At 39.3% G+C, this 72,089-nt stretch overlaps 4 protein-coding genes across 7 annotated transcripts in view; 1 reads left to right on the top strand and 3 right to left on the bottom strand.

Moving 5' to 3' along the window:
• Nucleotides 1-685, top strand: part of LOC121985000 — a 7,306-nt gene extending 6,621 nt beyond the window's left edge. For all 4 annotated transcript variants that reach the window (XM_042538229.1, XM_042538227.1, XM_042538226.1 and 1 more), the window contains exon 12: nucleotides 1-685. This exon is cut by the window's left edge. The gene's annotated coding sequence lies outside the window, so the exon portion shown is untranslated.
• Nucleotides 686-29,751: 29,066 nt separating this feature from the next.
• On the bottom strand, nucleotides 29,752-33,063 carry LOC121985003 (vacuolar protein sorting-associated protein 32 homolog 2-like). The gene is made up of 4 exons (XM_042538232.1): nucleotides 32,419-33,063; nucleotides 30,765-30,864; nucleotides 30,123-30,208; nucleotides 29,752-30,030 (listed from the first exon to the last, which is right to left on the bottom strand). The coding sequence occupies exons 1-4, from the start codon at nucleotides 32,500-32,502 to the stop codon at nucleotides 29,998-30,000; spliced, it is 303 nt and encodes a 100-aa protein (XP_042394166.1). The 5' UTR covers nucleotides 32,503-33,063; the 3' UTR covers nucleotides 29,752-29,997.
• A 1,333-nt stretch (nucleotides 33,064-34,396) lies between these two features.
• Nucleotides 34,397-36,725, bottom strand: LOC121985002 (chaperone protein DnaJ-like). The gene is made up of 6 exons (XM_042538231.1): nucleotides 36,594-36,725; nucleotides 35,435-35,512; nucleotides 35,257-35,332; nucleotides 35,036-35,109; nucleotides 34,888-34,955; nucleotides 34,397-34,713 (listed from the first exon to the last, which is right to left on the bottom strand). Exons 1-6 carry the CDS (start codon nucleotides 36,618-36,620, stop codon nucleotides 34,674-34,676), a joined length of 363 nt encoding a protein of 120 aa, XP_042394165.1. The 5' UTR covers nucleotides 36,621-36,725; the 3' UTR covers nucleotides 34,397-34,673.
• Nucleotides 36,726-36,774: 49 nt separating this feature from the next.
• On the bottom strand, nucleotides 36,775-38,318 carry LOC121985001 (cinnamoyl-CoA reductase 1-like). The gene is made up of 5 exons (XM_042538230.1): nucleotides 38,141-38,318; nucleotides 37,900-38,060; nucleotides 37,601-37,810; nucleotides 37,166-37,506; nucleotides 36,775-37,086 (listed from the first exon to the last, which is right to left on the bottom strand). The coding sequence occupies exons 1-5, from the start codon at nucleotides 38,271-38,273 to the stop codon at nucleotides 36,990-36,992; spliced, it is 942 nt and encodes a 313-aa protein (XP_042394164.1). The 5' UTR covers nucleotides 38,274-38,318; the 3' UTR covers nucleotides 36,775-36,989.
• Between the last annotated feature and the right edge of the window lie 33,771 nt (nucleotides 38,319-72,089).

A 72,089-nucleotide genomic window follows, 5' to 3' on the forward strand; every position in this document is an offset into this window, starting at 1 on the left:
CAATTTAATGGTTTCTTATTGCAAGTAATCAAGCGCTCTACTTGTGCATATATTTTCATTTTACACCAAGTACTACTTCTGTATGCACACCATGGATCTAAGAGTCACTTGGAAATAAGTCCGCTATCCAATTAGCGTTATGGCTACAACTAAATTAATTGGTGCAGGTATGGTTATCATGATTGCTGATCCTTCCATATTCTTGGTGATTAGTTGTGTAGAAAATTTTGGTCTGAAATAATAATAAATGATACTCTGGATGATCAATTACTTGCTTCACTTCTGTATGCTTAAATTCTACAGTGATAGGATTCTACATGGCACTTGTTTATTTTGAAAGTTCTAGCTAGCAAATGAATGATTGAAAAGCCTTTTGATAAGGTTCAACTGGTATCCATAATCATGTTATAGTGGGAGTATCCAGGATTTTCATTTCAATATTTTTTCACACTTCATTTAGAGCTCTTGTTTCAGTTGATATTATACTCATTTTCTAAACCTGTGATGAGAATTCTACTGGAGAGCTTGGAAGATGCTGGGGGAAGGAGACTAAACGAGGCAGAACTTTTCATGTATTATATTTGTTCGTATTTGTCCTTTCGCTGTAAAACCCTTAACAATCATTTGTCTTAATTAATTATCAACGACGTACAAATACAAAGACTTGAGATCTCGTTACATTGTACAGTGCTCGTATGCTTGCATTAACCTCATCTAAAAAAATAAATCAAATAGTTCTTTTAAAGCGACAATTCATATTATTGAAGTATGTCATTTGGCATTTTCGCATAGGCCAAATGCATGCGACAAGTTATGCGTGATAAAAAGTAGCAAATAATGTAATATAAAATTATATTTGAAATAATTTGGAGCTCTGTCTCTTATGACTTATCTCGCTCTGTTTGTGTTCCTGGCACCCATATTAATAAAAAAAATAGTTAACTTTAGAAAAAAATATTCTTTAATATATGTATATATATTATTTAATCGGATATTGATAATTTTTTCATATTTTTTTTATTCAGATCGGATGTCAAATTTTTTATCGAATTCAGATGAAATTATCATCCCTAGCAGTGGTTTTACATTCGATGTTGTATTTCTTTTCTTTGAAGTGATTCATTGGCCTGATTATCAAGTCACTGTATGATTGATTAATCTGTCGCATCAAAGTACGTAACAATGTAGAATAATAGAGTTATTAAATTGTATCCTTCTATCACTGCCCTAACCACTGCCCTAACCGGTGAACCACCGGGGGCTTGAGCCAAGGAACTCCACTCCGCACATGCAACTCCTCCCATTGAGGCCCAGTCTGTTCGTGCAGCGAAGGCTGGCGATAGCGAAGGGGCTGTGCTTGCTGGCTATTCACTCGTCTCCCTCTCTGATTTGGTCCATAGATCGGGCCAGGGACTTGCAAGTGGAGGCGTGCGGTTTATTTATTGGTAATAATAATAATAATAATAATAATAATAATTATTATTATTATTATTATTAATACGCTAAAAAAGGATTTAAACCTTTGATCTTGTGGTTAATAGCCATAAGCTCTAATCAACTGAGCTACTCCAGCTTTATACTTTTTATAATAGTATTTAGATTTTTTTTTTCCTTACGCGATTTATGAATTCGAATTATATAAAATTCGGTGATTTATAAAACAACGTAGCTGCTTTTGCTTAGGCAATTTGGTAATATTCAAATCGCATAGGCTCCTTTGGGTTAAATTTCCATTTTACGTATCTAAAGCAAGAGAAAGGAGCTTTCCTAACCGAGAAGGCGTTTTCTTGGAGAAAGTGACCTGTCCAAACCAGAGGCAATAGACAGCAAGCGAATGATGCAACTAATTTTTCAGCAAACGATGTAGCTAATTTTTCGACGAGCTGTGATCCTCTGTTGCTCGAAAAAGTAGAACAGAGAGGAGGTAACAAACATCAGATTAGTGGGGAATAATTTTTGGTGAACGGTGCAGTTTCTTATCAGAGAAAACGAGGAATAGAGCAATAGGTAAAAAATCGTCGCTCCAGTGGAGTATCGTTTTCGACGGAATTTGTAAGTTTATTGTACACGGAATAGGTGATCGAAGAAAACATAACAAATGTATCTCCAATGCAGCTTCTTCGATGAATAGTGCAGTTTATAGCTCTGATGGTCTTCATGAGGTAGCTGCTCTTGACCACACGCCTCCATCGTAACCATGAAGTTGAAAGCAATAAAACCTAATTCCGAGCAGTGACTTTGGCAGCTCTCTGTTATTGTATTAGAGAAGGATTCAAGCGAGGAGTTGGGCAGTAGGTGTAAGCAAGTGTAACGCGAGGTTCAAATAATGTAAGTAGTTGTTAGATTTTGTCAACCAGCCTTCCAGATATGTTGTAAATCTAGTTAGGCGACAGTAACATCTTAAATTGCCCTTACTAATATTGTAGGGCAGGAAATCTTCATTATATTTATCTAATAATTATTTTTGTCATTATAGAAAAAATCAATCACAATAGCAGTGATAGTTGAAATTGTAGTGTAGACAAAGTTTTACGCTTTGATCAATCTTGTGAACAACATTTTATTTTACTAATGTGTAAATGAATTAATATGATGTATAGGTTAATATTATATGTTGAACTAGCTAACATTGAACTTGGGGTAACTTGCCTGATCCTATAGAAGTTTTCCACCATCCGCTAAGGTAAATTAAGAAGCACTCGCGGCGAGCAACCCAGAAGTTATCATCTTGGGTTGCGTGCCCCAATTGGAAAAAAATCCTTGCAAATACGTTGTAGTTAGGGATCGAACCGCATATGCCTGAGTGATAACTTGACATCCTTTTGCTGCCCTAGGGGCTAGATTAGCATTATATGTGATAAAAGACGATTCGCTCGTCTTTAGTGCTCCTGTCAACCCGTCCATAGGCCAACACTGAGGAGGTAAATCATGAGTGACTACTAGCTATTAGTGCGAGTGGCTAAGGTACAGGAGAAGGCATGCTCAAACGCGCAAAGTTTTGATCCCAAGACCTCATGTGACAACACCCCATGCTTCAATCATCGCACCGGCCCAAGGGGACCTAGATTAGCATTATATGGAACCTTAGCAACATAGTTTGGTAAATTGATAATTATCTTGTGTTGTTAATGCTATACATCTAGACTTTAATGCCTTCCTTTTTAGTCTTGAGAATTTAATTCATAATACCCTAAATCAATCCATAAATGGTATGGTTACGAGATTACAGTTGATTGTTTGTGAAATGTTAAATTTTGAAATGTGTAACTACAAATTTAGGAACATGAGATATGATCCATTGACTTCTTTTACTTGGTAAGAGTGTTATAGAAATATTTATACGTCTAGGTGAGACTGACTAGAGGCTGTTAATAGCCCTGAAAAGAAGTAATAAAGAACACAATATTAGTAAAGACAGATAACTAACATAAAAAAAATAACTTAACAAAAAGTAATAAGGCAAAAAGATTTACTTGGTTACAACTGGGATGATTGTTAATTCAATGCAATGAAAAAATTTCACTAGTAAAAACTCCTTCAACGAAGGCGACGTAATCACTCACACACTTTGACAAACTTAGAAATAACTAGGAAAATGAATGCAGTTGTTGATTTCTAATTCCTAATTCCAGGAGGTTTTTTATAGCCTCCTAGAAGATGTTACCGTTGTATTGACATGGCCTGGAGGCAGCTTAGATCAAGTAGAGGCGCTTTCAGTGTGGATAAAACTTTATCTGAACTCCAACGGTCATCCAACGACTGTGGTCGATGGGAGGCGCCTTGGTTTTTCCAGGGCGCCTCCAAGGGAGGCATGAGGGTGCCTCTATCATCCAATAGGGTGCTTTCTTGAGGTGCAAGGGCACATCCATGCTCCTTGGAGGTTCCTTCACTCCAACGATTGGCATATCCAAAGTCAACTATAGAACTGACTTTTTCAAACTTTCTTTGGGTGGGTGATGGTCTAGCCATCATGAGTTGAGTTTACCCAAATTCAACTCCGACCTTCTCATTGAGCAGCTTCCTTCCGGCTTCTCGTCCCTTGAACGTTTTGGTACGCGTCTTTCTCATCTGCCGATGCACTCTTCCATAGCTTTTTATCCCTCAGATGTACTAAGCTTGTTGCTCACTTCTTGTGTCATCCTTCTCGCTCGCTGTGTCTTCCGCTCGACTTCTTGTGTTCTTAAGTTTCTTCACACTTAGACACAAAGTATCAAAAGACATAGGACTTAACTTAACTCGATTAATCACATTAAACTCAACCTTGGGTACTTACATTATTCACATATTTAATAGAAGTGATTGTTATTTACGATTGTATCAATACAAGAATTTATTTTCTGATGAAATGTTGTCACGTAAGATGCAATCGATTTATTTAAAAAAAAAGAAGACCAACTTAGTGATGGTAACATAAATATCAATGGTAGTAAATATCATCTACTTCTACTAGTGTTGTGATGAGTCTTAGAGAGAGTACGAATTGTATATACAATTTGAGAGAAGAAGCTGTTAGTATTGATGATGTTGTAAGCCAGAGTTGTTTGAAACAAATGTTTGGAGATATGTGAACTTAACAAGAAAAAAAAACGACATTAGAATGGTAGCAAAAATTGAAAGAGATAACTTCAGGGATGAATTTGTAATGAATGATATACACTATTCAATAGATTTGACAGTGATAATGATTGAGTCTAGTGATCTTGAAGATACGTTTCCATTAGCTAAAGATGGGTATGTAATGAACTCAACATTTATATGTTGCAAAGGCAAGAATCAGATGGGAGAGATGAATTTTATGTAAGGTACTGTAAAATTTAATAATAAACAACTTATTATTTAAATTTGAAATACTAATGTAATTAAAATTTTATTTTATGTTTCAAAATATAATGAGTAGTAGTAGTAAATAAAAAAAACTATCGATTCTGATGTAGATATTCTCAACCTAAAAATAATTTAAAGATGTACTTACTCAATATGCTATGAAGAAGCGGTCCATTTACAAAATAAAGGACTCAAGAAAAACGAGAGTTAAAGTAATTTGTGTTGAAGAAAATTGCATATTGGCAACAATTGCAAGGGGGGAGAAATAGAGTTGACCATTACAAAATATTTAGAAGAACATCGGTGTAGTTTTTGCGTAGGAAAGGATGATCATCATATATGCTCAGATTGAAAGTTAATTTGTATCTGTAGATGAATATATATCCAAAAATATTTAGCGAGATATGAGAGTGTGATTTATAGTAGATATATCATATCGAAAGGTAAATAATGTAGGTCAAAAAGCTCTAACAAATGTGATAGGTGATTTTGAAAAGGATTATGATGACCTCCCTAGGCTTTTACGAGAGTTAAAATATAGAGACTTAGAAACATATATTGCATTGAAAACAAGGGTTGATAAAAAAAATTCAAATATTGTTTCTGGGCCTTTGGTGCATGTGGTAAGGTTTTTCGAACATACCTTTGTAAACTAGTCAGAATTGATGCAACACATTTGTGTGACAAATATCTAGGTTCTTTATTAATGACCTCAGCAGTAGATGGTAATGGAAACCTTATGTCAATTGGCTTTATAATTGTTGAGATTGAGGGTGGGCCATCTTTGGAGTAGTTTATAAATCACCTAAAGACATTTAATGCAGTCGATCCATCAATTATAACAATAATATCTAATAGACATCATGAAATATTATCTGAAATTTGTAAAGTTTATCCTATTGCTCACCATGGATTTTGTTGCTATCACCTGTCTGTAATTTGGTAACAGAGAATAGGGATAGACTACTCTAGGATTGTTTTATATTGCAACTAGAGCAAATATAATTTTCGAGTATGATCAAATCAACTAGAGAATGTTAAAGGAACATGGGGACACTTATAAATGGTAGGAGAAGTATTAACTCACCGATCAGGTACAAGGGATTTCAATTCCTTCAGACCCATAGTAACATCCATATCATCTTCAAAATTCAAACCCACCCACCCGACTAAATAAAGAGCGAGAATCACAAGAATCAAGAACAGAAATCATACTAAATTATATCAAAAATTTAGTATGCCCAAAATTTTGATACAATATTATACCTTCTCAAAAATTTTTAGAATGGTATCAATATGGAATTTAATAGTTTGATATTTGGTATATCATACTGATACCAAAATTTGAATATAAACATTATAAAATTTATACCATATTGAAATCGATATACCAAAATCAGTATATTAAAATTTTGATACAATATTAGTATGATTTTTTGTAAATCGAAGTTTATACCATAACAATGCAACTGTGCAACTAACTTTGAGCTTCTAGGTCTTGGACTTTGACTTGCAGACTCACGTTTACTTGAAAAAGTTCATAATACATAGGGGTATTTTCATATGCAAGGTTTATCTCGTCTATTATTTTGATATGAGCCTGCAACTCATTTACGACAGACAAGGCTGAGAGTTCTCAGAGCATGGACTTCTTCAAATCATCAATATTCGTTGCTTGTACTTCCATGAAGCTGTTGTTGCATGCTTTAGCTTCCTTAGAAAGTAAAGTAAACTTCTGATTAATAGTCTTCGAGCTCACATACGCTTGTTGATAGACCACTAGAAGAGGAGTTCCAAGCAACTAGGGTTGGAGAAGTATTAACTCATTGATCGTGTACAAGGGATTTCAATTCCTTCAGTTTTATATTGCGACCCACAGTAACATCCATATCATCTTCAAAGTTCAAACCCTCCCACCCTACTAAATAAAAAACGAGAATCACAATAATAAAAAATAGAAATCATACTGAATTATATTTAAAATTTGGTAAAGAATACTCTTGCCAAGTCTGAAGAGGGAGATAACACTGAACTCATATTTTCTTAAGGGTTGATTACTACTTAAGGGTTGATTACAGGAGAAAATAAATATAGGAAGAAGAAGTTCAGGGAATGAAAATTTTGTTTAGACTTTGTTTGTGTATATATATAGTGTTCAAGTTACCATATTCATCATGAGATACTCTTTCTATTTGAAGCATCTAGAAGGATAGAAATATTAAAAGTCAGATTATTATGTGAACCACTTTTTATTCATCATGCAAATATAAGACATACTTTTAGCTGTAGTTATGCTTTTCGATATTAGTAAAAAAATAATTCACATCAAAACCCTTTAGCAAGAAGTCCTAGAAGGCCAGAAACAAAGTCAAGTTGCCTTTGAAATAATGAGAAATTTCTGATAGTTATCCACTTCAAGACTTCATTTCAGAACCATCAAATATTTTTCGACATTTCTAATATCTGGTTTCGCATCAGTGTCGCTGCCATATCTCTTAGGTTCACTACAAAAGTTTTAAAAATATTCCATTTTTTTAAAAATAAAACAACACATCCATTAAAAAATAAACACATACAAAAAATTAATCCAACATTGTAAAGAAAAAACACCTTAACAAAAATATGAACAGTATTAACTCACCGATTGTGTATAAGGGATTCTAATTCTTATAGCTTTATATTGTGCCCACGGTAACATCCATATCAAATTCAAAGTTCAAACACTCCCATCCTAACCAATAAAGAGCGAGAATAACAAGAATAAAAATCATACCGAATTATATCAAAAATTTTAGTGTAGTATGATATTGTCCAAAAAGTTTCTGTTTGATATCAATATGCAATTTAATAATTTGGTTTTTGGTATATTGTACTGATACCAAAATTTGAATATAAACAGTATAAAATTTATATCATACCATAAATTAGTATACCGAAGTTTTAATATATTGAAATTTTGATACAGAATTGGTATGATTTTTTTATATATTGAAGTTTATATCGTAATTATGCAACTGTACAACCATTTTTGAACTTCCACGTCTTTGACTTTGACATGTATACTTGAGTTTGCCTGAATAAGTTGTTACTACACTACGACATTTTTATACACAGAGTTTATCTCCTCAAATGTTTTGATATGAGCCTGCAACCCATTTATAATAGATAAGGCTGAGTGTTCTTGGCATATGGACTCACTTAGATCATCATTATTCTTTGCTTGTACTTCCATCAAGTTGTTGAGCCATGTTGTGGCTTCGTCACAAAGTGAACTCAACTTCTAATTAATAGCCTTCAAGCCCACATATGCATGTTGATAAGCCACTAGAAGAGGGGTTCCAAACAACCAGGATTCTTCAAAGACAATGAGATAAAAATCAATGCATAAAGGATAAAATTGTTGGTGACAAGCTTGTTGTTAGATGTACAAAGTAAAGAATACTCTTACCAGGTCCGAAGAGGAAGATGATGTTGGGCTCGATATGTACTTAAGGGTAGATCACGAGAGAAACAAATAAAACAAATAAAGGAAGAAGAGGTCTATTAAATGAGAAATTTGTTTAGGTTTTGCATGTGTATATATATAGTGTTCAAGTTATCATATTCATAATGAGATACTTTTTCTATTTTAAGTATCTAGAAGAAGAGAATATATTAAAAGTCAGAATATCATGTGATACTCTTTCTATTCATCATGCAAATTAAATGCATCATTGTAGTCGTAGTTATGCTTTTTGATATAGGTAAAAGAATCTTTTATATCACAACCCTTTCGAAGAAATCTTGGAATCCCAAAAACAAGTTAGGTTGCCTTTGGAAAAATGAGAAATTTTTTATTGTCATCCACTTCAGACTTTGTTCCAAAACTATCAAATACTTTCAGGCATTTCAAACATCTGGTTTTTAGGTTCACTACAAAAGTTTTTAAAAAATTCCACACTTTTTTTTTAAAACAACCACACATATACGTTCAAAAAAAGTTAACACATGCCAAAAATTAATCCAACATCACAAATAACCTCGACAAAACAGGAGTAGTATTAACTCATTGATTGTGTACAAAGGATTCCAGTTCCTTCAACTTTATACTAAGGCCCATGATAACATTCATATCGTCTTCAAAGTTAAAATCCTCCCATCTCAACAAATAAACAATGAGAATCACAAGAATCAAGAACAAAAATCGGACCCAATTATATCAAAAATTCAGTATATAAAAAAATTTAGTATATTATTATACAGTCTCGAAAAGTTTCGATATGGTATCAGTATGTAATTTAATAGTTTGGTATTCGATATATTGTACTGATACTGAAATTTGAATATAGACGGTATAAAATTTATATCATACTGAAAATTAATATACTGAAGTATCGGTATACTAAAATTTCAGTATGATATACCAAAATTTCGATATAGTATCGATATGATTTTTTTTTTTGTATATTGAAGTTTATACCTTAATGATGTAACTGTGCAACCACCATTGACCTTCCAAGTCTCGGACATTGACTTGCAAACTCACGTAATACATTAAGGCATTTTCATATACAGAGTTTATCTCCTCCAATGTTAGATATGAGTCTGCAGTCCATTATGACAGACAAGTCTAAGAGTTCTCGGCGCATGGACTCCCTCATATCATCATTATTCTTTGCTTGTACTTACATCAAATTGTTGAGATGTGTCGTGACTTCCTCACAAAGTTAAGGAACTTCTGATTAATAGTCTCCAAGCCCACATACATCTGTTGATAGACCACTAGAAAAGGGGTTATGAGAAACCAAGGTTCTTCATATACAAAGTGATAGAAAATCAAGACATAAAGGATAGAAATATTTGGTGGCAAACGTGTTATTAGATGTACAAAGTAAAGAATACTCTTATTAAGTCTGAAGAGGGAGATGCCACTAAGCTCAACATCTATTTAAGGGTCGATCACCAGAGAAAAAAATAAAGGAAGAAGAAGTTCAAGGAATGAGAAATTTGTTTAGGCTTTGCATGTGTATATATAAAGTGTTCAAGTTAGCATATTTATCATGAGATACTCTTTCTATTAAGGACAGAATATATTAAAAGATTATCATGCAATAGTATATCTATTCATCATCCAAATCTAAGGCATCCATGTAGTTGTAGTTATGCTTTTCGATATAGGTAAAAGAATCTTTCTCATCACAGTCCTTTGGCAAGAAGTCCAGGAAGCTCAGAAACAAATCTGGTTGCCTTTGAAATAATGAGGAATTTCTAATAGTTATCCACTTCAAGACTTCATTCTAGAACCATCAAATACTTTCTAACATTTTTAACATCTGGTTTCGCATTAGTGCCACTGGTATATCTCTTAGGTTCACTACAACTTTTTAAAAAAATTCCATACTTGTTTAAAAAAGTAAAATCATACTTATCCATTAAAAAAAAGTTACCATGTGCCAAAAATTAATCCAAAATCTCAAAGGACAAACACCTTAACAAAAACAAGAGAACTATTAACTCAGATCGTGTACAGGGGATTCCGATTCTTCAGCTTTATATTGTAGCCCACGGTAGCATCCATATCGTTTTCAAGGTTCAAACTCTCCCATCCCAACCAATAAAGAGCAAGAATCACAAGAATCAAGAATAAAAATCGTACCAAATTATATAAAAAATTTTGGTACAATATTATACTATCTCGAAAGGTTTTAGTACGATAATGAGATGAAATTTAATAGTTTGGTATTTGGTATATCATATCATATCAAAATTTTAATGTAGCCAGTATAAATTTACATATCGAAAATCGGTATACTAAAGTTTCAGTATTCTAAAGTTTCGGTATACAAAAATTTTGGTTCAGTATTAGTATGATTTTTCTGTATATTGAAGTTTATTCCATAATGATGTAATTGTGCAACACCTTTGAGCTTCTAGGTGTTGGATTTTGACTTGCAAACTTGCGTTTACTTGAATAAATTTTTGATACATTAGGGCATTTTCATACACTGTGTTTATGTTCTCCAATGTTTTTATACGAGCCTACAACCCATTTATGATAGATAAGGTTGAGAGTTCTCGGCGCATGGACTCCCTCATATCATTATTATTCTTTGTTTGTACTTTCGTCAAGTTGTTGAGGCATGTTATGACTTCCTCAAGACGCGAAGCCAACTTCTGATTAATTGTCTCCAACCCTGCATACGCTTGTTGATAGACTACTAGAAGATGCATTCCGAGCAACTAGGGTTCATCCTATACAAAGAGATTGAAAATCAAGCCCAAAAGGATAGAAGTTGTTGGTGACAAACTTGTTATCAGATGTATAAAGAATACTCTTACCAGGTCCGAATACAGAGATGACACTGGGTTCGACATTAGCTTAAGGGTCTATCACGTGAGAAAATAAATAAAGGAAGAAGAAGTTATGGGTGAGAAATTCCTTTAGACTTTGTATTTGTATATTTATAGTGTTAAAGTTACCATACTCCTCATGAGATACATTTTCTATTTGAAAAATTTGGAAGAAGAGAATATATTAAAAGTTAGATTATCATATTATATTAGTTCTAATTACCAGGCAAATATAAGGCATACTTGTAATTATAGTTATGTTTTTCGATATAGGTAAAAGAATCCTTAGTATCCTAACCTTTTTTCAAGAAGTCCTGAAAACCCAAAAACAAATCAAGTTACATTTAAAATAATGAGGAATTTTGGATAGTTATTTACTTCCCGACTTCGTTCCAAAATCATCAAATACTTTCAGACATTTCTAACATCTGATTTTGCATTAGTGCCACTATTATATCCCTTAGGTTAATTACATAAGTTTTAAAAACAAAACCACAGATATCCATTAAAAAAAAAGTAAACACACTCCAAAAATTAATCCAACATTGCAAAGAACAAACACCTTACAAAAATAGGAGAAGTATTAACTCACCGATCTTGTACAAGGGATTCCGATTCCTAAAGCTTTATACTATGACCCACGGTAACATCCATATCGTCTTCAAATTCAAACGCTCTATCCCAACCAATAAAGGTGAGAATCACAAGAACCATGAACAAAAATCGTGCCAAATTATATCGAAAATTCAATATGTCAAAAATTTTGGTAAAATATTATACCATCCTGAAAAGTTTTGGTATGGTATCGATATACAATTTAATAGTTTGGTATTTGGTATATCGTAACGATATTAGATTTTATTGTGAATGATATAGAATTTATATATATATATATCATATCAAAAATTGGTATACCGAAGTTTTAGTATACCAATATTTCAGTATGATATAGATATGATTTTTCTATATATCAAAGTTTATACCATAATGATGCAACTGTTCAACTACCTTTGAGCTTCTAGGTCTTGGAATTTGATTTGTAGACTCGTATTTGCCTAAGTTTTTGTTACATAGGAGCATTTTTTATACATAGAATTTATCTCCTCCAGTGTTTTGATATGAGCCTACAGCTCATTTACGACAGATAAGGCTGAGACTTTTCAGTGCATGGACTCCCTCAAATCATCATTATTCTCTTTGCTTGTAATTCCATCAAGCTATTGATGCGTGTTGTGGCTTTCTCAAAAAGTGAAGTCAACTTCTGATTAATAGTCTCCAAACGTGCATATGCCTATTGATAAACCACTAGAAGAGGGGTTTCGAGCAACTAGAGTTCTTCTTACACAAGGAAATTGAAAATCAAGCCATAAAGAATAGAAGTTATTGAAGGATCGAAAAAAATTTAGATATCTCCATAATGGTATGATATTGTTCACTTTAGGCCTAAACCCTCATAGTTTTGCTCTTGGACTCTACCCAAAAAGCCTCCTATCAATGGAGATATCTTTCTCTTATAAATCCATGATCTTTTTAATATGTTTTCAATATGGGACTATGTTTACAACCTTGCAACCCTAATAATCCCCCCTCAAGCATTGAGTCACTCTTGACCTGCTCAGGGCCTCCCCTCGAGCATCGGGTCACTCTTGATCTACTCAGGGCCTCCCCTCAAGTATCAGGTCACTGCCCTGCTCAGGGCCTCCTTTACTTCATTCAAGGTTTCATCCACATGGTTCAATCTTGGATCATGACTCTAGCTCATGCTTCTTCCGACAATTAGTCTAGTGAAGAGCGACCTCACTTTGATACCAATTGAAGGATCAAAAAGAATTTAGATATTTCTATAATGGTATAATATTATTCACTTTGGGCCTAAGCCTTCATAGTTTTGCTCTTGGGCTCTACCCAAAAGGCCTCCTACCAATGAAGATATTTTTCTTTTATAAATTCATGATCTTTCTCATATGTTATCAATGTGGGACTATGTTTACAACCTTGCAACCCCAACAGTTGTTTGTGACAAGTTTGTTGCTAGATGTATAAAGTAAAATATACTCTTACCATGTCTGAAGAGGGACATGACATTGATCTCAACATCTGCTTAAGGGTTGATCACGGGAGAAAACTGTTAGAATTGGAGTGCAGTAGAATACACATTAAAATTAGATTTTTCACCTAAATCATGGATCTCTTCTTGGTACATATAATTTTAAACAAAATAACATGAAATGAAACATACCTCGTAGTGTTCGATAGATGTGAATGATATCACAAACAAATTAGAGTCACACGTGTGACTCTTCTAGTGGTATCCACTCACACTAGGTAACGAACATGACATGATTAGTTAGGTGCTAGCCTCTTGGATCGACAAAACCTTTTAGAAGCATTATGGATCTCAAGATATGTCTCCAAGAAGAAGTAGGTTGCCAAAATATAGATCCGCTACATTAACGACCCCCTTAGTGCTGACCTCATGGATATGGAAGGAGGTACATGTAGGTACCAAACATCGGCGCATGATGGGGTAAACCCTAGATCGTCAGTTCCTGAGAATCGACCCCTGGCCATTACGCCAGAGATGCCATGCATCCACCATCTGTGCTATACCCTAGGGCAAGTAGGTTGCCAAAAACTTCAATGAGAAGTGGAGATAGAGTTTATTTTTTTTAAAGAATTTTCTAAGGATGACTACTTATAACCTCCAAGGAAGATGAAGAGGTATGCCTCTTCAAATTCTCCATTAAGCATCTTGATTTTGATTGTTCAAATTCTTCATTAATATTATGATTATGACTATCAAATTCTTCATTAATAATCATGATTGTGACTACCACTAACTCCACTCTCTCTTCTTTGGATTAAATAAATCTATATTTGATCTTGATTTGTTCTAGCTTTTGATATTTCATAATTAATTAATAATCTAATTAATTCTAATTCAAAAATAATAAATTAATTAATTTTAGTATCCACTAAAATAATCACTTATAGATAATATTCATGTCTATATGCTATGCGTGCGACCCTCTAGGTTTTATACATAACGATAGTGTAAATTCATACACAGACTAAGGTAATTATCTTGCAATATTTTTTAGTCACCCATGACCTTACGTGATAAAATATTAGTCATAAACTATAAACACCAAGAACTGATTACTATGTAATTAAATTTCTTCATCTAGCATACACCCAATTAATTCGGTGCACTATGCATCATCACCAAATTAATTATTTTATTTGATTTCTAAGATATAATAGACTTCTCTTGAATGATAAATCATTTCTCCCATGACCATGAATTTCGAGTTACTAATATCTCTATCAAGCAGTTAGGATGTTAACTGTCTAATCTAAGAGAGTGATGAATCCTATATTAACTCAACATTATTCTATCTACGTTTTGCCATACACCCAACAACTATATTAATCACAATCTGATTAAAGACTACTTTTAACGGTGTCAAAGTACATAACTCCATGCATAAAATAAATGAATGTCTCAAGTCGAAAGATCAATTACATTTGTTCATAAGAGGAATGCCCAATGAAGCTTAATATGTGATCTCCTCTCAAGCGGGTCATATCCAGTGTACCTCTAAAGTCAAGGCACCCCAAGTACAACTTGGATATCCATCCCTCACTTTATCTTGACCTAGTCATACTCAATGTTGATCTAGATATCTATTCAATGAAGAACTATTTTCAGATTAATATACCCATTAATACATGAAACTTTATCATTAATCATATACGTATAGAAAAATAAATAATTAATGATAAATACTTGCCTCTATGAAATAATTATCCACAAATTCATAAGAGTATCTTGGCACATAAGTGCACACACTAACAAAAACAAATAAAGGAAGAAAAAGTTCATGAATGAGAAATTCTTTTAAGCTTTGCATGTGTATATCTATAGTGTTTAACTTACCATAATTATCATGAGATATTTTTTCTATTTGAAACATTTGGAAGGAGAGAATATATTAAAAGTTAGATTATCATGTGATACTCTTTCTATTCATCATGCATATCTAAGGCATTTTAGTAGTTGTAGTTATGTTTTTCAATATAGGTAAAAGAATCTTTTGTATCACAATCCTTGGATAAGAAGTCCTAGAAGCCCCAAAATAAGTCAGGTTGCATTTGAAAAAATGAGGAATTTTTGATAGTCATCCACTTCAAGACTTCATTCCAGAATCATAAAATACTTTCAGGCATTTTGATATCTGGTTTCGCATTAGTGCCATTCTCATATCTCTTAGATTCACTTGAAAAGTTTTAACAAAAATCCACACTTTTTTTTAAAAAAAACCACACATCTATTAAAAAAGTTAACAAATGGCAAAAATTAATCCAACAATGTAAAAAACAAACAACTTAATAAAAATAGGAGAAGTCTTACCTTACTGATTGATCCTGTCTAAAAGCTTGCGAGATGGAGCACTGGATGGTGATGGATGATGACAGATTCCGATACTGGTGAATAAGAGAGGATCCGAGAAAACCACAGCGGACCTCGTGAACACTTGATCGATCCGAGAAAATCAAAGCGGATCGTATGAATGATATCTTACCGAAAAGAGCTCTGGCGAGATGGCTGCGGGGATTAGCGGAAGATCTTTAGTCCGATGAATGAGATGATCTAGTCTCCCTGCATACATCGAGACCAACTGACAAAACGTTAGTGACCTAAGACCGGGGTGAAAATTCCTCGCTAGGCCCTCCGATACTCAAGTTAGTCTCCGACGAGAAGTAGACGAAGAAGAAGAAACTGTATGAAGAATTAGGGTTTGATTGGATGTAATGCGTATGTTTGTGTACCTGGCCAGTGGAGAGGATTCCCCTTTTTATTCCACCTCATCTAACCTCCACAGTCATGAGGTGGACCCCGGTTTGTTAAAGTTTGTTAAGAGATGACGTAAGCCAAAACTGCAATAGTAATAGTTTAAGGAATCTTTTTCTTACCCCAGCTGTACCTTCTTTGTCGTTTAGCATACCTGCAGAGAATTCTAGAAGACTTTTACCGCTAAATTGATTAAGTGTCCATATGATTGTATGTTATTATGATTCACCTGTTATGATTCACCTGTTACATATGCTTGGTCAGTCATATAAGCTTATTTAGCACATATGTGGAATATATTCTGTCCATACTAGTTTTAGTTCTATACTCGATCGGCTACTTATACCCGACCAAGACTTCATTATAAATATGCTAAAAAACTATGTAAGGTTGAAGACCTTTATGCTCAATTTACTTTTCATGCTCGACTTGTCTATTAGAGTTGGGCGATCATAGCTTGCTGATCGAGATTGATCGGTCAGACGTATGAAGATGCCTTTGCCCTTTAACTCTTTCTCTATTCGATCGTATGCTGTTAAACGCTTCTACGATCGACCGGTCTATTCGACCGACCCTACCGTATCGACTGAGATTAATCAGTTGGGTGTATATAGGCCTTTCAAGATAGCTTAATACTAAGTGTTTCTACTTTCGATCGGTCTCTTATACTCGACCGGTCTTGGTTTACCAAACTCATATGCTCGGCCGGTCTTTTGAGCACGTCCGACCCTACATCATTGACTAAAATCATCTAGTTGAGTCTGTAGAGGCAACTTTAACCGATGACCCTTCCTTCCATCAGCCGTAGGTCAAGAGCTACATGAGATCAAATGTATCTGTGTTCGTCCACCCTATAGAACCCTGCCCACCTTTACCCGCCAGGCTTATAGGCATGATCGGTATATTACGTTCGTTCGATCTCTGTCTATTATGTACAAAGTCAAGAACTTTTACATTTAGCCGCCTCTCTATGTGGGGTTGGTCATATGTATCCGGGTGAGCACCCATGCTCAACCGGTCTTTGCTTACTAAACTCATGTATTTGAGCGACCCTGCTATGTCCTGGACCACCTAAGGTTAGACTTTCTTTACATCAGATCGATCCTTTATATCCGACCGACTAGATCTACTGGATAGGTTTTTTTTTGGCCAATCTTACACGCTTGGTCGGCTCTATCTGCTCGGCCGATTTTACATTCTCGGTTGGTCTTTCATACCCAACCTATCCCTGTTTGCCATGCATGGAGCGACCCACCTTTGCTGAGTCTAAACTTTTCTGGACAACCTCTCCTCTTGTCTTTTCTAGCCTCCCTTATCCCCGCTTCTCCCTTTCTCCTCTCAAAAAAGGGGTCCTCCTATCACAACCCATATCACTAGCCTCCCCTTCAAGTTTAGTTGAAGGAGGTGTAGCCAACTAACTAGACCTAAGTTTATTTCTGACCTCCTACTACCTTCTATGACAGCTTTGCAGTAACTTTTTCTGCGATCTTGTGACATCTTTTACAATGATCCCGTGACTTCTTTTACAGTGACCCCATGACTTCTTTTATAGTGATCCTGTGACCCCTTTTGGCATGTTAAATAGAGTTGCACTCTTGCTTCCTTCCACACCCATCTTCCTTTCTCTTGGCTTCATTTTCTTCTATAGGCTTATAGAAACTTATGGCCTCAGATCCTTCCTTCTGGGATCAATTGTTGCGGGAGAAAGGAAAAACTTTGGATGAGGCGTTCCAGGCTCTAGACCAGTATCGTTCCCCGCACCGGGAACTAGAGATGTTACCGTTGGCGCCCCTGTCTCAAGTTCATTCCGAGACTTCTTCAAGGGACAAAGTTCACCGGGATCTAGAACATAAGACTAAAAAGTTAAATGATTTGAAGGCTCATCATGCTTTGGAGATAGTTGTGTTAACCAAGAAGATTCATGCAGATAATTTGCTAATATCGCAACAACAACAAGAGTTAGATCGACTTCAAGCTAGGGTGGATATTCTACAAGCTGAGTTAGATCAACTTAGACTGAAGGTGGACCCTTCAGTCACATATTAGAGGGGATAAGCCGCCCAGATCGTCTGGAGAATAGGACAACTTTCTCCTATATAGCCAAGTTGTCATTCTCCTCTTCATCATCCTTCACTATGACATCTATAGACGGTCAGTACCAGGCAAAATATTCCCTCTCCCCTTGCTTGGTCGTGAACAACTCAAGTGGGGTTGATATACTTATGATGGTCTCATAACTATGTTTGTAAAATTATCGTTGATAATGCTAAAGCTTGATGTTTGAGATGGACGTGCAATGTGATGTGCTTGGTTATACCTAGAATGAGAAAAGGGGTAATTTTCTTGTATCAAACTAAATGATCCTTTGATATCTGTCCGGTTCAAGAAATCTGGTGGGCCTAAGAATTATCCAGGTATTTTGATTCTTTTCCATATTGTAACTGAGTAGTAATCCCCTTCATTTATTACACCTAGGAATTTAAATGCCTTTTCGATACCTTCTGCTCACTGATTGGCCCTTCAATGGTACATGACAGCGCTGATACGAGTATGATTTAGCCAGCTACGCCTAACATAAATGCTTAATTGTGGTTTCCTGACACGTGTAGGCTGACTTCTCTTTCTTGTCGTAATAAGCCGCACGTTCCGACAGTATCACCCCGTCGCGTCTTTTCTGCATGATATCCACGACCCCTTTGATGAACACTTTTCACATCCAACGACAGTTCTTATCTCTTAATACTTTCAAAAAACCCTAAACCCTTCACTTCTTCGTCTTCTTCCCTACGCTTTTTGCTGACAGTGCTATCTGGGTTTTTTGTATTCTCAACTGGTCTCCCTCCCTTTCCTGTCTCTCTGCGTTGCTCCTCCTTCTCTGAATCTCAGTAAGTCATTTTCCTTGTATTGCTCTATGGCTGAAGAGTCCTTTTCGGCTTGGTATATTCAGATTCGATCTGTCTTTCACAAATCAGATAGGTCTGCTCTTCGTTCTTTGTATGAGATCCCCAAGACCCATCGTATTGTCATTCCTGATGCTAATGCCCATCCACACTTTCCTCCTAAGAATTGTGTTGCCTTCTTCAGAGACCAACTAGTGGAGGGTCTGTGTTTTCCTATTCCCCCTTTTTTGATAGAAGTTAGCCAGTATTTCGACATTCCATTACAGTAATTCACCCTCAACACTTTTCGTTATCTCTGTGGTTTGTACATGCTTTTTCGTATTCACGACATCCCTCCAACCCCTCAAAATTTCTTCCCGTTTTCATATATCAAGAAATCCGATCTTGGTGTCTTCTTTTTTCAATCAAGGCCTAAAATGACCTTCTTTGAGGAGATGTCCTCTTCCATCATGGGATGGAAATCCCGTTTCTTCTTTGTAGAACTTCCAGGACCTATCCCTTGGTCTTCTTTGTGGAAATCATCTTTACCCGCTCGCCCTAACGTAAAGGAATTACATAGACACCCCTCCTTTGCTACTTACTCCGACAAGCTATCGGGCTTTCGCTTATTCATTCACAAGTGGATTCGTGATGACCTCCTCTATCTCTTCAAGTTAAATCCTGTTAAGATAGAGCTTCATGGTTCCCTTGCTAAGCCCCTATTCATCTATTTCAATCCCCTTTTTTACTAACTAAGACACTTTTCCTTTTCTGTAGTGGACTCTCTGTACGCTGCTGCAATTGATGATCAATTGTGTCTATCGAAGGAGCTGATTGCTGCTAAGGAGCAAGAACTTCTTACTGCCTTGGGTCAGCAGTCTTCGTCAACAGGTCCTACTGGCACGGACGACGTTTCTGGTTCCCAAGATGTGGCTTTGGAAGGAGCTTCCGTCGATCCTCCTTCCACGGATGAGCCTATCCCTTTACCGGCTGTGGAGCAATCCCCTGAGGCGATCCCTGTTAAAAAAAAAATGTAAACTGACTCTTGCTCCATCCCCGAAGTAGAAATCTGCTCATGTGGATTTTCCTACTTCAGACGTTGTTCCTTCTTCTCCTGATCTTCCTCTCTCAGCTCTTTATCCTTCCTTTGCTCCTTCTGCATCTACCACTCCATATAATCCTAGTGGTAGTTCTTCACCCCCCTTCTTTATGACCTTTCTCGATCATATGCATCTGCCTCCTCACAACGTGCCTTATATCATTTACTATCCTCCTTTGCTTCAAACTTCTTTGTCCTCTACTTCCTCTATTGCTGATACTCAACCCATACTCTTGGGAGGGTCTCTTACTACAACTAGGGAGGAAGTACGCCACATGATCGAAAGCCTTGGGCGTTCTGAAGTGGCTGATAATTTTTCCCTGGAGGAGACGAAGGTGCCTCTATTTTCCTTCGTAATTTTATTTTTACCCCACATCTCTGTAATGCTCGGTATTGTGCAACGCTGGATATATAATTTGAGTATGTCCCATCTGATGCACACTCTGATTCAAAAGAATGAAGCTCTGAAAAAATGAATTTCTGAGTTATCTCCTGATCAGGTGGATGAGAAGCTAGAGAGTCTGTCCTCCCAATTGGAGGAAACCATCGAGTTGCTTAGGACAGAGATCGAGCAGTCACACCAAATACAAAATCGACCTGGAAAGTCTTCAATCATAGCTTCAATCAGCCAATGCTCGGGGTATTGATCTATCCTCCAAAATAGAAGAACGGACATTGGAGATTGCTCACCTGTCTTCTCAATTACAATCAGTGCAGGATGCATATGCCACAGAATTGGCTAGTCAATTATCTGCTCTGAACCTCAAAGAAACTGCCCTTAAGTCTGCTCAAGAAGAACTAGCAAACTACAAAGCCAATGAAGACGCCTGTTTTGAGGAGCGCAGAAAGGCTTATCTTCAATCCTCCGATTTCATTACCCCAATCACCAACTTTTTCATAAATTCTATCAGATTCGTGACAAAATAGGGGGTGGAACAACTGAAAGAACTGAAGTTATTGGTAGTTGACCCTCCTTCTAACTTTCCTGATATAAGGAGAATAGTGAGGAATCATCCCCCTGGATTTCTTTCCCCGGCTTTTGTAGCCTCTGCTGTGTTGTAGCCTTAACATTTCACCAACTTTCTCTTAATTGACGAGTTTTGTATGACCTATTATTTTGGACTTGTTATGGCCTAATTGACCACAATTTTTGGATGCTTTCTTACCCTTTTTGTGTATGCCTTGGCAAAAAACTACTTGAGTGGTTGCATACCCATATAGGTGTGAATCAACCTCCCGGCTGACTTGACTCGATAGGTTGACCTCATCCCTCCCAAATATATGTTGCGAGGAATGAGTTATATTCCCTTTTGAACATTTTCTAGGTATGAAGGATGGGCAGAGCTGTTTGAGGCTATTCACTTTTCGCTCGGCATAAGATGACAAGGTGAGCCTGTTAACCCGGGCTGCTCAGGTGAATGCTATGCCCACCTTTTTTACTCGTTATGGGGTGACCAAGCGAGAGCCTTCATTTACTTTATTTTTCCTGTCATACATCCTGGGGCCACAATCTCGCTGAGCTTTAAAGATTAATCATAATTTACCTTGGGATCTATCAAGCTTGAACTTTGGTACTTGGGGAACGTATTTGCCATGATCATATGGGTAAGGGTATTCCTTCTTGCATACTCGATATTCTACTCAACAGCTAATTGACCCGGTGTTTGTTTATCCCTTTATCGTTTGGATATCTATCCCCTTCTCGGTAGCAACGCCGAGGGTTTTAGAAACGAAAAGAAAAGGGGTTCATCATTTCGTCTTCTTCCTCCGCCACGCTTTTTCCCTCTCTGTTCCATTAAGATTTTGCTCCCTTCCTCGATTTCTTGCTCATTATGGCCTATTCTTCTTCTTCTCCACCTAAGTGGTTCGCTAACTGTTCTTCCAGTGCCATTGATTCGGAAGCCTATGTAATGGGTGTGAACTTTGGGTTCCCTTCCTATCTGGTCCTTCCTTCTTCGACAAATCGTCCTCACATTCCTCCACCGGGGAGCGTTGTTATTTTTTGGGAACAAGTGATTTCTGGTTTTCGCCTCCCCCTTCATCCTTTCTTTATTGCCGTAAGTCAGTATTTCAACGTGCCCTTGAACCAACTTATCCCTCAATCTTTCTCCATACTGTCTGGTTTCGTCATCGTTTCTCAACTACTTGATTTTCCTCCTTCCCCCCGCCTATTTCATCAATTTTTTGTCCTTCGTCAAGTAGAAGATAGTCTTTTCAAATTCCAGAATCGTCCTAAGGCTATCTTATTTAACAAAATTCCAACACAGGCTGAATTCAGAGTCTCGAACTTCACGAGTCTCGAATTCAGAGCCAAGTCAAGCAAAGCCAAATCTCAATATTGCCCTATAAGCTGAAAAGGATGATCCCGACTTTGAAGCGTCGATCGACGAGTCTGAAGTGGCTCTATTAGTAAGAAAATTGAATAAATTTATTAAAACTAATAAATTTAGATCGCAGTAAAAAAGGCATCAACGTAGCAAAAGGATGGTTCGTTGCTACAACTGCAACGAGGAAGGACACATCAAGGATGACTGCCTAAGACTGAAGAAAAGGGACAAGGAGAAGTTTCAAAAGTCGATGTCCTTGAAGCACAAAAGTCTGAAGGCTACATGGGATGAATCATCATCCTCGGAATCAGAAGTCAAAGCCTTCTCAAGATTATCACTAATGACAAACCATCTTTTCGAAGAAACTAGTTTGGAGATGAGCATAAATGAAGGGGGAGGATCATTAGAAGAAGAAAGCTACGATAAATGGGGAGTATCAGATATAGAGGTAAGTGAGATATGTAATCTGACTCCCAAGCAGTCCTTTCAATTCATAAAAGTTCTCACTAAAGACTTAGTTAAATTAGAAAAGGAGAATAATGAGTTAAAAGTTTTCAGTGAGAAAATTAAACGTTAAAATTTCTTTATGAAGCTTTGTCTAAGGAAGTGGTTGTTGCTCCAATAACCAAGAAGGCCTAGTGCCTCGCCACGACCTAGAAGCCAAAATATTGAAATAAAATATTTAATTAACTTTCTGGTAAAGCATTAAAATTAGAATTAAATAATTCTTTAAAAAAAAATTCAAACATTTTTAAACAATTTTTCAAAAATATTTTTATACTTAGAAAAATATTTCATGCATAAAATTTTTTACTTAGAAAAAATTCTAAACTTTCCTAAGGTAAAATTGCTTCTGAAATTAGGAATTTTTGCTTAAATTTCTTTTTGAAAATTATCTTACATAAAGTTTAACTTAGAAAATTATTTTACCTAAGTTTAACTTAGAAAATTATCTACTTAGAAAATTTTCAAAAATATTTATGTTTGCCTAAGTTAGAATTTTTTTATAGAAAACTTGAACTTTTCTTTAGAAAACTTCTACTTGTTAGTTATGACCCTCATTTTTTTTGCTGTGATCAAAGGGGGAGAAATAGGAACAAGTTAGGAAGGAACAAGTTAGGAAGAGTTAAAATTTTAAAAAAATTTAGTATTGCAAATTCTATTATTGCAATCTTTATGGTTAAACTGTTAGTTTAGTAACTTCTATAAATTACTATTTATCTATTTTTTCCCTAACTTGAACTTGGGTTGATGCACATCAAAAAGGGGGAGATTGTTGGGCCCCGTGGTTGTTTTGATGTGATCAACCAAGTTAGGTTAGGTCCTGCTTATTATTTGATCCCTGTGTCTAAGTGTGTAGGAGCTTAGGAGCGTAGGAAGTCGAGCGGAAGACGCAGCTAGCGAGAAGGACGTCACGGGAAGGGAGCCGACGTGCTCGGTGCGTCCGAAAGATGAAAGAGCTGCGGAAGAGTACATTGGTGGACGAGAAGGTTGTGCGCGGTGTTCGAGGGACGAGAAGCCGGGACGAAAGTCTGCTCGAGAAGAAGGCCAGAAATTAGGTTCGGGTGAGCCCTATTTCGGTTGGCCATAATCACTCAAGCAATCGGAGCTTCGGAAGAAGAAAAGGAGTCAAAAGGAGCTGAAAAAGCTAGCTGGAGGCGCCTTCAACGAAGTGCTGAAGGTGCCTGCGCTGATTGCAGTCTTGGAGGCGCCTACATTACCTTGAAGGCGCCTCCATTACCTTGAAGGTGCCTCAACCTTGTCCGAGGTGCCTCAAAGGCATTGGAGGCGCCTCAGACCCAGTCAAGATGATTGTTTGCAAAGCAGATAAGGTTTTATCCGGTCAAATCCATTGGAGGCGCCCTCAATTATCTTGAAGGCGCATCCAAGACCCGAGATAGAATTTCCATGAGCTATATAAAGGCTCCTGGAGCTAGGAATAAATCAATCAACTCTGTATTAAGTTCCTAGCAACTTCTGAGTGTTCTTAGTGTGTAAAAAAGGCTTCTCTGCCTACAGTGAAGGAGACATTCTAGTGAAACTGTTCGACTTCCTTGGATTAACAACCCCCTGGGTTGTAACCAAGTTAAACTTCTCGTCTCTCTTTTATTACTACTGTTTTACATTTTATTGTTGCTATTAATCTTTGAGTTGAAAAGTCTTAAGGAGGGTATTCTTTATTTACAGGCAATTCACCCCTCCCCCTTGCCGGCCTTGCTACACCAACAGTGACTTAGTGAAAATTTGTCTTTAGCTTCTCGAAGGCTTCTGCATATAACTTGAGTCGGGGGTTGCTAATCTCGAACGCCCCTGATAACTGTTGGGCGGCCAACTGGGTGTCCGAGTGAATGAGGACCTTTGTGGCTCTGACATGCGTCGCTGCTTGCAAGCCGGCTATCAAGGCTTCATACTCAATCTCATTGTTTGTGGCGCTATAATCCAGCCGAACTGAAAGTTGCATTCGGTCTTCCCTTGGGGAAATGAGTAGGATGTTGACCCTGTTGCCTTGTCGGGTGGCAGAGCCATCAACATATATTCTCCAAGTTGCTTCTAGCTCATCGTTCTAGATTTCTATGATGAAATCGGCCAAGGTCTAAGCTTTTATTGTCGTTCAAGGTTGGTATTAGATGTCAAACTCACTTAGTTCAGTTGTCCACTTTATCAGCCGACCAGATGCTTTAGGGTTGAGGAAGACTCTTCCCAAGATACTGTTGGTCATCATGACAATTGGATGGGAGAGGAGGTATGGGCGGAGTCTCCGAGCGGATAGTACTAAAACGTAAGCTAATTTTTCCAGACCAATGTAGGGGGATTTAGCGTCTTTCAATATATGACTTAAAAAATACACGAACTGTTTCTCTTGCCCATTCTTCTTAACTAATGTCGAGCCGATCATATTTTCGGTGGATGGCAGATAGATCTAGAGCGGCTCTCCTGTGTTCGGCTTAGCTAATATAGGCAAGAAGTTGAGATAATCTTTGAGCTCTTCAAACGCCCGGTCGCACTCCGTATCCCACTGGAATTTTGTCACCCAACATAGCACCTTGAAGAATGGTAGGCTCCGATCAGATGATTTGGATATGAATCTAAACAGAGCGGTAATACGCCCGATCAACCGTTGGGCTTCCTTCAAGTTGCGTGGCGATGACATATCTTGCAGAGCCTTGACCTTGCTCATATTTACCTCGATCCCTCGCTCAATGACGATGTATCCCAGGAATTGACCGCTCTTGGCGCTGAACATGTACTTGTTCGGGTTTAGCTTTATTCTGTAAGCCCTCATAGTTTGGCAGGTCTCCTTGATATATGTGCAAAGATCAACAAGTCTTGGAGATTTTATTAATATGTCGTCAACATATACCTCTATGATTCGACCGATCTGCCGCGAGAACACCTTGTTCATGAGCTTCTGGTAGGTGGCGCCGACGTTCTTTAGTCTGAACGGCATGACGTTGTAGCAGAGTGTTCCATCGGTCATGATAAAGATGACCTTTTCTTGATCTTCTCAGACGAGCGACACTTAGTGATAACCTTGATATGCGTCGAGCATGCAGATCAGCTTGCAGCTTACCGTAGAGTCCACCATCTGGTTTATCCAGGGCAGCAGATAGAAATCTTTCGGGCATGCTTTATTCAGGTCTGGAAGTCCATACAGACCCTCCATTTGTTGTCCGGCTTGGGGACCAGTATGATGTTAGTAAGCCAGCTAGGAAATTGTACCTCCTGTATGTGGCTAGCTTCCAGCAATATATTTATCTATCTCCACTCGGATGGGCAAGTTTTGTTCTGTACTGAAGTTCCTTTTCTTTTGTTTTACTAGTTGCGCGTCTGATCGGACGTGTAGTTCATGCTAAGCCACACTTGGCGAGATGCCGAACAGCTCATGTGTCGTCCAAACGAACACATCATGATTTTGTCTCAGGCAGGCAACTAGTTTTCATTTTTCTTGTCCTCTAGATCGACAGCGATGAAGGTAGTTACTTTCGGGCGGTTAGGGTGGATCTAAACTTCTTCTTTCTCTTCGTAGACCAGCGTGGGGGGCTTCTCAATGATGGCATTCACTTCCAAGCGAGGTGTCTTCCAAGCGACTCATGTTTCCATTCTGACCATCTCGACGTAATAACGTCGAGCGACCAACTGATCTCCTTTGACTTCTCCTACTTTACCGTCTACCGGGAATTTGTTCTGGCAATAGGTAGACACCACCGCTCGGAACTCATTGAGTGGCGATCGACCTAAAATGACGTTGTAGGCCGAGGGCGCATCTACCACTATGAAATATGTGGTCCTTGTCCGCTTCAGGGGTTCTTCTCCAAGTGAGATGGCCAACTTGATCTAGCTGATCGACAACACTTCGTTGTCTGTGAAGCCATAGAGCGGAGTCGACATTGGCAGCAAGTCACTCCGATCAATTTGCAATTGATCGAATGTCTTCCTGTATATAATATTCACCGAGCTCCCTATATCAATAAAAGTTCGATGGATTGTATAATTGGCAATTATCGCTCGGATGATTAATGCATCATCGTTGGGGACCTCCAAATCCTTAGGCCCAAAGCTGATCTCGGGTCCTTCAGCTTTCTCCTTGCTGCAACCAACGACGTGGATCTCGAGCCGCCGCACATGCAACTTCCTTGCTCGGTTAGAATCCCCGTTGGTCAACCCGCCGACGATCATTCCTATCTCCCCCGAGCGACATTACTTCAATTCTCTTCTTCCCTTACGGATGGTCTGGTCCATTCGGAGGAGGCTCGGGTAGGGATTTAGCCCCTTTGTGGTTGGTGGTGGCGTGGCCCAGTCGTCCTTTCCGAATTCCTTCGTTCTACAGATCAGCTTCAGTGACGCCGATCTGGAAGTGGCAATCTTCGGCAATATCCACGCGGAACCGACTTGCTAGCTGCTAGGTCGTAGTAGCCCATGGTGTTGTGCGTTGTCGACTGGTTGAAGGTGCAAAACATCGTTGCCCACCTCTTGCTTCTTGGATGAGTGGCTGCCACATGTTGTACGGCATGTGGCCGAGTCTCCTAGTGTGGAGTGGCTCCTGACCGAGGCCCTTTAGGTGGTTGATGATTGCTTGGTTGACGCCACTCGGATGCTCCTGTGGGCTTGGTGGCCATCTCCTTCTTCCTTGCCGCCTAAGATTCTTCCATATTAATGTATTCATTGGTCTTCTTTTGGAGATAACCAAAGTCCTTCGGTGATCGCCGTATGAGCGATCGGAAGAACTCTCCCTCGGTGAGCCCTTGGGTGAAGGTGTTCACCAACACATCTGAGGAGACTGCTGGAATGCCCATCTCCACCTGATTGAAGCGCTGGATATAGGGCCTCTCAGGCCCCTTGCTTCAGCGAGAATAGATTCACGCTCGTCTTCTAGTGGCAGAGACTACTAGCAAAGTGATGTAGGAATGTCGCTCGAAAGTCCTTAAAGCTGTGGATTGAGCTGTTCAGCAACCGTTTGAACCATCGTTGCATCGATCCAGATAAAGTGATAAGAAAGACTCGGCATTTCACCCGGTCCGTATACTAGTGAAGGGTGGCCGCGTTATCAAACTTGGCCAAATAGTCGTTGAAATCGGTTGCTTCATTGTACTCTTCGATCGCCAGCGGAGTATAATGCTTCAGCAGAGGATTATTTAGGTTACCCTCCAAAAATTGTTGATTGACCCACTCGGGTGAGTCATCTTCCCTCGATGCTTTTCCCTTTCGTGCATCCTGCACGGGCGCCTCATCCAAAGAAGATCTCCGGTCTCTATCCGCTCGGCCTCTTTCTTCTGGGGGAGCCCATGATAGTGCTCAGTTGAAGGGGATTGACACATTACAGGCATCCCCATAGGAGTCGATCGATCTCCTATTTTGCTCACGAGCGGAAAGTTGATTCGCTCGATCTTCTCTTTCTCTTTTAGCTTGTCGATTTGTTGCAGAGGCAGCATGCTCATGCGTTGGCCAATCGGCCAACGCCTGTTGCTGTTGCTTCAATATCTTCGTCACTCAAGCTTGTATTAGTGCATAGAAATCCTCTTGCATCTGTGTCATTGTTGTGAGTTGTCCAGCGTCTTCCATCTTCTTATTCGGATACAAGCCACGTTCCCACAGACGACGCCAAAATAATCCTGTCCGAATGAGGGAAGCTGGAAAGCTGGGGATGGGGTGACTACTGACGGGATGAAGACCTCGATCCTACAAAACAAAACCAAACCAGGGAAGGGGTTTCTGTCATTGGCCCTCCGACGCTCAAGTCAGAATCAGGAAGAGAGAATGAGTAATCAGGAAGAGAGAATGAGTAATCAAGAAGTATGAATATCTTGTCTTTCCTTATACCTGGCGTACACTTTTATACCTTTCTTTGTGATCATTCATCTGCTCTTATTTAATGGTATTAATTGTCAGAGGAAGGTTTCTTTGTCTTGACTTCCGTGCATTAATGATAGATGGAGTGTTCTTCTTTGTCTTGGCTTCTTCATATTTAATGATAGACGGAGTGTTCTCTTTTGTTTCCTTGTCTCCTCCTGTGTACTATCATTGCTTGCGCTAGACGGGCGGTCCGAGCAGCTCATTTTCTTGCCGATTGACCCATAATGGACATTTGTCCGACCGGCCCACTCCTTTACTGACCGAGATAACCAGACGACCTTTGACCGAGGCTCTTTTCGTAAACTATGACGTTGACCGCCTTAACTTTGACCGACACTGTGGTAACTGACCTATGATGGGTGGGCTCTCCCTTATCACCACGTTAAACAGCTTGACTCGTTTACACCCCTACTCCAACTTACATTTATTCTTTTTTTTATTAGATATTTAGATTTTGTTTTTCTGATATTAGATTTATGAGTTAAAATTATATAAAATTTGAAGGGGGAAAAACAAGCATCAACCTAAGGAAAATAATAGTAACTCATAATTTTCAAAAAAAAATTATGACATGTATTAAAAATAAATAAATTAAAAATCTAATTTGCGTCTCTTTTTAGTTTTAAAATTGTACATTTAATTATTTTAAAAAAAAACATCCTAGACAAGTGTAAAGTCCTAAATGAAGATTAACCTTCAATATGGTGGAATAATAATGTAACTAAATGCACTCAGACTAGAAGATTAAATAATAAGAAGAATCGCATCAACCAAATAATGTATGTTGTCAATCTCAATATTCATGATAAAATGAAAGTTAAACCTGTTTATTTCAAACGAATTATATTTCTCTAGAAGTAAATTAGGTTGGCAAAAGATGACTCACTTAATTTTGTGAGCCTTAGATTTGGATTACACAGGTCAGACTATAGACAAGCTTATGTTTCAGTTGATGATCAAATAAATAGTTTGTTTTCAGATTCTTAAACTCCCATGAACTCTTTTAACCCATTTAAACACAGATCTGTCATTGTAATTATAGTGGTAACGAAACTAATTCTCCCAACAAGAATAATAACAAAGACGATCATAAAAAATAATTGCATTAACTCCAAGAATTACACAGTTCCAAAACTCAAACGCGGATATTGGCGTTTCATGGTGTGTTTGCTAAGAACAAGTTGACGAAGCCAACACTTGCAGGGCAGAGCACAAGGTCAAATATCAACACTCTGCATAGTTACGATATCTACGAAATGGTAGAAGTAACAAGTCGGTCTCAGTTTCCATGAACAGCTCTTCCGATGAGTGTTTGTGGTCTCCCAAGCTTTGCTACCTCGTAAGGCATCTTTCTAGCTTTTGCTCCTTCAAGAATAAGATAGACCAAAACTTTTGATTAAATTGTTTAAATTTTCACAGCGATAACTTGAAAATCAGCAGACTGATGCATCTCCTACCTGGTTGCGAATGCGTGAATGGAAAAGTTCAAGCTGCTCCATTTTGCCTTCGTAATACCTTTTCCTCTTCAAGCACTCCATTGCAGCTGTTTGGGGAAAAAGAAGATTAAATCATTCTCAAACTGTGTCCTATTGCACAATGCAAAAAATACAATCACCAGTAGTTAATAGGAACTAGCAAGAAGGAAATCCGAGTTAAGTATCGCGCTTCACAATAGCTAAATGTTTAATGGGTCAGAAGAAATATAAGAGCAAGTTTTGCAGTAATAGTTCCTTGGGTAAATATTGTCCTTTTTCGTACTACATATGAATTCACAAGTGATCTTGATTTGTCCAACAAAAAATAACGAAGATGTACGAATTAATGCTACATGGTGTGCGCATGCACATGCAAACATACACACAGATTTTTTATTTTCACGAGAATGCAAGCTCAATCATTTTGAGGGATGCCATGTCCATCCAATATTATCTTGATCATCTAGTATTTGCAACACACTGTTAGACATTGAGATCCCAAGAATTTTTTAGACCTTGATAAGATAATGTTGCGAGTTTCCAACCATGTTTTTGTATCAGAATGAACTTGGATAAGGAATACTATATTCTCTATCATAACCAAGATGATTAATATCAACCAACCTTGTCTATTGTTTGCCCTGGAAAATTGCTTTGCTCTGTCAATCTCTAGAGAAATCTTCTTTTGCAGAGCAAGCTCCTTTTCCTGAAGCATTTCCATAGTCTGAAATGGAAGGAAACCACACATAGTTGCTGGGTAAAACTCATATATGTATTCATAAGCATATTAACATATATAGAAATCTTGGTTCCAAGAAACAATCGAGCTGGATGAAGTATCTAAATTCAGTAAAAGAATATAATTCAAGTTTATCAACAATTAAGAGATTTAAAGACGGCAATATGGTCTGCGATGCAGCAATTGATCCAACAAGTGGTCACAGAAACAACCAACAGATGCGGGAGAAAAATAAAGTTGACCGCCCATAACAGATATGTTACAGTCAGCAATTGACATCTGTTTTCCCTCCTGCCCTTCTCTCACTCGAGCATTTCTAGATTATGATATATACCAGGATAACTCCATCTCTTACTGGTCTGAAGATTTTTCTCTAGGCATCAATAAAAAAAGAAAAAGGCATTTTCAAAGTTACTAAATCATTTTTATGGTTCGTATATGATTGTAAAGGGTATATTTCATAATTGACCAAGAAATGTGAGGATTTATTTTCTAAAATGACCTAAATTTTGTGTTTAGTTTACTTGGATAGAAACAACAAAAAGAAGAAATGCTATGAAAAAAAAACTACTAATTTCTTTACTTTACTTGAAACGAAATAGAAAAAGGAAGGAATTTAATCCATCTTTTTCCTCTATCAAGATAAATGAAATATACAATTATTTTCTTTCTTTTTCTCTTTAGTTAAAATTTCCATTTCTCTTCTATTTTCTCGTTTTCAAGCAAACACAGCATTAGAGTTCGAAACAAAAACAGCCTCGTCAACATAGCAAGTAGAAGTTTAGAACATATAATTATTTCCTTGCTCGAAGGTGGTTTTCTATTACTATAGGTCACGATTTTGTTCACATTTTTTAGACAAAGTCTAGGTCAGTGGTTTAGACATTTCTAATGATGGCTATCTACGCATTAAGCAATCTTCAATCATTTTCATACAGGCATGGGGCTGCCATTGACAATTTTTTCCCTTCAAAGCCTAGTCCTAAACGATTCCATAAAACAACATAGAGAAGCAGCAAAGGTCTGATCTCTTCTCCTCCCCTTTGTAGAAGGACTTCTGAAAAAAAATGAGAAAATCCCAGTTAAGACCAGGCAGCCAGACCAAATGTTCACTGTTCTAAAAAAAACACTCAATTTTGATAGCCTTCGACATGAAATATTTCTACAGGGACTTGGATTGAGCAAAACACTCCAATGGTAAATACGAGATTCGTTATGTATTAGGTCACATTAAATTTGGCTCGATATAATCTTAAGAATGCGAAGGCCCAAACCTACTCTTCATTTTTCCATTCCAAAATAAACAAACTTGACCAGTAATACTGCGTCAAATTCTCCTTCCCACAGAACCCATACTCCGTGGCAGTGCGAAAAGGGATGAAATTTCTTGTTTTTTTAGACTACAATGGTGCCAATATCCAGATCGAGCCGACCGCGCCAAATACACCACCAAGAACTGAGAACAACGGAACCCTAGAGGAAGAACAACTGATGTACCCTAATTTGACCAAGGAAAGAAAGATGCCGAGAAAGACGAACCTTCTTGAGCACGGAGGAGGACGAAGTAGAGGAGGAGGAGATCTGCGAGCCGCCTCGGCATGGATGAAAAATCTTGGAGAACATAGTCGGCGAGCGAGGGCGGCGCTGGCGACGAGAGAAGGAAGAGGCGTCCGTAACGAATTCCAAATTCCCAATGGGACTAGGAGGAAAGCAACGGTGCTCCGATCGTGGGAGATACAAAAAGATTCTGGTTAATAAATGAATTATTGGAAAATTTCAATCCACGCCCTGAAGTTTCTTCGATTTTTCAATATGCCCTTCGGTATTTACCAATTTACCAACGGACTATTCAATTTTTTATAATACCTAAAACGCACTCAACTTTCAAAAGGTTTTATTTATTTCCTGAAATACTTTTCTCCTTTGAAAAATATAAACTAACAACGGCTTTAATTGGCATATGCAATGACTACTTGACTAGCCATCCATCCAACCTCTGATCGTGAAATCGCTCTCAAAGGCTAAGATAGGCTTAGCCGTGACTAGTTGAATTGTGACGGCGATCGTGCCGGGCAGCCAAGACAATTGATGTAGGTTGGAGCCTTTGAGTGTGAAATCATGGTTAGAGGCCGCGATGGAGCTTAGTCGTGATTTTGCGACCCCCTATGATTTTGAAATTAGTAGGGTAGTTGCAATTTCGCAATCGTAAGATGGCAATTGACCTAACCAAGATCGACTTGGTTGTTAATAGCAATTACGGTTAGTCCCGCCAATTGCGCCAGTCCACACCTGTAAAGTACTTATAGGTATTATTAAAAAATTAAGTGTGCCTTTTCATAAATTACCATTATATAAAATACCCACACAACATATATTTGAATTTTTTTAAATATAAAATTATTATCAGTATTTTTTAAAAAAATTTATGTATTCCTTTAAATTTAAAATTTTATCCAAAAGCTACATGATAATTGTTTTCCCACCCCACAGCGCGGCCCCTCTCTCTCTCCTGTTAAATGATCTTTTTATCTTCTTTTTTAAATAACAAATTATTTTATTTTCTCAATTTTATTTACTTCTTTAGTTTTATTTTTTTTTTAAATTTCATTTACTTATTTAGTTTTATTTTTTTAATAAATTTTATTTATTATTTTTTCATCAATGTTTTTATTTTTTATCCATATTTTACTTTTAAATTTTTTACAAATAACCTTTAAAATCTACTATGGAAAAAAATAAAAATTTATAAGAGATCGAATCTTCTGTCCCAATATCACATATCCCCGTGTCCCATTCGTCGCCCCACCCATCGTCGATGGCCTCCGATCGCCGTCCCGATTAAAATATATCCTAGGAGAAGATGAACGCAGTGAGGTCATCATCGCCGTGATCAACATCGAAATCCGACCGAATCTGAACAGACTTTTCTTCACCACCGATTTGAATCTCTTCTCAGATTCGACCGAATTCCGATGTCGATCGATGACAACCCTCCTGAGTTCACCTTTCCCTTCGAATATAATTCTAGTCGGGACGACGACCGAAAGTCGCCGATAATGGGCTGGAGATGACGAGTGAAATATGAGAATAGAAAATTAGGAACAGAGGATCCGATCTTATAATACAAATATAAAAAACAGCATAACATTCTTACTAAGAAAATACTTAATAAAAAAATAAAAAAAATAGAATAAAAAAATAATATAAAGATAAATAATACCAGGGGTTGGAAAGGGAGTGGGTCAGAGAATGCAAAAAATCAACCACTAAAAAATTAAATAAAAGATTATAAATATATAATAAAAAAATATTGAAAAGAATAAAATTGATAAAAAAAACTGATTAAAAAACAAAAATCAATAAAACAAAACAAAACAAAATAAAATGTGGAGGAGAATTGGAAGGGATATAAGGGTAAAAAAATAAGTGGGATCCGGAGGGAGAGTGTCAGAGGAGTGGGAAAAGCACTTCTCAAGCTACATACTTCTTTCATAAGTATATGTTTAGAGATAGAGAGGATTTCAATCTTTTGGCTAATCATTCACTTCGATTCAACCAAACATATAAAGGTCTATGTTAAGAACGAGGGTCATCAAAGCAATTACCATAAAATAAATTGGTAAAAACATGGAGCATCACCTTTTAGTATCCTTGAAACAATTATAATACCTTCTATTTTCGATATGTTAGTAATCGTCTTGGCCATGGTTGTTATACGACGAGTTTCATATCACAAAGTTATCGACGAGTGCCTTTCCCGATCAAAAACTGGGGAAAACAAAAGAATGCCGATATTACTGATCCAATGCTTCAGTCTCCGTTAGCTTCTGTGACCTGAGAGCCATAACACTCATACAGCTATTTATGTATGCAGTAAAACAAACAAATATTTTTGAAAAAATAATAATAATAATATTATTGACGACTAGCATCATTTTCGGAACATTATGATGGGATTATGCGACTTGGCTTTACTTAAGACGAATAGAGTGACAAATGCGTTATTACCATGAAGGGCGGCCAATACCGAGGCCATTGCATGTCAATATCATTCCCTTGAATCTTGTAAGATATTCCTGGATCAAGGAAAAGAACCAGGAAAGTTGATACATGTTGCTGAGTAAAACTCTGTGCAAACATATGGAGTGAATATTACCTGTAGAGTGTACTTATCGATTTCGTAACTACCCGATATGTCATATTCATGCCGCTTATCTGCATCACCGAGCACTGCAAAGATCCAAATAATCAAGATTATTATCCTAGTTTTTGTTTTACACAATCACCGTTTGATAGAATGAGTCTCATTTGATACCATTTTATCTGACATGATCAAAGAGTAATGTACTAAAAAATGGATGCAATTTTAAGTATTACCTTGGTAGGCTTCATTAATCTCCTGAAACTTTGCAGTGGCATCACTATTCCCCTTGTGCTTGTCGGGGTGCCATCTCTGATACGGAATGAAATGAGTTAAGTTATCAGTGTGTAGTACCTAAATGGGTGATGATTCTCGCGAATGAAATGACACAGGAAGCTTTTAGGTAATGCTTACTAGTGCAAGTCTTCGGTAGTTGAATCTTATAACCTCCTCATTTGCGTCATAGTCAACCTCCAAAACTTTATAGTAATCCTGAGAGAAAAATACACTTACAAATTAAAGAAGAATTTTGCAACCACACAAAGCTAGTTATATATCTAAAGCTAAGAAACCGTCAAATATAATTTGATAAGCTCTATGGATATTATTGTTTCTTCATACTCCCTCAAATGATAAACAACAATGAATCAATTGAATTTCCATCAAAAAAAAAAACCCAGACTTCTAATATTTCAAAACTCATCTTGTTGAGTTGCATATGAACTGCAAATAAAAGCAATACTAGCTTAATTCTGTTTAATAATTGAGGATATAACTTGTGTTTACTTTGTAGCTTAATGATTTGGTCACTTCATTTACTTTTGATACTGATCTAAACAAACATTTGGAAATTTGCTCAATATGTTGTTAGAACTTGAAAGAGATGTGATGATAGTCAAAATATCGGATCAACTACTGTTTAAAAACATTCATTTTGAGGTGACAAACAAAGTTTGTTTAAAATTAAGCTAGCATATATAAAACAGTAGGTTTGATATTGATCTCTATGACCCCTCTCCAACTGATGCTAAGAATTAACTACAATTACTTCAACAAGCTTCTATGATTCTTTCAAATATTGGTTGTGAAATTTATGTATTTGTTTCAATATTCTCTTGCTAATTACAACTTTCAGAAAAAAAGAAAGATTGTTGCAGAGGAAAGAGTAAGACATCAAGTCCTTCTAACTTAAAGGGGCAACAAATTGAATGGAAGAAAGCGCAATTAAGATCACTAATCAATGGACTTGAGACAAAAATTGATTCATGGAATGATTACAAATCCATGCAACAGCAATTCATTTAAACATGTGTGAAGTTAAACGTGAAGGGGATAACAAGCAACAAGGTAATCTAAAAAGCTAACTACAAGTTAACTGAATACGATGGAAGGTTCAATGATCATCCACTGCAGCCAAAATCCCTAATCCAGAAAGGGGCCGGCAAAGACCGAGAATCGAAGTCACCCAAATCCCTAATTGGATCAAAAGCAATTGGGGTCGATTTGTCCGGCACTAATAACAACGCTAAAATCAAGCACGAAGAAGGACGAAGCGAGCGGAGGTTTCTTCTACCTTTATGGATTCCGCGCCGCTCTCCATCCAACGCGAAGCTGGAAGCGGTCGCTCACATCCTTCATCAGGAGGCGGCCGCCAGCTCCTGGTGAGAAACGACGAAGTCGACTCGGATCGGATCACGACGGAGAAAACGGACCAACCACGAATTCGAGCAGCTAGGCGACGAGGAAAGCGATCAAAATCGAACGCCGGAAAAGCAGCGCCTCGATTTGGATAAGGACGATGACACGGTTCCTCCCCAAAAGACTAAGAACAAATTTGACGGCATGAACTTATTCATAATCTTTCTTAAATGATTAAACTCACTGCATAAATTATACATTTATAGAATTCCATATTTTCCACAAATCTAAATAATCAACGGCTCTACATCTTCATGTAGCACGTGGCGCGCTACGCTTCCACCTCGGTCCTCGTCGCGTCGAATTCCACCATCAATTTGCTCAGCTTCTTGTTCTGGATCCTCGTCCGTATCGCCCTCAATCCGTCACTGTAAATTAATTATTCAAATAATAATAATAATTATTATTATTATTTATTTTATTTTAGTTTATTCAATAATCGATTACCTTGATGGAGGAGGGGAAGGCGATTTGGGGGACAGCGCCTGGGCGAGCTTAACGGCGTCATGTACCCGGCAAACGGCGTTGCTGAAGCAGAGGTAACGGCCGTAAGCGGCGGGGGACTCGTAGGCGGCGACGTGGGCGTCGACGAGGTAGTCCGCGTCGACCGTCACGAGGACGCCGTCGTCGTACATCTGTCGGGCGCCGTCGAGGTACTGGAGGTCGGCGACGGCAAGCTCCGGGTCCGTGGGGTGGCCGGCGTTGACGGCGACCATGTCGACGCCGCGGTCCATCGCCAGGGCCCACGCCGTCCTCTCCGCCAGCGTCTTCGCCAGCGCATGCCAAAGCTGCAGCGCCCGCTCAATTATGAATCCAGCTCTTCCTCGATATTTCGACTGATTCGCTTCCAAGTTTACACGAATTTGAAAAGAAATTAATTACCTTGAACCTTTTGCACAAATTGGGCTCGCTCCAGTCTCTCTCGTCGACGACGCGATCGTCGTCGTCGTCGTCGTCGGCCGACCGGCGGCGTCCGCCCCACACCACGGCGGTCACCGACGACGTGAACACCACCCGCTCCACGGTCTCCGCCTGCGCGCACGCTTCCAGCGCGTTGTGCGCGGCTCTGACTTCCACTTCCACCGTGAATTCCTGAATCGGCCATTTTTAACGATCAGATCTCAATTAGTTAATTCCCCCAAATCTCAAATTAAATCCATCGATATCCGACGGGCACTCACGTCGTAGGTTTGACCCTGAGGCGGGTCGAAGGTGTAGAAGAGGCCGGAGCAGCCCCTCACGGCGTCCACGATGCTCTGGTAGTCAAAGGGGTCGGCCGCCAGCACCTTCAGCCGCAGGCCATCGCCGGCGGCCAGCTTTCTCAGGCTCCCACCGCACGCGCCTGCACAAAACCACCCCAAATTTAGGCAAAGATAATCCACCAAATCTGCAAAACAGACGAAGATGGAATCGCATGACGACCATGGTTGTAAGAGGCGGCGTGAACCGAGTAGCCCCTCTGAAGAAGCCTCTTGACGAGGGAGTAACCGAGGCGGCTCGACGCGTCCATGACGCAGACGCAGTTCCGGTCCCGTTCGACGAACGCCGGCGCCATGAAGAAGAAGAAGAAGAGTCGCAGTGAAGATGAACGCTTAGCTAGGAAAAGTGTCTATTGATATTTATATCATGGAAGGAGCAAATTGTAATTATAATCATCATCATTATCACTATTTTTATTATTTATTATTTATTATTTATTATTTATTATTTATTATTTATTATTTAATGGAAATTACTTTTTTGTTGACTAGTGGAAAAAGTCAAGATTTATTAGTTGATACAAAAACGTCAAAACAGGGATTAAGTGAGGTAGGTGTTAGATGGAAGGTAGAGAACTGGAGGACAACGAGGACGATAGGTAGGAAATGTTATCCGTATAATAGCATTGAAAAAAATACAATATTAAAGATCTACATTAATTTATTTTAAATTGTTTTGAATTTAATAGTTTTAGAATCTCTAATAAAATATTTTACTAAATTGTGTCCTAAAATGTATTTGAAAATTCAGATACATATTTGGGACAAAGTGAAGTAAAATTTCCCTTAACACTCTCAAATCTTGACAATGGTTTATGAGTCATTTTCAACTTTAAAAAACTTTTTCTGATAAGTCTAATTCATTATTTATTATTATTATTATTATTATTATTATTATTATTATTATTATTATTATTGACTTGTTTTTTTTTCCTAACCTTATGTGAGGTCGACAGCCATATTATCCATTCACAAATATTGGAGGATTATTGGTGCAGCCGTCTTGGATTAAGATTAATTAGTTTAATTAAATTTAAGTGGGTTAGATAATATATGAGAAGAGGTTAAATATGTCAAAGTTGATTGAATATTTAACGATATATGAGACGGGAGCTAAGTGGGTCAAGAAGCATCACACGTTAGCAAACGAAAAATCTAAGTGGATCAAGGAGGATTGTGCGTTGGCACAAGAAAAGTCTGAATGAGTCAAGGAGGACTGTATGTTAGCAAAGAAAAGTCCAAATGGGTTTGGGAAGACCACACATTGGTAAGAGAAAAGTCCTAACTACGGTTAGACAAAAGAAAAATACAAGTGGGTCAAGGAGGACTGCACTTGGTGATTGAAAGACAAACGAAAAGTTGGCAAAGTCCAAGTGGGTCAAAGGTTGGCTGAAGGAAAGTCCCTACAGGTCATGGTTAACTTGATGTTGGACAAGGAAATCCTAGACTTGGATTAAGTAAGTTGGGGTTGGGCAATCGATTGACCCTAAGCTAATCGATTAGGAGGTTCTTGTGAGAACACAGAAAGGGTCACAATCGATTGGGTCGAGCTTAATCGATTGGGAGCTTTATGAGAGAAATCGCAAAAACAATTGCTGAATTGATTGTCCCAATTAATTCAACCAGTGCTAATCGATTATGTAGTGTTTTGTCATGAGAAGGAAAAATTGATTGAGACAATTAAAGCATTTTTGTGAGCGAATAGAGAGTTACGAAATCGATTTGATAATCGATTAAGACTCTCTAAATCGATTGGAATGACTTGCCAATCTATTAGAGTTTCGAAAAAGGAGTCATTCTGCAGATTGAGCGGGCAATTCCTATGTGCCAATCGATTAAGAGTAATCCCAATCGATTAAGAGTAAGCCTAATCGATTGAGAGGTATTGAAGAACCCTAGAAAAAGGTTTTCATGGATTTTTTCAAATTCATCTCTCTCGCACACTCTCTGCTAGTTCTTGAGCCCTTAGAAGAAGAGTGTTGCTACATTTTCCAACGACAACTGATCAAACAAGGTATTTATTGTATTGTGTATTTATTTCCTTATTATATTTTCTTGTTGTGAGCTTGTACGAGATTTCTTTATCTCTGTATTGTTTTCGAGAAGGAGTGTGTGTAATGTGTGAATCCTTGGATTAGTCACCTTAAGGATATGGATATCAAGTAAAATCCCAGCATTAGCATTAGTGAGTCTTCGCTACAAAATATTTGATGCAAAGCATCATCGAATAAGCGATCGGAATTAATCACACCCTTAGTTCCTGGAGTGTCCTAACAACAAATAATGATGATCAATAAATATTATGTCATTGTATGTCAAATTATCAACATGACCTTCAATTTAGTTGCGAAGCCATCTTAATTTAATGGAAAAAAAGATACATGAATCATGGATGATGTGAGGGTTCATAGAAGGTGCCACACTGTGTCTAAGGGTCAACGTAGCCAGTGGGATATTAGTCAAAGTCAAGGTCGGTGAAGGAAGATGTGTCGCTCGGGTGATGACCAAGCCGATCAGGAACAGGCAAGCTTGTCTGAGTCGCCTTCACAAGTTTTCTAGCCAAACGTAGTCAATGCTCGGGCAACCCTTCGAAAGATTGCTCGGATACCCTTTATAGGTTTTGGCGAACAACATCACAATGTAGGTACACTGCTGAGTTATCACTCGGAAGGAACATTTTAGTAGACCTTTGGGCTGCTTATATTATTAAATTCCTAGTGTCACCCATATGAAATGTTCATTATGGACACATAAATGCATGGGGAATATAAACTGTCAGGGGAAAGTTTAATTTAGTTAAAAGGATCTCATCAATGAGGTTATATTAAAAGTTAGAGGAAGACAAAAAAGAAGATTCCTGGTAATTAATGAACCAATTATTAGTTCATTAACTCTCTTGTAATAAATATAGCCTCATTAAATGGGGAAGAAAAGTGAAAAGTTCAAGAAAAATGTATAAAAGGACAATAATAATAAAAATGGAGATCCGGAGATTGAAATACTAGGTCTATTCCTCGTGTCTTCTTCTTCCTCTCCACCGTTACTTATTTACGCATCGTTGTAGTTGCGTCAACTCTCTTACCAAGCGCACCAGCGAAGTTGTCCTCAAGTTTCTTGGAGCAGGATCAAATTGGCGAATTCAATGAAAATTCTATTCACTTGAACCGAGACTCATGGGAGACATCGACAATATTACTCTGACACAAGCAGAGTTAGCGAAGATTAATCTGATACTATGAAAGATGCCTTATGTTAGGATCTTCAGATAGCGGCTAGAGAGGGGGGGTGTGAATAGCCGACCCCAAATTCTCGTTTCTTCCTACAATTTGAGTTAGCGCAGCGGAAATAAAGAGTAGAAACGAAAATGGAGAAGATCAAACCTCAAACACGACGATATAACGAGGTTCGGAGATGATACTCCTACTCCTCAGCTTGTCCGTAAGGTGGACGAATCCTATCAATCCGTCGGTGGATGAGACCCCGAAAAATCGGCTAATAAGAACTCCTTCTGGGTGGAGAAACCTCACCACAATTCCTTTTGCAACAGCAATACTGGAGTACAAAGAATAGAGCAAGAACCAATGGACAATATGAATGTAAAGACACCCTATCAGGTTTTCTTGCCTTCTCGTTGTCGACTGGAGTCCGTTGATGAAGCAACAACTTCACAATAGCAGGTAGAAAACCAGCAGATGGAACCTCACATGAAGCTTCAGAAAAATGAAGAGCTCAGCAAAGCTCTGGTCGCAGTCTTGAGGAGGAAGAAGTTCACTTATCCACCTTCACTGTAGAGGCTTATAAACTGCACCTGTGAAGAAGAAACAGAAGACACAGAAATCTAGCCGTTGTGACTCAACGGGTAAACCTAGACCGATCAGGCTTCACCCTGATCGGTCCACAAGACATCTGATCGGTCTGTGGACCAATCAGGCCCTAGGCTGATCGGTCCCCAGACCGATCTCTAACTCTCACAGAGAGTTGGTTCCACAAGCCTGATCGGTCTGTGGACCGATCAGACTATAGGTGGATCGGTCCACAAACCGATCCCCTCCTATCGTCCATCGCTTCCTGATCGGTCTACAGACCGATCAGATAACCCACAGTAAGCTTCTGTTTGGTTACTGATCGGTCACCAGACCGATCAGATAAACCAAAGTATCACTGGATCGGTCAACATGCCGATCTAATGCCTATGTAGGTTTTAGAGCTTCCCAGCCCTAAACCCTAAAGCCTTCCCGGTCTAGAGAATGAGCTACCAAGCCCTCTCTGACCTAGTCCGGAGAACGAGCTACCGAGCCCTCTCCGACTTCCTCATCCGGTCCAGAGAACGAGCTACCGAGCCCTCTCTGACCTAGTCCGGAGAACGAGCTACCGAGCCCTCTCCAACTCTGTCTGGTCCAAAGAACGAGCTACTGAGCCCTCTCAGACCTAGTCCGGAGAACGAGCTACCGAGCCCTCTCCGACTTCGTCCGGTCCAGAGAACGAGCTACCGAGCCCTCTCTGACCTAGTCCGGAGAACGAGCTACCGAGCCCTCTCGGACTTCGGAGAACGAGTTATCGAGCCCTCTCCGACTTCATCCGGTCCAGAGAACGAGCTACCGAGCCCTCTCCGACCTCCCATGCCAAGCTTCCATACTTGGACTTTTCCGTGCCAAGTCTCCATACTTGGACTTTTCCCCGTGCCAAGCTTCCTGCTTGGACTTTTCCCGTGCCAAGTCTCCATACTTGGACTTTTCCCGAATCAGGTCAACTCAAGTCGGGTCAACCAGGTCAACCTTGACCAAAGGTTGCACCCACAATCCCCCAAGTTCCTATTCTTGTCAAACATCAAAATACAACTTCTCCATTCTTGTCAAACATCAAAATATACCTCGAGTCAGGTCAACTCGAGTCGGGTCACCTAGGTCAACCTTGACCTAAGGTTGCACCAACAATCTCCCCCTTTTTGATGTTTGACGAAAACCATAATCAAGTTAGGTTAAACCTAACTTAGGTTTTCCAATAGTTCTCCAATGTTCTTCCTCGAACATTCTCCTCAAACTCCAATGTTCTTACTTGAACATTGTTTGGACATTCTCCCCCTTTTTGACACACATCAAAAAGAGTGAATCAAGGTCAAGAGTTTCTTCCTAATGAAAGTCCCATACCTTTCATTGAAACCCTTAATTTCCCCCTTGATACTAAAATCAACAATCAACTTAGTGATAATCTCATATCACTCATCCTCAGAAATCTTGACGAGTAAGAACTCCCCCTAAAGGTCAACTCCCCCTTGACCATTAGGTAAAACTCCCCCTAAAGGTCAACTCCTCCTTGACCATTGCACCAACAATGTCTTGGAGAGTTTCAACCCTTTAGAAATCTAAAGCACCAACTTCCATAGCTGAAATTTTAGACAACAGTCGAAAATCAGCATTTTGGCACGCTCTGATCAGTCACCAGACCGATCCACACTTCCCTGGACCGATCAGGACCCCCTCTGATCGGTCCACAACTCTCTGATAAGGATTTCTGATTTTTCTCCCGAAATTCAGAAACCCCTAAAAAATCACAGAAAATTTCAAAAATTATAAAATTTTGAGGATACATTCCTCATGACATATATTATCATGGAAAAATAGTTTTCTATGAAAATAACTCCCATTTTTAAATCTTGATACAAAGTTCGAAAGACTTTGAAATAGCTCAAGGTTAATCCATCTTTGTATCAACTTGCTCAATGATGAATGCTATCACTAGAAAAGCTTCATCAAGGTTTTTCAAATCAATTTTGAAATGATTTTAAACCATTCAATTTAGGACCACAATCTTAGGACTAAATGTACATGACTTGTACACAAGCTTTCCCTATGATCCTCAATTTCGAATTAGGCTCATCTAGGTACAAGAACTATGCACATTGATCCTAACTCATCATCCTAATATCTCACACACATCCAAAGTGTATCAAACACATCCAAGTCAATTTTGATGTGAGATATGGGTTTAGGTCATCTTAAGCTAAGTTCTCATGCATTTTCTAAACATCAATTTGATCTCCATATCAAATTGTGTTTCTATCCTTAAATCAATTTAATTGATCATAAATGCAAGAGATGATGACATGGCATAAAATAATATCATAAGTGAAAATATGTGTCAATGTCATGATGTCATGGCATGAAGTATAAAACTTAAATAAGGCATGACATATAACTAACCTAAGCATTATCATGACATTTCAAATGAAAATAAAATAAATATGATGTCATGACATGACATATGACAAACAATGTATGACAAATAATATATAAAGGTATAGAAAATACATAATTCTAGCCTTAGTTACCATTTTTGATAATTTTGATCATTTTGCCATAAATTCTATATTCCTAAGTGTAATAGACCTAAAGTCATATACTAAAGATTTTTAGATCACTATGTGCCGATTAGATTGACCCTAGAAAACTCCTAACCGATCCCCTCCTATCGTCCATCGCTTCCTGATCGGTCTACAGACCGATCAGATAACCCACAGTAAGCTTCTATTTGGTTACTGATCGGTCACCAGACCGATCAGATAAACCAAAGTATCACTGGATCGGTCAACATGCCGATCTAATGCCTATGTAGGTTTTAGAGCTTCCCAGCCCTAAACCCTAAAGCCTTCCCGGTCTAAAGAATGAGCTACCGAGCCCTCTCTGACCTAGTCCGGAGAACGAGCTACGGAGCCCTCTCCAACTTCCTCATCCGGTCCAGAGAACGAGCTACCGAGCCCTCTCTGACCTAGTCCAGAGAACGAGCTACCGATCCCTCTCCAACTCTGTCTGGTCCAAAGAACGAGCTACTGAGCCCTCTCGGACCTAGTCCGGAGAACGAGCTACCGAGCCCTCTCGGACTTCGGAGAACGAGCTACCGAGCCCTCTCCGACTTCGTCCGGTCCAGAGAACGAGCTACCGAGCCCTCTCGGACCTAGTCCGGAGCCTCGTCCGGAGAACGAGCTACCGAGCCCTCTCCGACCTCCCATGCCAAGCTTCCATACTTGGACTTTTCCGTGCCAAGTCTCCATACTTGGACTTTTCCCCGTGCCAAGCTTCCTGCTTGGACTTTTCCCGTGCCAAGTCTCCATACTTGGACTTTTCCCGAATCAGGTCAACTCAAGTCGGGTCAACCAGGTCAACCTTGACCAAAGGTTGCACCCACAATCCCCCAAGTTCCTATTCTTGTCAAACATCAAAATACAACTTCTCCATTCTTGTCAAACATCAAAATATACCTCGAGTCAGGTCAATTCGAGTCGGGTCACCCAGGTCAACCTTGACCTAAGGTTGCACCAATACCTTATGCCTTAGAACAACATCAAGTAAATCAAGTACGACAGTAGCAAGTAAGTCAAGAGCAACCACCTCCGGCAACAATATGGCAAGAGTCGGCTCATCACCCTCTCATGGAGCCTTGCCTACTGTGCAACTAGAGCATCCCCATCTATCTCAACCCACGATGAGGCACACTGGAGGCGCGGGGCATCATCTGGTCAGGAATTTTGAACGTGCCCGATCGGCTGAATCGTCGACTAGAAATGTGTTGGTGCAACCTTAGGTCAAGGTTGACCTGGTTGACCCGACTCGAGTTGACCTGACTCGAGTTGTATTTTGATGTTTGACGAGAACATGATGGGAGATTGTTGGTTTAACCTTAGGTCAAGGTTGACCTGGTTGACCTGGTTGATCAGACTCGAGTTGACTTGACTCGAGTTGTATTTTGATGTTTGACGAGAACAAGCTTGGGAGATTGTGGGTGCAACCCGTGGTCAAGGTTGACCTGGTTGACCCGAGGTGAGTTGACCTGACTCGGAAAAGTCCAAGCAGGGAGCTTGGCACGGGAAAAGTCCAAGCAGGGAGTTTGGCATGGGAAAAGTCCAAGCAGGGAGTTTGGCATGGTGAAAAGTCCAAGCAGGGAGCTTGGCACGGTGAAAAGTCCAAGCAGGGAGCTTGGCACGGGAAAAGTCCAAGTATGGAGACTTGGCACGGAGAAGTCCAAGTATGGAAGCTTGGCACATGGGAAGTCGGAGAGGGCTCGGTAGCTCGTTCTCCGGACTGTGGTCAGAGATGGCTCAGGAGCTCGTTCTCTGGACCGGATGTGGAAAGTCCTGGTGAGTGAAGCCAGGTAGTTGGAAAGTCCTGGTGAGTGAAGCCAGACAGTGGGAAAGTCCCGGTGAGTGAAGCCGGGCAGATTGGAAGTCCTGGTGAGTGAAGCCAGGTGAAAACCCTAGTGAGTGAAGCTAGGTGAAATTCCTGGTGAGTGAAGCCGGGCAAGGGAAAATCCAGATGGATCAAGGGTGATCGGACATCTGGTGTTGAGAAGGTCAAGTAGGTCAAGGGAGTGACCGGATACTTGACACGAAGAGAAAAGTCCAAGTGGGTCAAAGGGATTGACCGGACACTTGGTGGGGAGACTTAGCAGGTCAAGGGAGTGACCGGATGCTAAGCATGATGTACCAACAGGTCAAGGTTGACCGGATGTTGGTTTGGAAGGTTTGGGACTTGGTTTGGGCAAAAACCAAGCTCTGGATCGTCAGTGGATCGATCCAGTGATACACTGGGTATCTGGATCGGTCTGGTGACCGATCAGTAACCAAACACTAGCCTACTGAGTGTTATCTGATCGGTCTGCAGACCGATCAGAGGAAGCTGCTAATCGGTCCCTGGACCGATCAGAGGAAGCTCTGATCGGTCCCCAGGACCGATCAGAGGTTCCTGGACCGATCAGGCTTCAGCCTGATCGGTCCAGAACTATCCGTTGTGAGCCAACGGTCTTCTGTCTTCTGGCTTCTTCTTCGCAGGTGGATGTAGGTATAAGAGGGCTGATGGCTTCTACAGTGAAGGAATCCCTTGCACTCTTCTTCATCTCCGAAGCTTCTGCTTCTTCTTGATCTTCTTCTTGCTTCTGCAAGTTAGTGCTTTCGAAGCTTCGCGTGAGCTTCCTCGACTTCTTCAACTGGGGTCAGATGCTGCTGTTCTTCCGTGAAATTGCTGCTTCGTCAACGGAAACCAGTCGAAGGCAAGCAAGGTGTTTTACATTCATATTGTTTGTATTTCTTGCTGTATTTCTATCTTGTTGTTGCAAGTTATTGTGGCGAGGTTTCTCCACCCAGAAGGAGTTGTTATTAGCCGGTTTTCCGGGGTCTCATCCACCGACGGATTGATAGGCTTCGTCCACCTTACGGACACGCCGAGGAGTAGGAGTATCATCTCCGAACCTCGTTACATCCATCGAGTTTGAGGTTTGTCTTTTTCCTTTGCGTTTCTATTTAGTTATTTCCGCTGCGCTAACCCTAATCGTAGGAAGAAACGAAAGAATTTGGGGCGGCTATTCACACCTCCCTCTCTAGCCGCGATCATCGATCCTAACAAGTGGTATCAGAGCGAGGTCGCTCTTCGCCGGATTAACACCCGAGGGAGCACAAGCTAGAGCATGGATCTACTCGGAGAAGACATCACAATTCCACCCTTCTACGATCGCGACGACTTCGCATATTGGAAGGTAAGGATGAAGTATTTCCTTATGACTAACATTGAAAATTAGAGTTGTGTACAATTAGGTTTCACTCCTCCGATGGATAAAGAAGGAAAACCTCTTGAGAAGAAGAAGTGGACGAAGGAGCAAATCCATCAATCCACAATCAACGACGAGGTAATGAAAATATTTGAATTCTCATTATCTAACGATATATTGTGTAAGATAGGTGGTTACAACAATGCCAAGGAATTGTGGAACAACTTGGCCAAGTTCCATGAGGGGAGCTCCACTTCAAGCCATGAAGAGGAGTCAAGTGAGCTAAGTAGCTCACACCATGGAGATGTGGAATTAAAAGTTGAGGGTTACTCAACATCTAAGGAAGAAGAGGAGGAGAGTTCTTCCTCAAGATCGGAGCAAGAAGAAGAAGTTTCTATCTCCGGAAGGGATGAAGGAGAAAGCATACAACCATCCTCAACCCTAGGTAACTCAAGCATTTTAATTTCAAATAAATTACACATAATGTGCTTTGAGTGTAGGGAATATGGACATTACAAGAGTAAATGTCCAAAGAGGATAAGGAAGACTCCACCGGCACCAAAAGTCAAGGAAGCCGGAGTCCCGATACGCAAGAGCAAGGAGCACGTGGTGTGCTTCCAATGCAAGCGAAGGGGACATTATCGGAGCCAATGTCCGAGGGGGAGGCAATCTCACAAGGACAAGAGACCGAGCACATCGATAGGGGGAGCTAAGGCAAACCCTAAGGTAATCTCTAAGGCACATTATTGCAATACTAGTAAGATGCATGCTAGTAGTTTGATTGCAATTGACAATAATGATAAGCATGATAATTATAGAAATCGATACACATGCTTAGGTGCCAAACATGTGAGCCTAGATAAGGATAACACTAGGAAAGCTAACCCTAGAATTAACCCATCTAAGGTTAAGGGAAACCTAGATAGGAATCTCAAAACTACTCGACATATGCCTAGGAGTACCTCAAGGAACAATGACAAATTAAAACTTGAGGTATTAGAAAAGGAGAATCAAGTCTTGAGGTCAAGACTTGATACTTTGGAAAAGGCTCTTAAGAACTTGGAGAAGTCATCTCTAGGGTTTAAGAGTCAAAAACCAATGTCCAAGGACAAGAAAGGTTTGGGTCACAAATCTAAGTCCCAAATGGTCAAGCCCACTTATCACAATGTTCCATTCGATTATGGAACAAAATCTAGGGCTAGGAAGACCATCACCAAGGTCACAAGGGGAGTCACCACTAGAGTTGATCTTGATGAGTCCCAAATGACCAAGGCTTCAAAGCCTAGGAGGGTCATTAGGAGGGTTGCTAGGGAAGTCATCCCTAGTGAATACTTAGTGAACCCAATGAGCTCCAATAGGTATTGGGTTCCTAGGAGCGTGATTTCATCACGCTAGATGAGTTAGGGTGTGCCAACCTTACTTGAATAGGTAGTTAACCTAATCATGGCAAAAGATGGCATGTTAGGAATTTTCAAGGTGCAATCAAGCCTTGAAAATGAAATTAAAAATTATTCCTAAGGTGATTAGGATGTGCCAATCACATTTGAGGAGTTCTCTTAGGTCAATTTAATTGGCACATGGTGATCTAAAAATCCTTAGTATATGATTTTAGGTCTAATACACTTAGGAATATGGATTTTATGGCAAAATGATCAAAATTATCAAAAATGGCAACTAAGGCTAGAATTAGGTATTTTCTATACCTTTATATGTTATTTGCCATGTATTGTTTGCCATATGCCATGTCATGACATCATATTTATTTTATGATCATTTAAAATGTCATGATAATGCTTAGGTTAGTTAAATGTCATGCTCTATTTAAGTTTTATACTTTATGTCATGACATCATGTCATTAGCACATGTTTTTACTTATGATATCATTATATGTCATGTCATTATCTCTTGCATGTATAATCAATGAAATTGATCTAAGGATAAGAAACACAATTTGATATGGAGATCAAATTGATGTTTAGAAAATGCATGAGACCTTAGCCTAAGATAACTTAAACCCATATCTCACATCAAAATTGACTTGGATGTGTTTTTGATACACCTTAGATGTGTGTGAGATATTAGGATGATGAGTTAGGATCAAGGTGCATAGTTCTTGTACCTAGATGAGCCTGATTCGAAATTGAGGATCATAGGGAAAGCTTGTGTACAAGTCATGTACATTTAGCCCAAAGATTGTGGTCCTAAATTAAATGGTTTAAAATGATTTCAAAATTAAGTTGAAAAACCTTGATGAAGCTTTTCTAGTGATAGCATTCATCATTGAGTAAGTTGATACAAAGATTGATTAACTTTGAGCTATTTCAAAGAATTTTGAACTTTGTATTAAGATTGAAAAATGGAAGTTATTTTCATAGAAAACTATTTTTCCATGATAGTATATGTTTTGAGGAATGTATCCTCAAAATTTCACAATTTTTGAAATTTTCTATGATTTTCTAGAGGTTTCTGAATTTCGGGAGAAGAAAAATTCAGAAATCAGAAATCAGGGGTCGTGGACCGATCAGGAGGTTCCCTGATCGGTCCAGGTCTGTGTGGATCGGTCACTAGGACCGATCCAGGAGAGTGTGGATCGGTCTGGTGACCGATCAGAGCGTGCCAAATGCTGAATTTCGACTGTTTGTCTGAAATTGCAGCTATGGAAGTGATGTTTTGGATTTCTAAAGGATTGAAACTCTCCAAGACATTGTTGGTGCAATGGTCAAGGGGGAGTTGACCTTTAGGGGGAGTTTTACCTATTAGTCAAGGGGGAGTTGACTTTTAGGGGGAGTTTTTACTCCTAAAGACTTGAGTGATATGAGATTATCACTAAGTTAATTGTTGACCTTAGTATCAAGGGGGAAATTAAGAGTTTCAATGAAAGGTGTGGGACTTTCATTAGAAAGAAACTCTTGACCTTGATTCACTCTTTTTGATGTGTGTCAAAAAGGGGGAGAGTGTAGGTTTGGGGAGAATGTTCAAGGAAGAACATTAGAAAACCTAAGTTAGGTTATCGGGTTAACCTAACTTGATTATGAGTTTGATTATGAGTTTTGTCAAACATCAAAAAGGGGGAGATTGTTGGTGCAACCTTAGGTCAAGGTTGACCTGGTTGACTCGACTCGAGTTGACCTGACTCGAGTTGTATTTTGATGTTTGACGAAAACATGATGGGAGATTGTTGGTGCAACCTTAGGTCAAGGTTGACCTGGTTGACCAGACTCGAGTTGACTTGACTCGAGTTGTATTTTGATGTTTGACGAGAACAAGCTTGGGAGATTGTGGGTGCAACCCGTGGTCAAGGTTGACCTGGTTGACCCGAGGTGAGTTGACCTGACTCGGAAAAGTCCAAGCAGGGAGCTTGGCACGGGAAAAGTCCAAGCAGGGAGTTTGGCATGGGAAAAGTCCAAGCAGGGATTTTGGCATGGTGACAAGTCCAAGCAGGGAGCTTGGCACGGTGAAAAGTCCAAGCAGGGAGCTTGGCACGGGAAAAGTCCAAGTATGGAGACTTGGCACGGAGAAGTCCAAGTATGGAAGCTTGGCACATGGGAAGTCGGAGAGGGCTCGGTAGCTCGTTCTCCGGACTGTGGTCAGAGAGGGCTCAGGAGCTCGTTCTCTGGACCGGATGTGGAAAGTCCTGGTGAGTGAAGCCAGACAGACGGAAAAGTCCTGGTGAGTGAAGCCAAGCAGTTGGAAAGTCCTGGTGAGTGAAGCCAGGCAGTGGGAAAGTCCCGGTGAGTAAAGCCGGGCAGATTGGAAGTCCTGGTGAGTAAAGCCAGGTGAAAACCCTAGTGAGTGAAGCTAGGTGAAAGTCCTGGTGAGTGAAGCCGGGCAAGGGAAAATCCAGATGGATCAAGGGTGATCGGACATCTGGTGTTGAGAAGGTCAAGTAGGTCAAGGGAGTGACCGGATACTTGACACGAAGAGAAAAGTCCAAGTGGGTCAAAGGGATTGATCGGACACTTGGTGGGGAGACTTAGCAGGTCAAGGGAGTGACCGGATGCTAAGCATGATGTACCAACAGGTCAAGGTTGACCGGATGTTGGTTTGGAAGGTTTGGGACTTGGTTTGGGCAAAAACCAAGCTCTGGATCGTCAGTGGATCGATCCAGTGATACATGGGTATCTGGATCGGTCCGGTGACCGATCAAGAATAAACAACGAAGCCACAGAACCGTAGGGGGATCGGTCTGCGGACCGATCCACGCACAGGCTGATCGGTCCCATCGTGGACCGATCAGGCTTCAGCCTGATCGGTCCAAAACTATCCGTTGTGAGCCAACGGTCTTCTGTCTTCTGGCTTCTTCTTCGCAGGTGGATGCAGGTATAAGAGGGCTGATGGCTTCTACAGTGAAGGAATACCTTGCACTCTTCTTCATCTCCGAAGCTTCTGCTTCTTCTTGATCTTCTTCTTGCTTCTGCAAGTTAGTGCTTCTGAAGCTTCGCTTGAGCTTCCTCGACTTCTTCAACTAGGGTCAGCTGTTGCTGTTCTTCCGTGAAGTTGCTGCTTCGTCAACAGAAACCAGTCGAAGGCAAGCAAGGTGTTTTACATTCATATTGTTTGTATTTCTTGCTGTATTTCTATCTTGTTGTTGCAAGTTATTGTGGCGAGGTTTCTCCACCCAGAAGGAGTTGTTATTAGCCGGTTTTCCGGGGTCTCATCCACCGACGGATTGATAGGCTTCGTCCACCTTACGGACACGCCGAGGAGTAGGAGTATCATCTCCGAACCTCGTTACATCCATCGAGTTTGAGGTTTGTCTTTTTCCTTTGCATTTCTATTTAGTTATTTCCGTTGCGCTAACCCTAATCGTAGGAAGAAACGAAAGAATTTGGGGCGGCTATTCACACCCCCCCTCTCTAGCCGCGATCATCGATCCTAACAAAATGTTCCTCCTCGCGCCCCTGCTCAGCAACAGTTGCTACCAAAAAATAGAGTAGGAACTTTGGTGGTTTGTCCATTCAGCGCGGGGATTCTCGAAGATCCATTGTCTCACCATTATAGAACACCAACTACGGGGAAATATAATGGCTCGACCGATCTAGAAGATCATATCAGTAAGTTTGAACATATGACATTGCTACATCAATACTCAGAAGGGATAAAGTGTAGAGTATTCTTAACTACACTATCAGGACCTACGCAAAGATGGTTCTCCTGGCTCCCGACAAACTCAATTCATTCGTTCGGGGAATTCAGGACTGTGTTCCTACATCAATTTACCAACAGTAGGAGGTATCACAAAACCTTCATGAATCTATTAGCCTTGAAACAGAAATTGAAGGAAGCACTGAAGGATTATATTCAAAGATTTAATAAAATGGCGCAAGACGTTCCCTCGGCCACCGCGAAAATACTGATGAGTGTCTTATCACAAGGCCTTCTAGAGGAGGATTTTTTTCAGATCTCTCATAAGAAAGGAAGTTCAATTAGCTCGAAGTACGTGAACATGGAGGAAGTTCAATTAGCTCGAAGAAAAGATCCTGGTATGCCAACCCAACAAGATGTTCAGCCTGAGCGGAAAGCGTCTCCTCGCCCCCCCCCTATTGAAGGCTAAAGAGGTTTACTTGTACAAACTAAAGGATCATTGAGCAAAAGGGGCAATTCAGAATGTAGAGACAGCTTCTCCAGTGCTGCATTGGAGGTCATAACAACCTCCCAAGCAAGAATGTTTCTGTACTTAGCACCATTCTTGGAGTCATGCCACCGAAGAATTCTACACACATAGGAATCAGCAAAAACAAGTTGTCGCTCAGACATGGCAAAGAAAGGTGTTGTATAACTCCTCCTGGTCTACTCAACCTAGCCAGGGTGGTACTCAACCTATCCGAGGTGGTAGCCAATCGGTACGAAAGGACCAACCAGAGTGGGATCCCTCTAACTGATCGGGAGAGCCTTCCCCATCTTCGAGAGAAGAGGAATGGAAGAGGTAAGAAAAGGGAAAAGCAGTAGCTTGAGGACTTGTAAAAGGTCTTATTGGGATCATCTTGGATGGACCAACCGATAGTGATTCTAACCAAGCTAGAAAAACTCACGCTTAACGGTTAGAGGTCCATGCAGTGGGAACTAGTCACGAGAGGAGAGTCGGCCCTTCTATTAGCTTTGGGCCAAAAGACCTAGAGGGAATCAAGATGCCACACAAAGATGCTTTGGTAATAGAAGCTTTAATTGTAAAGTATACTGTAAAAAGGGTATTTGTGGATACAAGAAGTTCCATGAATATCATCTTCAAGAAAGCTATGGACCATATGCAGATTGATGATGAAGAATTACTACCATTAACCACACCACTGATCGGGTTCACGAGACATCAGGTACGACCACTCAGGATGATTTCTCTTTCTGTATTGTTAGGTGACGTTGCCCGGGATCTGGAAAGGACCAGAAGAACACCATTTATGGTGGTGGACACTATTTCCTTGTACAATATCATCCTCGGGAGACCGGCATTGAACGCCTTCCAAGAAGTTATTTTGACTTATCATCAGAAAACCAAGTTCCCAATCGGCAACTTGGTAGGGGAAGTAAGAGGTGACCAGCTAGCATCTTGGAAGTGTTATGTGGATGTGGTTCGGCTTGAGTCACAAAAAACTCAGAAAACTATGGAGACTCTACAAATTGCTCAAAAGTTTACTTTACCTCTACCGGATAGAGAGGAGAAGTCCCACCGACCAAAGGAAGATGAACAAGAATAGATTTGCATTCATTCCGAGCGAGAGAACAACACCACAAGAATCTCTGTTGAGTTGGGGTCAAGATTGAAGCAACAATTGTTAGGTTGCCTAAGAGAGAACTATGACGTGTAGGTCCATTTATGGTGCAGCCGACAAGAGGGGGTAAATTGCCCTAAAAATACAAACAGACCTTTTTTGAACTTTTGAATTAAGTTAGACAAACACTTATATAAAAAGAAATAATAAGATAATTGATGAAAGAAAGAGACCAGAATTTACTTGGTTTGCAATCATAGAATTGCTAATCAAAGACTATGAAAAGCTTACTAGAATTCTCCTTCAGGCGAAGTAGCTTCTTACAATGTTGGTAGTTCACAATCAAAGTAGTAGAACAGAAAAGAAAATGAATTCGTGTACAAGTGATGTTCTCTACTACTGAGACCAGGGCTCTATTTATAGTTTGCTAGTCATATATGACAATTTGCTGACGTGGCAGCTCCGGCCGGCTAGAATGGCTCTGGGTGCCTGGGCATGGATAAAACTTTATCTATATCGCAACGGTTGGCAAAGGATATACTTTTTCTGGTCCAGACACTAGGACCGGTCCGGGTGCTCGGATGCCCTTGCTCAGCCTCGCGTTTAAGGAGGCATCCGAGGAGGCGCTCGTGGGGGTGCCCAGGGGGTCCGGGTGCCTGGACTAGTTTGGGCGCTCGGACTATTCAAGCGCCTGCACTTGGTCCAGGCACACGAAGAGTCAATAGCAATTGACTGTTCGAATTCTCCTCTATTCCGTGTTCGTTCCCTTGGGTGATTTCATCCATCCAGAATAAGGCTTACCTGAATCCATTTTCTGGCATTCTCCTCGAGCGAGCTTCCGCTCTGGCTTCTCGTCCCTCGAAAACACCGCGCACTTCCTTCTCGTCCGTCAGTGTACTCTTCCGCAGCGCCTCGTCCCTCGAACGCACCTACCCCGTCGACTCTCTCCTTGTCATCCTTCTCGCTAGCTGCGTCTTTCACTCGACTTCCTGTGCTCCTAAGTTCCTGCACACTTAGACATAAGTCATCAAATACACACAAAACCTAACTTAACTTATCTAAGCACATCAAAACTACCTCAGGGTACTTACAATCTCTTCCTTTTTGATGTGTATCACCCGAATTAGAGTTAGGGTAAAAACCTAGAATTAATAAAATGACAATTAAAACTGAAATTTTGTAAACTACAAAATTACAAATATAATCTCCCCCTAGACTTAAGCTCTCATCTCTCATTCTTCCCCTTTGATCACATAAAAAAATAAAGTTGGGGAAAAATAAAGTTAGATAAAAATTTGAAACTTTTTCTAAGAGTTAAAGAAACAAAATTCTAAAAAAAAAATTTACAAAATATTTTTCTAAAAATATGAATTTCCATAATTTAATAATTATACTTACAAATTTAATTTAAAAATAGGTTTAACATTTCAAAAAATTTTGAATTTTTTTAAGGTTCAATAGTAATATATGAATATTAAAAAAAAATCATGAAATCTTTTTAAATATTTTGGCATAAATAAATTATTTTACATAGAAACATAGTTTTTGTAAGTTAAAATTTAAAAACATATTTTTATTAAAATAAATCTCCTAAATGTTTATAAGTATTGAGAACAGAACGTATAACTAATGAAAAATTAAAATTTTCAAAAATAAATTTTAGAGACTTTTTAGTTTTAAGAATAAGGTTTTTAGTAAATAATCCATACAAAATTTATTATTTATCAAAATATTTACCAAAAAATATTTTCGAATAGAAATTCAACGGTTCTATCACTATAAAAAATTTGAATAAGAATTTCAAATAGAAATATCATACAGAAAATGTTTAAATCAAACATAATTCTTTTTGAAAATGAATATTTAAAAATAGTTTTATTAACCTAAAAGTTAGGCTGATTTTCCTATCTATTAAAAATATAACGACAAATCTCTGAGAATTCAGATTTCTTGAAAATGCATATTCAAAAAAAATTTAATTTTAAATTATGATTTTTTAATCAAAAATTCATAAACAATTTTTTATTCGAAAAAAAATATATAAAACTTAATACTAAGAGATTATTCGTTCTAGCAATAGAAGAAAAAATTTTAGTAATAAATGTTGATAGTTAGCATACAAACTTAATTTTGAAAATAAAATTAATATTTCTAAACATAAAATATGCATAATTATTTATTTATACTAAACAAGATTTTGAGACCCAAAATAAATTTTTACCTACAGGATTAATAAGAAGTTTTTTTAAATATATTTTTATGATACTTTTCTAATTTAGTTCTTATGATATTTCATGTACCAATTTAGGTTTCTATAATTTCTTGAAGTATTAGAATTAATACATGCAGAATTTTTAAATTTTTAAATTTGGTCCTTCAATTTTTTATTTTTATTTTTTAGTTTATCATATATTTCTAAAGGACATTATTCGTTAAGATTATTTTCAATTCTAAAATTTTCTTTTTCAAATTATTATTTTTAAATTTAAGCTTATATAATGATCTAGTTATAGATTTAATACTTGAATATAATTGGTCAGGAGGTAGTAAACATATCTCACTTATCATATCTACTCTGAAGTTTGTTTCTTCCTCCTCTCTGTAGGTTTCTTATAAGGAGTCTCCCCCTTCGTCTATACTCTCCTCCTATGACTTGTCATCATTGCAAGTCCAGATTCTCCAGATTAGATTTTGATGACGACTCGTTCCAAGTCGCCTTCAGGGTTTTATGCTTTGTTGTGCTTGGTCTTTTCTTATTGTCCTTCTTCTTCAACTTTGGACAGTCATCCTTGATATGCCCCTCTTCATTGTAGTTATAACATCTTATCTTCCTTGCTCTTCTCTTCTTAGCCTGCACTTAATTAAATTTATTAAATCTAAAAACTTTCTTAAAGTTTCTTACCATAAATGTTGTTTCATCATCGTCGAAGGAAGTGTCGGCGTCTGATTCATCCTTCTTAGCTTTTAGGGCAATGTTGTTTGATTTATCTTAGTCCTGAGTATCTACACAATGACACTCATAAAGTTCAAAAGTAGAAAATAAAATTTCAAGTATACTTGCCTCGAGATCCTTAGAGATGTAGTAAGCATCTAGTAAGGTTGACCACTCTTGAGTTCTCAGAAAGACGTTAAGTGCGTACCTTAAAGAGTCATGATTTGTTACCTTTTCTCCAAAGTTGTTGAGTTGAGTAATCAGATCATTAATCCTCGCATGGAGTTGGGCTACCTTTTCTCCTATGTTCATCTGGAGGTTCATTAATTAGCTTCGGAGGAAGTCCCGCTTTGCTGATTTGGCTTCCGATGTACCCTTGTGAAGTTCTAGAAATTTTTTCTAAAGATCTTTGACGGAGTCGTAGCTTCCAATCCGGCTAACCTCCTGAGACAGAAGAACACTAAGCAGATAGAACTATGCTTTTCCATTAGCCACAAAGTCAACTTGTTCATTCTTCGTCCACATGTACTCTTTTTTATCGGCTCTATGCTGATGCTTAGGTGCAACAAAACCATATTTTATAATCAGTAAAATTTCAAAATCGATCTTGAAGAATACCTCCATGCGCTTTATCCACGCTGCGAAGTCTCTCACAAATTTTGGCGGGTAGATGTTGGATCCGACCATTTCTTCTACTTCGGATGACGGTTAGTCCTTCTGAAGTGAGTCTTACTTTGATACCACTTGTAGGTCCCTAAACCCTAAATCCTAAACCCTGAGCAGGTCAAGAGTGACCTGATACTTGAGGGGGACCCTGTGGTGCTTTATTTGAGGGGATTGTTGGGGTTGCAATGTTACAAATATAGTTCCAATGTCAACTTGTTTTTTTTTTGCCAATATGTATTTTTTTTCAACTAAAGAATAATCCTAAAGTAGTTTTGAGAACCAACATAACATGAGTGAACCAACCTTAATTTACTTCAACCCTCCCTGAAAATACAAACATACTATTCTTGAACTTTTGAATTAAGTTAGACAAACACTTGTATAAAAAGAAATAATAAGCTAATTGATGAAAGAAAAATGCACAGAATTTACTTAGTTTACAATTAGAGAATTGCTAATCCAAGACTATGAAAAGCTCACTAGAATTCTCTATAACATTGACAACTCACAATCAAAGTAGTAGAACAAAAGAGAAAATGAATTCGTGTACAAGTGATGTTCTCACCTTTTCTAGTTCGGGCACCCGGACACCCTTACTCAGCCTTGCATTTGAGGAGGCACCCCTAGGGGTGCCTAGGGGGTCCGGGCGCCGGGACCAGTCAAAGTGCCCGGACTATTCGGGCACCTGGACTTGGTCCAGACACCCGGGCAGTCAACAGCAAGTTGACTGTCCGAATTCTCCTCCATTCTATCTCAGTTTGTTTGAGTGATTTCGACCATCTAGAATAGGGCTCACCCAAACTCAGTTTTCGGCCGTCTCCTCGAATGAGCTTCCACTCCGGCTTCTCATCCCTCGGAAACGACACGCATTTCCTTCTCGTCCGCTAGCATACTCTTTCGCAGCATCTCGTCCTTCGGATGCACCGAGCCTGTCGACTCTCTTCAGTGTCATCCTTTTCGCTAGTTGCGTCTTTCACTCGACTTTCTGTACTCCTAAGTTCCTATACACTTAGACATAAGGCATCAAACACACACAGGACCTAACTTAATTTAGTTGACCACATCAAAACTAAGTCGGGGTACCTACATAACGTCTTTGCTTGGTCGCTAAGAGAGGTCAAAGGTGTTTCTCTTGATTTGATGGTACACAAGTTGAATATCTTGTTAGATTCGTGGCCGATAAAACAAAAGAGATGACACTTCAGTACCGAGCATAATGAAATTATCCAAGCAAAAGTGGACTAGCTATTAGAGACAGGATACATAAAAGAGGTGCAGTTTCTTGCATGGCTTGCCAACGTAGTATTAGTACCAAAATTGAGTGGGAAGTGGAGAGTGTGTATTGACTTTCAGGACCTCAATCGAGCATGCCCAAAAGACTGTTATCCTTTTCCTCGTATAGACTAAATTGTGGATTCCACCTCAGGATGCGAGTATATATATGTATGTTGGATGCCTTTCAGGGATATAATCAAGTCCCATTTGCTCTTAATGATCAAGAAAAGGTAAGTTTCATCACTGCTGATGGAACATTTTGTTATACCGTGATGTCATTTGGTCTTAAGAATACAGGAGCCACTTATCAAAGGATAATGGATCAGATATTCATACACTAGATCGAGAGAAATGTAGAAGTTTATGTAGATGACATACTGATAAAGACAGTTCAAGGTAAAGACTTAATCACGGACATCCGAGAAACCTACAATACTTTGAGAAGGCACAGACTCAAGTTAAATCCTAAGAAGTGTATCTTCGGAGTGAATAGAGGACGCTTTCTGGGGTATATGGTGACCGAACGAGGGATCAAGGTAGGGATGATAACAGGGTGGGTTCAAGCCGGGTTTGGCCAATTCCAGAATCCATCTTGCTAGAAAAAAATGAACCTAAACCCGGATCCATCCCGCCTAATTTTTCAACCCACCCCGATCCCACTTAAAACCTAGCAGGTTCATAGCAGTTGGACACGCCAACCCACAAAGCTTCCACCTTGTCAGCATTAGCCTCGATCTAGGGATGACAATGGGCCGGATTTAAATTTGGCCCCGTATTAAACCCACCCCGTTTGAGGTGTGATTAAACCTGGTCAAACGGATTATGGGACAGGTCTAAACCCGTTGATCAGTTTAGAAGCGAGTTTGGGGTGGGTTATGGGTTTCAATGAACCCACGGAAGCCTCCAATTTGGGTGTATATTTCCCTCTAGTATAGGCCATCAGAATGCTCGGTGTTGTTTCAGAGATGGATGGAAAACCTGCTAGCTGCACTCTGGGAGGCTCGATTATTAGAATTCCCGTTCTTAGGCAAGAGACGAGTTTTTCAGGTAAAGGGCCCACTGGTATAGGTGGCTCGGGGCGTTTTCACCTCCTTATCCTTAAAGGAGATGTCAACGGCTCAGGTTCTTCTTCCTCAACCGGGTCATTGGTCGAGTCCCCGATCAACATGGCAGACATATCCTCAACAATGGCATGATCATTGACCTACTCGATTGCTATAGCAGTAGAGGCCACTCAGGATGCTCCTTCAGTTGTTGCCATCACTCGACTGGAGGAGCTTATTTCTGTCCCAGCACCGGGAGGGGGGATCAACCTTAGTAGAAGTTGCCCTAGCAGCGTTCGAAGAAAATTCGGGAGTGGCTAAGGCCTGAAAGGTTGCTTGATTTTTCTTCAAAAGCTTGCTCATTGAGGCGCCCAATATAGTGCCCTCTACCCACAAGCAAGAAAGGTAAGTCAACTCTTATAGAAGAAGAAGAAAAGGAAGGACTTATCGAGCAACTTTGCCAGCTCGACGGCGATAGGGCTTAGACGAGCCCAGTATATAAGGTCCTCATTTTGAATGATAGCAGTACATATGAAGCACATGTCGATGAATATCTCTAAGGTCTAAAGATACTTGGGCTTCTTCTTGTACTTCCTAAGTGGTCGTGGATTCGGAAGCTCTCCTATCCAGTCGGTCGGGAATGTGGAGGGCACTGGCAGTTTCAAGTAGAAAAACTTAGTGTGCGTTTGGTTGGTGTGTTTTCCATTTTCATTTTCTGGAAAATGCGCGTTTTTAAAAAATGATGTTTGGTTTGAATTTTCCATGTCTATTTTCTAAAAAAATAAATAGCATTTTCTAAAAAATAGAAAAATATCTAAAAGTCATTTTCTATTTCTAGAAAACGCACATTTTTCAGAAAATGAAAATGAAAAACGTGTAAACCAAACGCACCCTTCCTTTTCTAACCTTTGTGAGATTATGGGTTACCTTCCAAAAGCTTGCATCCCGCTTGGGACATGAAGTGAAAGGCTCCTAGCTCAACCTTCTTGGAATGAAAGAAGCAATGAAAGCAGGTGGGGGGTAAGAGGAATATTATACAAGCAGAACACCACAGTCACCCCACACAGGATCCTAATGGCATTCGGTGCTAGTTGGTGTAAGGAAATCCCAAAATAGGTGCAAATATCCCTGAAGAACTCAGGGACAGGGAAGCGAAAACCAATCTCGATTTGGCTGTGAAAAAAGGTTGTAAAATCGGAAGGAGACATCGAAGGTACTTGATCTCTTCTGGGCATTTGGATTGTATAATCGTCAAAGATATCATATTCTATCCTAAGTTATCTCCGAATCTCTCCAATTACAGTCGAGTGAGTCATTTTATACCAAAGAGAAAAGGTCATGAAAATTATAAAGATACACTGGGGTTAAGGAGGAATCTAAATCCTAGAAGGTGGGTAGAAAAATGTAAATAGAAAGGAGGACTTACATGAGAGGGAGAAACTCAGAATGCAGAAGGCAGAAGGCGAAGAGAAAATGAGCGTGACAGAAATGCAAACAAAGACAGGCAAAGGTGGGCATCGGAGGAAGAAGGAAAACCCCTAATATACCTTCGAGTCCTCTGTAATAGCCGTCCGATCCAAGATAGTACAAAAGGTGGGATTTAGTTTGAACAGTTGAATCTAGCACGATCACCGAGAGACATACGCAATAGCTGGTCACATCACTTGATATAACAGGCGATCTAACCTTAACTCAATAGGAGGTGGCCTGATTGCTATTGGTCTAACGATGGGTACACATCATCAAACATGTCATGCACCATGACTCATAAATGAACAAATCTCTAGAGTTATTCAGGAGATTTTTCCTTCTCTCTCTCCATGTGGCAACAATAATTAGCACTTTTTACTCAGTCACACCTCCAGCCAATCAGTTTGGCACTTCTTTCGATTGGACCAGGGGAAGGCTTGTGATGTGATGATTCGTAGAAGGTGTCATGTGGCATCTAAGGGTCAACGTAGCAAATGTGATGTCAATCAAAGTCAAGGTCGGTGAAGGAAGATGTGTCACTCGAGTGATGACCAAGCCGGTCGAGAACGGGCACTCGCTTGCTTGAGCCCTCATGGGTTTTCGAACTAGATGTAGTCACTGCTCGGGCAACCCTCTGAAAGACCGCTTGGGTACCCTATAGGTCTTGGCGAACAACATCACGACATAGGTACACCACTCGGGTGTGTGAACTACCAAGTTATCGCTTGAAAGAAACATTTCAACAGACTTTGGAATGTCTATATTATTAAATGCCTAGTGTCACTCATATTAAATATCCATCATTAAATGAGGAAGAAAAGTGAAAAGTTCAAGAAAAATGTATAAAAGGACAATAATAAGAAGAGAAAAGGAGATCCGAAAATTAAAATACTAGGTCTACTCCTCATGTCTTCTTCTTCTCCACCGTTACTTATTTATACATCGCTAGATTTGCATCAACTCTCTTGCCAAGTGCACCGGCAAAGTCACCCTCAGTTAATGCAGTGATTTCATTAACTCTCTTATAATAAATATAGCCTCATTAAATGAGGAAGAAAAGTGAAAAGCTCAAAAATATATATATATATAAAAGGATAATAATAAGAAAAAAAAAGGAGATTCGAAAATTAAAATACTAGATCTACTCCTCGTGTTTTCTTCTTTTCCACCATTACTTATTTACGTATCGCTGTAGTTATGTCAACTCTCTTGTCAAGAGCACCGGCAAAGCCGCCCTCAAGTTTCTCCAAGTAGGATCAATAGATTTCTCAAGGTTTTGAGAGAATACCAAGTCCCTTTCACTCTACACATGCCCTAACGTAACACTCTATCGCGCAAATGCGGCACAACGAGAATTAATTAGGTCGTCCACTTGAGTTTTTAGTTATGCAAATTGATCGAAGGTGGTCCCTAATTACCAGCTCAGTGGTAATGAAATCACTGCAAAACGTGGCCATTAATGCAGTGTTTATTTGCCAACTGAATAATACAATTCAGCAGTGGCAGTGAGCATTTAATTATTTATTTATTTTGCAAAAATATATAGATCACGACGCATGGCAGGCAAAGTCCAGCAGTTGACTTTACAGAGAGTTGTCAGCTGCGGCCGGCGCGAAGGACGTTGACTGGCAATACAGTTGTCAACGCGGCGCGATCATTGAATTCCTAATTAGATACGGTGGGCATCACGTGGCGCATGGTTTGTTGGCAGTTGGGAAATACTAACTTTCCCGAGACTTAAAATAGTTTGCTTCATTTAGTTAATATAATATTAGAAGAAAAACTAAATTTAAAATTTGTTTATTTTTAGTTTTTCATTTAAAAATGAACGAAATATATATTTATAAAAAAAATGGGGATGAAAAATGAATGAGGCATCAGTCTCCTATTGAAAGTGAAGTGACATTATTTAAGGTTGCCGTACAAATTTATGATCCGAATTGAATTAATTCAATTGGTTCTTGTATGAGCTAGTATTTCTCATTAATTCTATCTGAAATTGATAAAAATAATATATTAGATAGGTGATCTTGATGTTGACTATATAAAAACTCTAAGCTAGAAAAGATAAGTTTAAACGGTTCGGCATGTCCAAAAGAGTGTTAACAACTAAATAGAGAGGCGGCACAGGTCTTCCGATACTGAAGTTAGTGATCCAGTTGAAGGCAATGAACAGTGGTTATGAGTATGTAAAGCTATGTAGTATTGCATACCTGCGCTTGTAGATAGAGACCTTCTTTTATAGTATTACTGTTTGTTTATGCACGAATCTCAAAATGTTTCCAAAAAAAGACAGACTATAAAGATACTCTGACGCGTTTCCCAAAATGGGCACGTAATTTCTGTGTTTGGCAGGCTGGAAGCTTCTAGTGTGTAATTTAAATATTGAATATCCACTGTCCTCCGTGACACTAAATGTCAAAAAAGAATATGAGGTCGTTGTGTTGAGGAGCCCACAATATACTCAACTGGCAAGCCGACCGAGTCCTTCGTAAAACCTGACTAGCTATTACTTGCAAGAGCCATGGGGTCGAATTTAGGGGATGTTGTCAGTGATTCCTCCTCCGCTCAACCTTTCAGTTTGGCCATTGAGTTCGATCAGACTAATTGTTTGAATCCCGTGGTGGTTTTGATGTGATCAACTAGGTTAAGTTAGGTCTTGTTGTGTTTGATCCTTGTGCCTAAGTGTGTAAGAGCTTAAAAACACAAGAAGTTGAGCAGAAGATGCAGCTAGTGAGAAGGATGACATAGGAAGAGAGTTGACGGACTCGGTGCATCCGAGAGATAAAGTGCTACAGAAGAGTACATCGGTAGATGAGAAGGGCGTGTGCAATGTTCCGAGTGACGAGAAGCCAGAGCGGAAGCCTGCTCAAGGAGAAGATCGGAAAATGGATTTGGGTGAGCCCTATCCCAGATGGTCGCAATTGTTGGAACCCCAAGGTTGTTTTGGTGTGATCAACAAGTTAAATTAGGTCCTGCGTTGTTTCTAACCTTGTGTCTAAGTGTGCAGGAGCTTAGGAGCACAGGTACTCGAGCGGAAGACGCAGCTAGCGAGAAGGACGGCACGTGGTGTGTCCGAGGGACGAGGTGCTGCGGAAGAGTACCCCGGTGGACGAGAAGGAAGCGTGCGGTGGTTCCGAGGGATGAAAGCCGGAGCGGAAGATTGCTCGGGGAGCAAGAGACGCAGCTAATGAGAAGGTCAGCACGGGGTGCGACCGAGGGACGAAAACTGCGGATGAGTACGCTGGTGGACGAGAAGGAAACACTCAGCAATTCCGAGGGACGAGAAGCCGGAGCGGAAGACTGCTCCAGAAGACCGGAAGTTGGGTTCGGGTGAGCCCTATTTCGGATGGCAGAGATCACCCAAGTAAGCGGATCCAGAGCGGAAGACCCGGACCGAAGCGGGACTAAAACGAAGCAGAGGTCCCGGACGGAAAAGTCAACTCTGTTGACTTTCGGGGTCCGGGGCGCCCGAACCAGTAAAGTTGACCAGATCGAGATTTATCTCGATCTGAACGTTGGGGGATAAGTTTTATCCCCCCCCTAGGGCGCCCGGAACCCTTCCAGGCGCCCCGATCAAGGCTATAAATATAGCTTTGGTCCAGAAGCTTTTCAATGAACTCTAAATTGTAATTCCAAACACTTGTGCACTTCAGTTCTAGTTTAGCTTCTGTTTTCTGCACTACATTGCTGTACGAGGCTTCTCCGCCTGAAGGAGTTTTTAGTGAGCTTAATCTTCCTTGGATTAACAACCACATCGGTTGTAACCAAGTAAACCTTTTGTGCCTTGCTTTTTCTTTATGCTTTTAATTTATCAGCTTACTTTATATATGCAAGTGTTAGTTTAAAAAGTTCGAGGAGGGTTTGTCTTTTTGTGTTTGCAGGATATCCAACCCCCTCCTAGCCGGGCGCAACGGTCCTACAAGTGGTATCAGAGCCGAGACGCCTCAGAAAGACTAACCGCCGTCTAAAGCAACAAAACGATGGCCGGAGCTAGCGAATATCCACCAGCATTCGAGGGGGAGTTTTCTTCATGGAAGAAACAAATGGAGGTATACCTTAACTCAGACCTTGGTATTTCTTTACTTTTAAAATCTGGTTATGAAGAACCGAAGAACACGAACGGAGAAAGACTCGATCTACGTCTCTAGAACAAAAAGCAACGTAACGAATCGATGGCAAACGGACGGGTAGAATTTCATCTCCTAACCGTGATACCAAATGAAGATCTCAAAAGAATCGGCGAATACAACAACTCAAAAGAACTTTGGGAAAAGTTCTTAAAACTCTACGAAGAACCGATTGAAGTCGTCCCCTCAATAGACATCGAGCCGTCATCAGAATCCGAGACGGAAGAAATTACCGAGACAACCCCAACAACCGAAGTACATCCCGAGATCAATGAAGGGGGAGAATCTTCGGAAGAAAGTAATTCAACAAGGGGAGAACCAACGACCGACGAGGTAAGTAAGGTATAGATTCGAACCTCTGAACAACTGGTTCAATTAATCAAATTACCTGAAGATTTTTGCGAATCAAAAATTGAATCATCGAAAGAATTTTTTGAATTACAAAGTGTTTTGACGAAAGATTCTTGCAAATCACAAAGTAATTTTTCCAAAACTTTTTCCGGATCTAAAATTTTTTCCGAAGTACAAATTATCTCGTTGAAAGAGTTTTTCGAATCGCAAAATGATTTGACAAAAGAATCTTGCAAATTACGAAACATTTTTTCAAACAAAGTTTGCAAATTAGAGATATTATCGAAAGAGTTTTCGGAGTAGTAAATCTATTATCCGCAGATTGTTGTAAATTTATGTTGTCAAAATACTTTTGCAAATTACAAAATATTTTGTCGAACGAAGTTTGCAAATCAGAAGTATTGTCGAAAAACTTTATCAAGTTTATATTATCGAAATATCTTTGCGAATTAGGAATTCAAAATACAATAGAAAATGACATGTTACAATTTGCACAAATTTCTACATGCTCAAAGTTTCTTGCTTCAAAGTTAAGAAATTATGATAAATTAAAATGAAAATTTAAAATTTTCTGATAAAAACATTAGAATATATAAATAAATAAATGCATAGAAAATTTCTTTTAATATTATCAATTCTCTTAAATTTTCTTGCATAAATTTTTTGGCCTAGAAAGTTTTTAATTATTGATGACGAATACTTAGAAGTTTTTTTCAAAAGTTATTTCTTGACTTAGAAATTTTCCTTGACTTGGAAATATTTTCCTTGAAAATCATTGATATATATTTTCATTATATTAACCTTTAGATCTTGCTTTGAACCCCATTTTTTTGTGATCAAAGGGGGAGAAGGAAAGTATAAGTCTAGGGGGAGGTACAAATTAAAAATTAAAAATTAAAAATTTTCAAAATTTAATTTTTTCTATCTTGTTGCACATTATTGCAATAATTTAATTTTTTGACCCTAGCTTAACTTGGGTTGATCACACCAAAAAGGGGGAGATTGTTGGAACCCCAAGGTTGTTTTGGTGTGATCAACAAGTTAAGTTAGGTCCTGCATTATTTCTAACCTTGTGTCTAAGTGTGCAGGAGCTTAGGAGCACAGGTACTCGAGCGAAAGACGCAGCTAGCGAGAAGGACGGCACGTGGTGCGTCCGAGGGACGAGGTGCTGCGGAAGAGTACCCCGGTGGACGAGAAGGAAGCGTGCGGTGGTTCTGAGGGACGAAAGCCCGAGCGGAAGATTGCTCGGGAAGCAAGAGACGCAGCTAGCGAGAAGGTCAGCACGGGGTGCTACCGAGGGATGAAGACTGCGGATGAGTACGCTGGTGGACGAGAAGGAAACACGCAGCGATTCCGAGGGACGAGAAGCCGGAGCGGAAGGCTGCTCGAGAAGACCGGAAGTTGGGTTCGGGTGAGCCCTATTCCGGATGGCAGAGATCACCCAAGTAAGCGGATCCGGAGCGGAAGACCCGGACCGAGGCGGGACTAAAACGGAGCAGAGGTCCCGGACGAAAAAGTCAACTCTATTGACTTTCGGGGTCCGGGGCGCCCGGACCAGTAAAATGGACCAGATCGAGATTTATCTCAATCTGAACATTGGGGGATAAGTTTTATCCCCCCCAGGACGCCCGGAACCCTTCCAGGCGCCCCGACCAAGGCTATAAATATAGCCTTGGTCTAGAAGCTTTTCAATGAACTCTAAATTGTAATTCCAAACACTTGTGCGCTTCAGTTCTAGTTTAGCTTCTGTTTTCTACACTACATTGTTGTACGAGGCTTCTCCGCCTGAAGAAGTTTTTAGTGAGCTTAATCTTCCTTGGATTAACAACCACATCGGTTGTAACCAAGTAAACCTTTTGTGCCTCGCTTTTTCTTTATGCTTTTAATTTATCAGCTTACTTTATATATGTGAGTGTTAGTTTAAAGAGTTTGAGGAGGGTTTGTCTTTTTGTGTTTGCAAAATATCCAACCCCCTCCTAGCCTGCCGCAACGGTCCTATAGCAATCACCCAGGCAATCGGACCAGCAGAAGAGCAAAAAGAAGGTTAGAAATACTACTGAAGGCGCCTTCAAAGAGAGTTGAAGCTGCCTCCGAGGCGCCTCGACGCGCCTCCGTGTGCCTCCGCACCTTCACTGTGGAAGTCGCCTTCCATGGCTGAAAGGCGCCTTCTAGCTCTATGGAAGACACCTTCGACCAGGCTGAGTTTAGCCATTGCCAAAGGATAAAGCTTTATCCTTTGGCACCTCACTAGAGGCGCCTTCCAGCCTGTTGGAGGTGTCTTCCACCCACGGATAGGATTTTTCAGGAGCTATAAAAATGTTGAGACTTTTGAGCCATAAAAACTACTTTTTGCGTTGTGGAAATCTCGAAGTCTTACCACGGATCCGTGTGAAGATATATAAAATAAATCATGTACATGTTTCTAACCTAGATCTACCTTAGATCTACATGAATAAGAAGCGTTACCCTTGTTGCGAAGCCCTTCGCTTATCTCGCTCATCCAAAAGGTTGCCGGATCTCGAGAGTGTCAAGCGTACACTCCTTTATACGTATCCACATGGACAATAGGTGGAGAAAAACCACTTAGAGTGTGCTAGCACTCTTGGGTGGCTCGGTAATGGAGAAGAGGAAGAGAACTAGAAGAGAGGAAGAATAATGATGATTCATTCATGATGAAAAATAAGAGTAAAATGACTTAAGTATTTTCATCTAATGAAAATACTTAATGCTCATTAACTCTATTAATGAGCCTCATTAATGAGTCTTAATGAGTATTTAATGAATATTCATTCTTCATTAAATGGTCATTTTGAAACTCCTCTTCTCTTTATAATTTGAATCGAAATTTGAATCTAATATTCAAATTGAATTCATAATTCAATGAATGTCACCATTTATCATTGAATTCAAAATTCAATGAATATCATCATTAAGTTTCACTTGAGTCTAACTCAAGTCTAGCCTCACTTGAGTCTAACTCAAGTCTAACTTAATCGAGTCTTACTCAATTAATCTAATTTAGATTACACTTAATCCAATTTGGTTCATCATATGAACCTAATCCTCTTAGTTCATCATATGAACCTAATCTCCATCTAATTGCTCTTTGTGTGTGACCCTATAGGTTCTTGTAACGTTGACAATGCTCCTAAACCCATTTAGAAACATAAGTAATGAGCGGTATCTAGCAACACATCATTACTACCCAAGTTACAAGAATGTTGAGATCCAACATCACCATTGTGACTACTAATTGTGACTCTCACAATATGTGGCAATGTCCTTCTATCCTTGACATCTAGATTGATCAATTGAGGCATAGACCATGTCATCCTCTAATCAATCTATGTCTTGAACCCCAAGTAGACTCACTCTAATCAAATGAGCTCAATATCTCATATTGACTCATTTGGGCATGGTCATGCACATAGTGGTCTCACTCTATCAAGAATCATGATGTCACTCCCGTCATATAAGAGGGATAGATCTCATCTACATCACTCACATCCCTCCGCATAATTTGTTACATACCCAGTAATCGCCTTTATAGTCCACCCAGTTACGGGTGACGTTTGACGAAGCCAAAGTATGCAACTCCTTATGTAGGGAACTATGGTGACTTCAGGTCCAAGGACTGATAGTCATACTAATAGTCACATGAGAAAGTATATGACACTCATATAACGATCCATGATACTTTCTCATGGTGGGTCATTCAGTATATATTCTCCAATGCATACCCATGTGTCAACTTGATATCTCTATATCCATGACTTGTGAGATCAAGTCATCGAGCTGACCTACATGCTAGTCTCATCGCATTAACATTATCCCTGAATGTTAATACTTGACTAGGAATGATTAAGAGTAGTGTTCTCTATATTATTTTACTATCAATTCAACCAATTGATTGATATAGATAAGAACCTTCTACTCAATGACGCTATTATACTTAGTTATTTGGCACCAATACAAGTAAGTATAATAACCATAAAGAAATGCCTTTATTAATATATAGGAATATGATACATCGAGTCCATACAACAATCATCATATGATTGGCTCTAGGGCTCTAACTAACAATCTCCCACTAGCACTAGTGCCAATCAGTGTAGGCTCTAAGGCCCAATGACCTAGTGTGACCATCATGCTTTCTCTGTGTTAAAGCCTTGGTCAAGGGATCAGCGACGTTAGCCTTTGTGGGTACTCTGCAAATCTTCACATCTCCTCTATAGATGATCTCTTGAATGGGATGGAAGCGCCGTAGTATCAGAGCCGGCCCTGGGCCAGGGCTACCAGGGCACCTGCCCAGGGCCCAAACACTCTTAGGGGCCCAATTTTTATATATATATATCATATATATATATATAAACGTTATACATATATATATGTTTTTTCTCTTAATTTATTTTTTATAAATGTTATAGATATATATATATATATCTATTAACGTTTTTTTCTCTTATTTTTTATAAACATTTTTCTAATTTCTTCATCCTTCGTCAAAACCCTCGCCGCTTTCGCCGAGCGCCAGTCGCCAACGATTCTCCTCGCCGAAGCGCCGATTCAGCGATTCTCCTCACCGCGCATTGCGATTCTCCCCCTCCCCAATCCCCACTGAAGCCCTCCTCGCCGCACCTTCCCTCTCTCGCTGCGACGACTGCGGGAGAGCGCCGTGAATTGGGGGTGGCTGTGAGCTCACGTCCAACACACAAATCAAGCAAATAGCGCCAAGGACAGAAGGACTTACAGCCATAAGTTATTGCTGTGGACTGCAGTTGTTGCGAAACCCATCTATTTGGTATTCTTCTTGTCATGTCTCACTTCCCTTTCTTTTGGTGATTTTTTCCCCTTCACAGTCTGCGATCCAGTTTTATCATGTTTATACTTTATATGTAAAACATTTTATGCAGATAAATGTGGGATATCAAAGCACCATGTCAATTCCAAATTTGTGCGAGCCATTTCACCTAATCTATCAAAAAAAAAAAAAAAAATCCTATTTTGATATCCTGTTTCGATCAAACTGTACAACTTTGAATTAAAGATAGAGCTTGTGCAGTTATACTCCCATAGGGCCAATTTTAACAATTAAACATAACAATGAGAACAATGATATAGAATGTTAGGGCAAATGGCTTAAATAAGGAGTTATTCCTATTTCCTAGCAAGCTGATAGGAACGAATTGAATCATATGTTGCAATCAGAGTCTTATAACTCTCAGTTATAATATGTATTAAATGAATCAAGTATATACTCTCGATTACAAGATGATTTTTGGTGAAATGTTTCATTAGGAGTTATAATCCTTAGGTACAAATTGATAATTTTTGGTGAGAGTATGTACTCTCAATCATTAGGAGTTATAATCATTGTTTAGGCATTTGAACATAAAGACAATTTAATATTAAAGTAGATGCATGTTTCATAATTTCACACAATAGCTCTCTAATATTTTTTATTGTATTTAACTATTCAAGCTTAATATAAAGAAATTAGCATTGCTTAAAAATCTTATTTTATTTATAATTTCTGAAATGATAGATATTGTTTTAATAAATAGCCTAGTTAACTTCACTGAGTAGTTAGAATACTTCTTTCATAATTAAGTGATTATTGATTAAAATCAAATAGCAAACAATATAATATAGCAACCTAACCATGAAAATTTAGTTGACTCTAGTGTTATCTTTTTTTGAAACCTTATTTTACTATTGTTTTAATTATACGAATAAGGTCTTAACTCCTAAAGAATTGAATTGTGTTTTTTTTTATAAACTTGCAGGATATCTGTAAAAGGTCTTATATAAGTGGATTTTGAATCAAAAGAAAATTCTCCATATCAGGTTTTATTGTTCTTTGTTTATTGCTTTTTGTTCATAATTATCTATTATCATGAAACAACTCTATGGATATCAAAAAAGACAAAAAAAGAAAAAATAAGAAGAGATAGCCCAAAGCTTAAGAGGTTCATTAAATAAATATTTTGGTAAAGAATCATA

Source organism: Zingiber officinale, chromosome 5B, assembly GCF_018446385.1.
Source record: "Zingiber officinale cultivar Zhangliang chromosome 5B, Zo_v1.1, whole genome shotgun sequence".
Lineage (NCBI taxonomy): Eukaryota > Viridiplantae > Streptophyta > Magnoliopsida > Zingiberales > Zingiberaceae > Zingiber > Zingiber officinale.

Coding starts and splice junctions, on each gene's coding strand:
- LOC121985003 (XM_042538232.1), bottom strand. CDS start 32,502: ATGTTCTCCAAGATTTTTCATCCATGCCGAGGCGGCTCGCAGATCTCC. Junction 30,209..30,764: donor CAGGGCAAACAATAGACAAG/GTTGGTTGATAT, acceptor TTCCCCAAACAG/CTGCAATGGAGTGCTTGAAG. Junction 30,031..30,122: donor ATTCACGCATTCGCAACCAG/GTAGGAGATGCA, acceptor TTATTCTTGAAG/GAGCAAAAGCTAGAAAGATG.
- LOC121985002 (XM_042538231.1), bottom strand. CDS start 36,620: ATGGAGAGCGGCGCGGAATCCATAAAG. Junction 35,333..35,434: donor ACTACCGAAGACTTGCACTA/GTAAGCATTACC, acceptor ATTCCGTATCAG/AGATGGCACCCCGACAAGCA. Junction 34,956..35,035: donor TCGATAAGTACACTCTACAG/GTAATATTCACT, acceptor TCCTTGATCCAG/GAATATCTTACAAGATTCAA.
- LOC121985001 (XM_042538230.1), bottom strand. CDS start 38,273: ATGGCGCCGGCGTTCGTCGAACGGGACCGGAACTGCGTCTGCGTCATG. Junction 37,811..37,899: donor CTCAGGGTCAAACCTACGAC/GTGAGTGCCCGT, acceptor TGGCCGATTCAG/GAATTCACGGTGGAAGTGGA. Junction 37,087..37,165: donor CCTTCCCCTCCTCCATCAAG/GTAATCGATTAT, acceptor ATTAATTTACAG/TGACGGATTGAGGGCGATAC.